This window comes from Siphateles boraxobius, unplaced genomic scaffold (genome assembly GCF_051911475.1).
Source record: "Siphateles boraxobius isolate OS27281-9 unplaced genomic scaffold, OSU_SipBor_1 48, whole genome shotgun sequence".
Classification (NCBI taxonomy): domain Eukaryota; kingdom Metazoa; phylum Chordata; class Actinopteri; order Cypriniformes; family Leuciscidae; genus Siphateles; species Siphateles boraxobius.
Genome location: NW_027509119.1, coordinates 1,588,059 through 1,660,147, shown reverse-complemented (window position 1 = coordinate 1,660,147; position 72,089 = coordinate 1,588,059). Strand labels below are relative to the sequence as shown.

General features: G+C 39.9%; 1 protein-coding gene across 3 annotated transcripts; it reads right to left on the bottom strand.

Annotated features, from left to right (window-relative positions):
- Positions 1-40,500: 40,500 nt before the first annotated feature.
- Positions 40,501-67,261, bottom strand: LOC143710584 (polyunsaturated fatty acid 5-lipoxygenase-like). Of its 3 annotated transcripts, none has more exons than XM_077201534.1 (14): positions 67,050-67,228; positions 60,098-60,296; positions 59,876-59,954; positions 56,393-56,500; positions 56,161-56,270; positions 55,843-56,015; positions 55,544-55,678; positions 55,218-55,421; positions 54,891-54,977; positions 49,080-49,249; positions 48,843-48,955; positions 44,908-44,999; positions 44,333-44,503; positions 40,501-42,953 (listed from the first exon to the last, which is right to left on the bottom strand). In XM_077201534.1, exons 1-14 carry the CDS (start codon positions 67,221-67,223, stop codon positions 42,774-42,776), a joined length of 1,995 nt encoding a protein of 664 aa, XP_077057649.1. In that variant the 5' UTR covers positions 67,224-67,228; the 3' UTR covers positions 40,501-42,773. The 3 variants fall into 3 exon arrangements, with proteins under 3 accessions (XP_077057649.1, XP_077057651.1, XP_077057650.1); XM_077201536.1 differs by lacking the exon at positions 67,050-67,228 and adding an exon at positions 65,171-65,378; XM_077201535.1 differs by lacking the exon at positions 56,393-56,500 and having other exon boundaries at positions 67,050-67,261.
- Between the last annotated feature and the right edge of the window lie 4,828 nt (positions 67,262-72,089).

Here is a 72,089-nt window from a genome sequence, read left to right as displayed (position 1 = left end):
AAACCAGGGGTGTGTTTCCCAAAAGCATCGTTAGCCAACTATGTTCGCAAGTTCCGTTGTTATCAGCAAAGTTCAACGAGTCGGTGTTTCCCGAAGCCATCGCTCCAACGAACATTCGCAAACAGCATCACAAACTTGTGTGGCTGGAACGACAGCTCTCGACCTGTGGTTAGAAGCAGAGTTTCTAGTTTGCATGACATGTGGACTCAATAAATCCTTATCTTGAGCAAAATAAGCAAGCTGACATTCAGTACAACCCTTGTTTTTTATTTAGATTACATACAAATGTCCTTTACGTCTTTTAGCTTGTCAAGAGATTTAAAGCACCGTTTTTGAAGAGTGTGCATGTACGAACATGCTCTACTATGTGAGAATGAGCCTATGATTGAGGCTAGAAATAAAGCAAAATAACTGAGAAAAAGTCCTCAGATGCCATGTCTGTAATTTATATCAAAACATCTAGTGTAATTCGATCTCAAACAGTTTCATTAAAAGAAGTTATCACTCCACCACCTGCGTGACGTCATAAACCAAGGTGGTTGAACGACCACTTTGCGTCAATACGGTTTCGGGAAACAGTCTTGACTAACTAGTTGATTTCTTCAACGATGCATCGTACTGTTGTAGTGAAGCAGCGAATTACGTCGTTGTACGGGAAACCCAAAAGCATCGTTGGCCAACTATGATCGGAATTTCCATTGAACTCTATTGGTAACGACGGAACTTGCGACCATAGTTGGCTTTGGGAAACGCACCCAAGGACGTTTTCATGGAGACGCGGTGTGCACCGAGGGGAGGGGCTGTGTGTGCGTGTGTTTGCGCGCGTGCATGTGACAGAGAGACGGAGGAAGAGCAGGGAAAGGAAATGCAGCTGAACGAATACACTGTATGTTTTAAATAGCGTTAAAAAATTAAAAAACATTGACAAAGACGAAAACTAAGGACATCTACTCTATAATTTTATTTTATTTTAGTTAGTTCTGCCAAGCACACATTACAGTTTTAGTTAGTTGTCGTTTTTTTGTAATGCCTTGTTTTTATTTTTATTTCAGTTAACGACAATGTTTTTCCCACCTAGTTTTCATTTTTTCGTTCGTTTTCGTTAACGATTATATAGAGCCTCGCTCTACCCTTATAGAGCCGAGGGCGCAATTAGAAAGAATATTTTAATTATTGGGTAATTTCGGCGAGGCGTGAATGCACGTGAAGTGCTGTTAGTGTCTGTGAGGGAGAACTGTAAAAGCACAGAAAAATACAACCAAACAATGTCTCTAGTAATTTGTGTAGCTAATTTAGTGTTGACATATATTTTTAAATATTGTGTGCTATGACAAAAAATAAAAAATAAAAGAAAAAGAGTAATAATAGGAATAATAATAGTCCACCCAAAAATGAGAATTCTGTCATCATTTACACACCCGTTCGAAACCAATTATGACTTCTTTTCTTCTGTTGAACACAAAATAAGATATTCTGAAGAACATTGGGAACCAGCAGAACTGATATTGTTGCCCATTGACTTTCATTGTATGTACAAAAAACATTAACACATTCTTTTTTTAAATTATGTTCCATGGAAGAATGAGTCATACAACATGGGGGCGACAGAATTTGTATTTTTGAACGAACCTTTAGAAATGGACCCCAAAAAGCATATATCATATATATTTTTTATTGTAATTAGTTTACAAACATACACAGAGCATTGTTTAACAGTTTAGAAAATCTGAAATAAATAAATACTACTAATATATATAATATATATACTATAAATTAGGGATGGCGAAAACTAAAAAATTTCTTGACCGAGCACCGAGCCTCATTAGCCGGTTGAAACCGGTTAACCGATTAGTTTAAAAAATATGCCACGCTATTTGAAATAACAGCCATTTCGAGCCGCGCCTGCAATTTCGCAACTCTGTCGCATCTCTCTCTGCCTCCCGCTCACACAGGGTGATCGCGTTGAAAATAAAGGCGTTGGTCTAGCGTTAGAAGCTCATTTGAAACATTGCTGCGTCTCATTTAAGAAAATGACAGCTCCGAAGAGACTCCGCTTAGTTTGAGGTAACGTTAGTGCTAACAATAATAAAGAAAGATGATGATCATCATCACCTTATCTGTTACCACTGAAATGTAGATGTAATGTATTTCTACAGTATTACTACTGTATTTAAGCACTGTATCACACAAGTTGCAACTTACTGGCTGCGTTTACACTTGGCATTAACATGCGATCACCGTGATCTGATCAAGCAGATCGGATCATTAGACAATCAGGACATTGTGCGTTTATATTTGTTCACATTAAGTAGCCTCTGTATCTGGATAACCGATCGGATTCCTGTTTCCTGCATAAATTAGGTCTGTGGCACGACACCAGATTAAGAGTAAAGATGATAGCCTACAAATTAAACAATGTCCCAATTGCTTTCACTCACTCACTTTACTTTCAATCTCCAGTAATTATATCAAATTAATTTTTTTGAACGAAGGAATACTTCCAGAGTTGATCATACAAAAATAACTGGGTTGATCATGTTAGAGTCACATCGATCATCTGGTTTTAAGCTTATAGCGTGCAATGACTATATTGACAGAAATGGGAGATTGATAAACATGCTGAAACAATAAAAACATTCAACATTTAAACATAAAAAAAATATTCCTCTGGCAAAGCAGCGTGCAGCTCTTCATTATGATCATGACTGACTGTATACAGGCGATCGCCGCGTTCAGATAATGTTGCAAAAAAAAAAATGAAAAATGACACACATAGTATCATGTAAGTCTAAATAAACTGTTTTAAGGATTGACGTTTATTGTAAGGTTCAAATAAGTTTCATTTCTTGTCTAAACTGCGTCTTGCCATTATTTTCTGACAGCCACGCGGGGAGACTGGGCGGGGATTTAAATTACGTCCACCTGTGAATGCAGACACGATGGCTGGATTGCGTTTACATTACACCGAGATCCGATCACAATGCGTCCTCGACTACCTCCGAACCTGGACACGCTGATCGGATAACATTCCGATCAGAACTCAGAAGTGCGTTTACACTTGTCTTTTCAATGTGTATGTGGACAACATCCGGATACAGGTCGCATGTTAATGCCAAGTGTAAACGCAGCCACTGTATCATTCTTTTTGGTGAAATGGTCCCACACACTAACCTTACGTTTCTTTGCACGCTTCATCCTGTCGTCTGCACTTGCACTAACCTCCAGTGTTTTAGCCTGTAGCCTTTACTTTTCGCAAACCTTGTGAGCGCGCGAACCCAAACGCTATGACCTCGCGCCAAATGTTTTTATTGGTTTATTTTAATTGATATTAATACTAGTGTAGAACATTGCATAGAAACTGTGTCTATTCCTCGTTTACTAAGATCAAATAATAAATCTACTGCAGGATCTAGAAAAAATCTAATTGTTATTAAAACAAAAAATCTCGCTATTAGTGAACAAAAACAATTTCTAAAGCTAGGTCTTCTAAACATTAGATCGCTCACACCTAAGGCGGTTATTGTAAATGAAATGGTCACAGATAATAATTTCGATGTTCTGTGCCTTACTGAAACCTGGCTTAAACCAAATGATTATTTCGGTCTAAATGAGTCTACTCCGCCAGGATACTGTTATAAGCATGAGCCCCGTCTGATCGGTCGTGGCGGCGGTGTTGCAACAATCTACAGAGATATCCTTAATGTTACTCAGAAAACTCGTCATAGGTTTAATTCGTTTGAAGTGCTTGTGCTAAATGTTACGCTCTTAGATGTAAGAAAAAAATCCCTATTATCTCTAGCATTGGCTACCGTATATAGACCTCCAGGGCCTTACGCCAATTTCCTAAAAGAGTTTGCTGACTTTCTATCAGATCTTTTGGTCAACGTCGATAAAGCATTAATTGTTGGAGATTTTAACATACACGTAGATAATTTAAATGATGCGTTAGGGGCTGCGTTTACAGATTTATTAAACTCCTTCGGGGTCAAGCAAAACGTCACCGGACCAACTCATCGTCTTAATCATACACTCGATTTAATTATATCATATGGAACCGATCCAACCGATATAGATATCATTCCACAAAGTGATGATGTCACTGACCACTACTTGGTAACTTGCATATTACGCACTGCTGTAATATGTCATGCTGCGCCACGTTATCGACCAGGTAGAACAATTCGTCCATCCACCATAGATCATTTCTCAAATAGCTTATGTGATCTGTCCCAGCTGCTGCCTGAACCCAAACAAACAGATGAATTAGACGAACTAACTAGCACTATGAGCAACATTCTCTCTAGAACATTGGATATTGTTGCACCCATTAGATTAAAAAAGGTCAGAGAAAAAAGTATAGCACCATGGTACAATAATACTACGTATGTTTTAAAGAGAGAAACCCGTAATTTAGAGCGTAAATGGAAAAAAACTAATTTAGAGGTCTTTAGAATCGCGTGGAAAGACAGTATGTCACTTTATAAAAAGGCACTTAAAACGGCCAGGGCTGAGCACCTCAGCAAATTAATAGAAAACAACCGAAATAATCCAAGGTTTTTATTTAATACCGTGGCTAGACTAACAAATAAACAGACGTCGTCTGAACAAAATACCTCGTTACAGTTTAGTAGTAATGATTTCATGAACTTCTTCACCGAGAAAATTGAAAGCATCAGAATCAAAATCGTAAACGTTCGATCTTTGCTCGCGCCTTATAATTCGGCCGCAATTATTACCCCGCAAGAACAATTACAATGCTTTACAACCATAGAACAAAAAGAGTTAAATAAACTTATCACTTCATCTAAAACAACAACATGTTTATTAGATCCTATACCAACTGAACTACTGAAAGAAGTGTTACCTGTAGTGGAAGAGCCTCTTCTCAATATTATTAACTCATCTTTATCTTTAGGTCATGTTCCAAGAACGTTCAAGCTGGCAGTTATAAAACCTCTTATTAAGAAACCACAATTAGATCCAAATAACCTAGCAAATTACAGACCCATTTCGAATCTTCCATTTATGTCAAAAATATTAGAAAAAGTTGTGTCCGCTCAACTCGGCTCTTTCTTGCAAGAAAACGACATCTATGAAAAGTTTCAGTCTGGATTCAGGCCACATCATAGCACTGAAACTGCGCTTGTTAGAATCACAAATGATTTACTTTTAGCTTCGGACCAAGGCTGTATCTCAGTACTAGTTTTACTTGATCTTAGTGCTGCGTTCGATACTATAGATCACACAATACTCTTAGATCGACTGCAAAATTACACTGGTGTTCAAGGACAAGCATTAAGCTGGTTCAGGTCATACTTATCTGACCGCTACCATTTCGTCTACTTAAATGGAGAAAAATCGATTATAACTTCGGCAAACTATGGAGTGCCGCAGGGATCTGTGTTAGGCCCTTTATTATTCTCAATATATATGCTGCCACTTGGTAATATTCTAAGGAAACATGGAATTAGTTTCCATTGTTATGCTGATGACACTCAAATATATATTTCCTCACGGCCAGATGAATACGCTAAATTATCCAAATTGACAGATTGTGTTAAAGATATAAAAGATTGGATGACGCATAATTTTCTTTTATTAAATCCAGACAAGACAGAGGTAATACTTATCGGTTCTAAAAACCGTCCACAAAACCTTTCACAGCACGACTTTAACATAGTAGGATGCCCTGTTACTCTATCCGCTACAGTAAAAGACCTGGGTGTTACATTAGACTGCAACCTGTCTTTTGAAAAGCATATTTCATATGTTACAAAAACAGCCTTTTTCCACCTTAGAAACATTGCTAAGTTACGTAATATGCTATCAGTCTCTGATGCAGAAAAGTTAGTTCATGCATTCATGACCTCGAGACTAGATTACTGTAATGCTTTATTAGCTGGTTGTCCTGCATCTTCAATAAACAAGCTACAGTTAGTCCAAAATGCAGCCGCTAGAGTTCTTACTAGATTAAGAAAATATGATCATATAACACCGATTTTATCATCACTTCATTGGTTACCTATAAAGTTCCGTATTAATTACAAGGTATTGCTTTTGACTTATAAAGCTCTAAATGGTTTAGCTCCAGTCTATTTAACGGATCTTCTATCGCCTTACAATCCATCGCGCTCTTTAAGATCACTAGATTCGAGGTTTCTGGTCATTCCTAGGATATCCAGATCCACCAAAGGAGGCAGAGCATTTTCACATTTAGCTCCGAAGCTCTGGAATAGCCTTCCTGATATTGTTCGTTGCTCAGACTCGCTCTCCCAGTTTAAAACTAGACTGAAGACGCATCTATTTAGCCAGGCATTCATATAAATTTTTTATCTTACAGTTACTGTAAATTCGGCCTCTAGTTCATAAACGCCAGAGGAGAACTGGCCCCCGACTGAGCCTGGGTTCTCCCAAGGTTTTTTTTCTCCATTGGGTCACCTGATGGGGTGTTAGGACACCATTAGGTCACTGGATGGAGTTTTTCGGTTCCTTGCCACTGTTGCCTTTGGCTTGCTCAGTTGGGGATATTCAAATTAATTAACCAATCATACCATTGATCAGCTCTACCAAACTTGGATGTCTTTTTTTCCAGTAATAAACAAACATTAAGTTGTTTTGATTGATACTGTGAAGCAGCTTTGATACAATCTGTATTGTGAAAAGCGCTATATAAATATATTTGACTTGACTTGACTTGACTTTATTAAGTACAAACAGGCGAGTTATGAAAAATTGAGTGTGAGGGATTTGTTCACTTCACACAAAAATATCTTCGAATAAGATGGCTAACTGTAGTAGCGTTTAGTCCACTGTCTATAATAGCCTAATTTAGAGATCACTTTTTTTTTTGACCGACAACTTTGATCGGTTAACGTTGAGACGGTCAACCATCGGTCAAACGGTCATCGGTTAGCATCCCTACTATAAATATTATATTAATAGGCATTAGAAGAAATTAGTTAATGCTGGAGGTAAACATAAAGCTGTCAGGATACAGGCACAGAGGCGGAGGTAAGTGAATTCAAACGTGAGTTTATTTACAATGATTCAAGTGACAAGGTGAATTGGCATGGTTCAGGTGAAGGTGCGGTGACGATCACTACGTGCAGAGCGGATTCCAGGTGAGCAGATCCTCCTTTAGTTAGCTTGGCGTGAGCAGACACTGTTCATTGATACGTCTCCTTTTCTATTTCAGATACAGTAGCGGACACGGAGATCTCGGCGGGAACGTGGGACACTCAGACGAATCTCCAGGACTCGGGGAACATGGGACCAGGCAGGACTTCTGGGAACAGCCGGACAAGGATACAAGGGTGAGTATTTCAAAGGTGAGTATACGTTACGTGGTGGTTTTCAGGTTGACGTGGAGACTTCAGGAGACAGAGGGTTATGGTCTATTCCTGTTGGAGGCTTGACAAAGACTGAAGTGTGCATGGGTGTTTTGTAGAGCTGGGTGATGAGGTAATTGATGGTGCACAGGTGTGAGTGGTTAGTATTCCGGGGAGAGTGATCTTTGAGTGGTGGATGGGAATGAATCTGATTGATTCCTGACACTACCCCCTCCTCCAGCGTCCGCGCCAGCGGACCCAGGACCCCGACGTCGCGGGGGTCTACCTCGAGGTCGAGGAGCAGGTTTTTCAGGATGTTGTTCATGGAAGTCAGTGAGTAGCATGGGATCGAGGACGTCCTTACGAGGTACCCAACACCTCTCCTCTGGTCCATAATTCTCCCAGTCAACCAGTCAACTCGAGTTGACCACCCCGACGTCGGGAGTCCAGGATCCTTCTTACAGCGAAGATGGATTCTGCTTCAATGGGGAGTATGGGAGGATTCTCATCTTGCGCCAGATCAGTAGAGGGAACTGGAACAGGTGAGTGATGGGGCTTCAGAAGGGAGACATGGAATGATGGGTGGATGCGGCAGACGGAGCTGGTAGGTAACTGGATTAATTTGCCTCGTTATGGGAAATGGACCGATGTATCTTGGACTTAGTTTGCGACAAGGTAGTCTCAGCCGGATATCCTTGGTCGAAAGCCAAACCAGTTGGCCAGGTTGGTATTCGGGGGCGTTGCGACGATGAGCGTCTGCGAAGTGACTGTGGCGGTTTATGGCTTGTTGGAGGTGATGGTGAGCTTGGTTCCATACCCTCTCACTGTTCCGGAACCAGGCGTTGACTGGAGGGACTTCTTAGGACTCCCCGGACCACGGGAACAGTGGGGGTTGGTAACCCAGAATGCATTGGAACGGGGTTAAGTTGGTGGAGGTTTGTCGAAGGGAGTTTTGAGCATACTCTGCCCATACGAGATAGCGGCTCCAGAGATGCTGGTTGGCATGGCAGAAGGTACGGAGGAAACGGCTGACATCCTGGATTTTACGTTCCGCCTGCCCATTCGCCTGTGGGTGATACCCTGAAGTTAGACTTACGGTTACGTTCATTAATGCAAAGAAGGCTCGCCACACCTTTGAGATGAATTGTGGCCCCCTGTCTGACACAATGTCCTCTGGAAGGCCGAAATTCCGGAAGACATGTTCCATTAACAGTTCTGCGGTTACAAATGCTGTGGGTAAGTTCTTCAGGGGAATCAACTTGCACGCTTTAGAAAAGCGATCAATGGCCACCAGGATACAGTTGTTTTCCTCTGAGGGTGGAAGGTCAGTCACAAAATCAACCCCAATGTGTGACCAGGGTCTTTGTGGAACAGATAGGGGCATGAGCTTTCCAGCGGGTAAGTGACGGGGATTCTTATTCATAGCGCACATGATGCATCCTTGGATGAAGGTCTTGACATCGCGGAGCATGTTGGGCCACCAGTAGCGGGTCTGGAGAGTGGAGCAGGTCTTGGTTATTCCAGGGTGACCCGTCCCAACGGATGAGTGTGCTGAGGAGATTAGTGACATGCGAAATTCATCGGGTACGTAAATCTTTCCGGCTGGGCAATCTGGAGGACTGGGCTGGTGTCGGGACAACTCCATCAGTTGCTCGTTTAAATCCCACTGAATGGGATTGACAAACATCCTTTCTGGTAAGATATTCTCGGGTTCTTCGTGGTGAGTTTCGGGGGCATGGAGACGAGACAGAGCATCCGCTCGGACGTTCTTTGAACCAGGGCGATAGGAGATCTGGAAATGGAATCGAGTAAAGAAGAGTGCCCATCTGGCCTGGCGTGGATTGAGTCGCTTTGCTTCCTTTAAGTACTGGAGATTCTTGTGGTCAGTGAGAACCAGGAATGGGTGTTTGGCGCCCTCTAACCAGTGTCGCCATTCTTCAAGAGCAAGCTTTACCGCCAGGAGTTCCCGATTGCCGATATCATAGTTTACCTCAGCAGGCGATAACTTGTGAGAGAAGAACGCACATGGCATAGGTTTGGGGGACGAGTTGGAGTACTGGGATAACACAGCTCCTACCCCAGTAGTGGAGGCATCAACTTCAACAATGAACATTTCCTCAGGATTAGGATGTCGGAGTAGAGGAGCTGTGGTGAACGCTGTCTTTAGAGACTGGAATGCGTGATCGGCCTCACCGGTCCAGAGCAGTGTCTTGGGCTTTCCTTTGAGGAGAGATGTTAGAGGGGCAGTTAACAGGCTGTACTGGTGAATGAACCTCCGGTAAAAATTGGCAAATCCAAGGAACCTTTGCAATTCTTTAACAGTCTGTGGGGTTGGCCAGGAAGCTATCGCCTTGGTCTTGCGATCGTCCATCTCTACTCCTTTTTCACTGAGTTGATAACCGAGGAACTCGACTGAGGTTTGGTGGAAGGAACATTTCTCTGCCTTAAGGAACAGGGAGAATTCACGTAGCCGTTCGAGTACTAGGGAGACATGTCGTTGATGTTCCACTGGATCCTTGGAATAGATTAGAATGTCGTCAATGTAGATTATTACGAACCGATTCAGGTAATCTCGGAAGACTTCATCCATGAAGCTTTGGAAGATGGAAGGAGCGTTTACCAGACCATATGGCATAACCAAATATTCGTAATGGCCTGCTGGGGTGATGAACGCGGTCTTCCATTCGTCGCCTTCTCGAATGCGGATGAGATTATATGCGCTTCTCAAATCCAGTTTGGTGAATACCTTAGCCTCTCGAAGTTGTTCCAGAGAGGAAGGAACCAGCGGGAGTGGATAGCTGAACTTCACGGTTATCCGATTCAGGGTTCTATTGTCGATACACGGACGTAGTCCGCCATCCTTCTTAGGGACATAGAAAAAACTGGCAGCAGCAGGTGATGTGGAGGAGCGGATATAACCCTGTTTCAGGGCTTCTTCAATGTACTGTTGCATGGCTCTTTGTTCGGGGATAGACAGGGAGTAGATTCGTCCCTTAGGGATGGGCTCTCCTGGAACGAGATCGATGGCACAATCCCAGGCTCGGTGAGGTGGTAATTTGGCAGCCTCGACTGGATTGAACACATCTGCAAACAGAGAGTAACAGGTAGGGATGGACACTGACAGGCTTTCTGTGGGGCTTTCAACGGAGGTTGAGTTCACTGGAATGTTGCCGGGTATGTTAACGATGGGCGTGATCGCGAGTTCGGCGGTCCTTGACGCACATTTACCCGCGAGGCGAGACACTTCTGACACTGTGTCTTGTTCAAGAGTGGCTTGACACAAGGAATGCGACAGCTGAAACCCATGTCTTGCATACGTCTGTGCGTGGTGGTTCTTGAAGCACTGACTCCAGCTGTAGTCCACTCTTTGTGAATCTCCCCCACATTTTTGAATGGGTTTTGTTTCACAATTCACAAAGGGTGCGGTTATCCCTATTGCTTGTACACTTTTTTCTACCACATCTTTTTCTTCCCTTCGCCTCTAAATTAATGTGCTTGGACACAGAGCTCTGTGAACAGCCAGCCTCTTTAGCAATGACCTTTTGTGTCTTGCCCTCCTTGTGCAAGAAGTCAATGCTCGTCTTTTGGACAGCTGTCAAGTCAGCAGTCTTCCCCATGATTGTGTAGCCTACATAACTAGATTGCGAGACCATTTAAAGGCCTTTGCAGGTGTTTTGAGTTAATTAGCTGATTAGAGTGTGGCACCACGTGTCTTCAATATTGAACCTTTTCAAGATATTCTAATTTTCTGAGATACTGATTTTGTGGTTTTCATTAGTTGTCAGATATAATTATCAAAATTAAAAGGAATGAACACTTGAAATATATCAGTCTGTGTGTAATGAATTAATATAATATCCAAATTACGCTTTTGGAATGGAATTACTGAAATAAATCAACTTTTTGATGATATTCTAATTATATGACCATCATCTGTGTATATACAGTATATATATATATATATATATATAAATATATATATATATATATATATATATATACAACTATTCCATTGTGCCGCCTGACAAGCACATTAAAAAAAATTTAAACACTTTGAATTTTATCTAACAACTGAAACCTGTTTAAACATTGTTTTTGACTCAATGATATGCATCACTCTCATTTTGAAAAGATTTATTAAAAAGCACCTTTTTAGAAGCTTTATTTGTCCCAATTAATCAATTTTATTATGCTATTGTGAAGTTTCTTTTGTTCAATATTCATTGTATTTTATTTTTACATATTTTTGTTAAGGACTTTTATTTTGGTGTTGAATCCTCGGAGAGAGGATGATGTAATGAGAAGCGGGAGTGCAAAGACGGGAGGAGTAGAGAGTGCGCGAGCGAGGAGCTGTTGTGTTGCTCTGCTCTCAATAAAAAGTTATTAATTGTCAATATTTCCAGTCCATCGTCTTTATTGAAACCAATCCACAGGCAGCTATACCCCACGCCTTACACTACTTTATTGCTATTGAATTAATTATATATATATATATATATATATATATATATATATATATATATATATATATATATATATATATGTACACTCACCTAAAGGATTATTAGGAACACCATACTAATACTGTGTTTGACCCCCTTTCGCCTTCAGAGCTGCCTTCATTCTACGTGGCATTGATTCAACAAGGTGCTGAAAGCATTCTTTAGAAATGTTGGCCCATATTGATTGGATAGCATCTTGCAGTTGATGGAGATTTGTGGGATACACATCCAGGGCACGAAGCTCCCGTTCCACCACATCCCAAAGATGCTCTATTGGGTTGAGATCTTGTGACTGTGGGGGCCATTTTAGTACAGTGAACTCATTGTCATGTTCAAGAAACCAATTTGAAATGATTCGAGCTTTGTGACATGGTGCATTATCCTGCTGGAAGTAGCCATCAGAGGATGGGTACATGGTGGCCATAAAGGGATGGACATGGTCAGAAACAATGCTCAGGTAGGCCGTGGCATTTAAACGATGCCCAATTGGCACTAAGGGGCCTAAAGTGTGCCAAGAAAACATCCCCCACACCATTACACCACCACCACCAGCCTGCAGAGTGGTAATAAGGCATGATGGATCCATGTTCTCATTCTGTTTACGCCAAATTCTGAATCTACCATCTGAATGTCTCAACAGAAATCGAGACTCATCAGACCAGGCAACATTTTTCCAGTCTTTGTTGAAGATTTTATTAGTTAGAAAATAAGTAATTTAGCTATATATTTATACACAATTATTTCCTCTCTGTGTGACTTTGAATTTCTTTTACTCTCTGTGTGACTCTCTCTGTGTGACTTTGAATTACCTCTGTGAGTGATTTTTGAGAGGCCTGGAATGTTGTTTGCTGCAGAAAATTCTATTCTAAGAAGTCACGTGGGAAAAGACCTTCACCACAAATAATCTATAGGTTTGTGACCATCTTGGTCGAAAGGCTTGGTATATAAGGTAGAATGAGAAAGACCTCGGGAGCGTGTCTTCTGCAGAGAACGTTAGGCTTTATTTGTTGGAAAATAAAGTCTGTTATTTCTGAAATCCAAGATCTCTGAAGTTATTTCTACAAAGACTGAAAACCACAACATTTGGCGACCCCGGCAGGACATCCGTAGGGGCTGGTGACGAACCGTGGTGGGCTTCGCTGGACGAGCGACACAAACAAAAAGTGGCCACAAGGTAAGCAATTTTTGCTTATAGTTTGTGTGGTTCGCCCGGATATTTGCCCTTTACGGTGAGACACTTAAAAAAAGCTTCTCCAAAATTAAAGAACTACATATTTTAAACAGAGGTCTCTGATTTCGAAATAATTGCATGCAGTGTGATGTCTAATAAGAAGGCCTTGGGGATATAAGATAAATTGTAAAAACGGAACTCTCGTTTGCCAGTGTTTATATAATCTGATGCAGGTTGTATGAATATTGGTATCAATTTGGCGCTAAAGGTTTTATTATACGTACGTAAAATATTAAGTATACTGGTAAAGGTTATCAGGTTTTTGTAAATTTGAATTAATGATAAGGGCTATCATTAGGTATACTGGTAAAGGTTATCAGGTTTTTGTACATTTGAATTAATGATAAGGGCTATCATTAAGTATACTGGTAAAGGTTATCAGGTTTTTGTACATTTTAATTAATGATAATTGGTATCGTTAAGTATACTGGTAAAGGTTACCATAGCTCTGTGTTACTTATTAAGAGGGCCTTGAGGATAATAAGTTAATTGCATGTGCACAGATTAAGTTTGGATTATTGTTACCGCCTTGTTATAGGTTAACTAGGGACTGGGTAAGTTTTCTGTGGATTTTTGCCAAGAGGGCCTTGAAGGATGGTGAATATTGCAGAAAAAGTTTAGCTTATAGTTACCACCTTGTTATAGGTTAACAAGGACTAGTATATGACTCTGTTGTGTTGGAGGAAGTGAATCGCAGAGGTCAATGATAGTTTTGAAGTTGTTTTTCACTTGTCTTGGGAAGTGTATCAGCAAATCTTATAGTTTAAAGTGTTTTTTTTTTCAGTGAGTAGAACTGACAGGGAGTGGAGAAAAGACTAACTTGTGTGTATGTGTGTGTGTGAGGATGAGCTCTGGGTGTCAGTGGTTAAAAATAAGCTCTGCTCCTTGTGAACTTTGATCCCTTGCTGACCGTCACAGACTGCAGTCTGGTGGTGAGGTGAAATTGTTCACTTGAGAAGAGATAAGGAGTGTATGTATGAGTCCTGAGGATAAAGTAATAAGCCTCAGGAACAAGTGTGAAAGAATAAAAATTGTCCCCATTCAATAATAAAGGACTATTGTGAATGATTTGAATGTTGCAATACTGTGAATGTGAGAAACACCAATTTAGAAACCTAGCTTTGCAAAATAGAATAATATATGAGATATCCAAACGACTGGTGCTAAAATAATTATTTATTCTGTATATGCAAAGTATAAAAGACAATAATAGGAAAATACTATAGTCTAAAATAAAGAAGTTGCTTTTATTGATGATTGGCAATATTCAAGTATAAAGTAATTAAAGAAATAGAGAAAAGCTGAATAAACATTCAAATACAAGCTATAGGAAAGAGAAAGAAAATTTCATTACATAATATTTTGAATGCCTTTGCAAAATAACATTTGAAACTAGAAAAACAAAGAGTGTTTCAAACCAAAAGTAATTACTTTATAAAATAATAATTGATTAGAGGAGAATTATGGCCTCTCCAGTAGAAATGCTGGGGCTAAAATACCCATTGTGTAAGGAATTAATTGATAAAATGTCAAATAAATGGCAAAAGAGAACTCAAGATATGATAACAAAATGGCCTAAGGAAGGAACATTTGATGTTTCATTATGCGAAGAAATGGAAACTTTGATAAAAAATTATAGAATAAAGAATAAGAACCTTAAAAGAAAAACTAGAGAAGAAAAACGGGAAAAAGAACAGGCAGTGCTGGCATTGTTCAAACAAGAGGGAGAAGAATTATTGAAAAATATTAAGCAGGCAAGGAAAATAATTAAAGAGACAGACAAGGAAACAAAGAAAAAAGAGGAAATCTTTCTCAAACCACCTTCAAATAAACTAGAAGGTCAGTTCCCAATGCTAAAGGGACTGGTAGAAGTTATAGGAGAAATGAAAATGAAGGGACAAGTGGAATTAGATAAAGACAAACAAACAGGACGAGATGTGTGACAAAAAATGACTCAAAATAAAACGTTCAAGAAAAGCTTGCCCTTAGATTGCTATAAAGAGGCGCGGAAAGCATTAGAAAAAATAAAAACACAATATGAGGAGAAAAAAATAGATAAAGTAGAAGAAGAGATTGAGATAATAGCACAAATGCTTGATGATAAGATAGATCAAACAATTCAAGAAACAGAAAAATTAATAGATGATACAGACAACTTAGTCAAAAATAGAAGTAGACTATTGGACAGTTTAAATATTGGAAGTGAACAGGAGTTGTCATTTGACGAGGAAAGGTGGACACAGGGAAGAGAAAAAGGAAGGCTGAGATCTCTGGCAAAACAACTCCCAATTCTAATTAAGGGTACAGAGGGTCAATATGTGCCCTGGGCCTCACAGGACCTTGAGGGCTTAGTCACTCGCCTCCCGAACATTCATGAGGGGGCTGGAAAGTGGATCAAAGTGTTTGAAGAAGAAACAATGGGCAAACTGTTATCTGTGGGGGACATTAAAGCACTTCTGGCAAAAATATTAGGTGGATCAAAAATGGAAGAAATCCTTCAAGCGTCTGATTTAAACAGAGCTGTTGATTCATATTACATGGATGGGACTGTTTTTGATGCATACCGTCCAGCAGTATGGCAAGCACTGCGTGATGAGTATCCAACCAGAATAGACCCTAAAGCATTAAAAGGGGATCAACTGGGAGATACAGAAAGCCCAATTGCATATATACAGAGACAATTAAAAAGATGGAAACAAGAGACTGAGGGGAATCCAGAAGGAGACCCATTAATGGCTACATTGTTCAGAAATGCTGTGGTAGATGCTATGCCACAAACTGTAAAAAGCAAACTAGAAGATGTAGTCGGTTTGAACTCTAAAACACACAAAGAGTTTTGTGACCATGTGACCCATTCTGTAGAACAATACAGGAAAAATGAACAGAGAATAAAAATTCAAGAAAACGAGCTACAGAGAAAACTGACTCAGTTACAGATTGAACAGCTGACAAGCAATAATAAGAAAAAGATTCAAGCTACTGTAAAAAGAGAAGAGTCAGAACAAATGACAGTGATGTGTCCTATGAGTGCTCCACAGTCAGCTATGCAGCAGCCCCCACCTCTACCAATACCTCAAAATACACACCAGATCCCTGTACCCACTGTCAATGTTTATGCTCAACAGCAGCGGCCAATGGGATGGAAAAGTGCTCCACCACAAGGGGGACAAAGAGGAAAAGGCAAGCCAAATAAAAATTCTCCAGGAGTGTGCTGGGGGTGTGGACAGCTTGGACATGATAAAGCCAACTGCCCCGTCAATCCATGGCAACAGTCACCGGGGAGTGGGAGGGGGGAGAGATGGCAACAGCCTTTTCGGGGTCCATGTCAAGGCCCAGTAAACCCTTGGGGAGGTCCAAATCAGGGATATTAGGGGTGCCCAGAGAATCCTATAGGGGAGAATCAGCTGCCAATTTTAACAACCAATGCTGATCAAGAGCCAATGCTAAAAATCAATATAGAAGGTAAAACAACACCCATGTTAATAGATACTGGAGCAGTTTATACATGTGTAAATTCAAATTATGCCTCACATCTCCCCTTGTCTGGAAAATTTGCCAAGACAATAGGATTCTCGGGACAAATGCAACTAATTCCTATGACCGCTCCAGTTTGTTTACAAACTGAAAATAAAAGTGTGACACTACCTGTCCTTGTATCAAATCAAACTCCTGTTAATTTGCTAGGAAGAGATGCATTATGTAAATTAGGGCTTCAAATTTGGTGTTCTTCAGAAGGAGTATATATAGACCTGAAAGGAATAAAAACTCAAATGATGATCTCTGAACCAAAAGCAAACGTATACTGGATAGGACAAATAAAAAATGAGGTAAGACAAATAATTAACACATGGGGAAAGTTCATTGAAGCACAGATTTTTGAAGCACAAGTACCAAAATCTGAATTTCATTGTACTATGATATATGACCCAAAGAGAGATGAAAAATTAGAAAAACTATGGCAGGAAAAAACTAACAGTCAAAAAATTGAACTGAATGTGAAAGATATCATAATAGGAAAACAGGGAGCAGCAATGAGTATATTACAAACTGAAGTTGTAAAAGATTGGTTTAATGTACCTAATTCTGTGCCACATATATCCTTATATGTAGGAAGTAATTGGGAGACAAAAGATTTAGGACCAATGATGAAAAAAGCAGAACAATGCCAGTGGGAGCCAACAATAAATCCGCTAATTTTTCATTCAGATGACAAAAATTTCATTAAAATTTTGTATACATCAAAATTAATGGGGTCTCCTCAAGAAATCATCATTAATCAAAAAATGCAAAAACAAATGATAGCAAAATCCAAATCAACAGAGACTATTGATAATGAATTATTTAAGGAAACTGAGCAACAAGTACCAACCGAGTTATGGTCTCAACATGACACTGATGTGGGATTGGTTAAATCAGCGAGTCCAATAACAATACAACTTAAGCCAGGTGCACGCATGCCTCGTAAATTACAATACCCTTTAAGGCCTGAAGCAGAAGCGGGCATAAAAGACACAATTGAAGGACTGGTGAAAGCAGGAGTGTTAATAGAAACAAATAGTTACTGTAACACTCCAATTTTACCTGTAATTAAAGCAAATAAAACTAAATGGCGCCTCGTACATGACTTACGAGCAATTAATGAAATAGCAGAAGATTGGCCGGCTGATGTCCCAAACCCACATACACTGTTAACAAATGTACCGCCTGATGCTAAATATTTTACGGTAATTGATTTATGTAATGCCTTTTTCAGTATACCAGTGGAAGAAAAAAGTAGATATTTATTTGCATTTTCATATGCTAATAAACAATATACTTATACAAGAATGCCGCAGGGATTTAAGCATTCTCCACATATATTCAATCAAGTTCTTAAGGCTGATTTAGAGGACCTTGTAATAGACAGCACTTTGCTGCAATATGTAGATGATTTGATGATTTGTTCAACAACACGAGAACAGTGTCACAAGGATTCTATAAAAGTGCTTACAAAATTAGCCCACGGAGGTCACAAAGCATCCAAAAATAAACTACAATATTGTCAGCCACAGGTTGAATATCTTGGAAGAATGATTTCATATGGGACAAAAGCAATAGCTCCAAATCACTTAGAAGGCATAAGTAAAGCACCATTGCCACAAACAGTAAAACAAATGATGACCTTTCTAGGAATGACTGGCTTCAGTGCAGATTGGATAGAAGATTATGCAATAAAAACAGCTCCACTGAGGGAAATCATGAAACAAGCAGGAGTACAAAATTTAAGTAATCCATTAAAATGGACTACTGATGCAATGATAGCATTTGAATCTGTTAAAAAGGAATTGCAAAGGGCACCTGTAATCGGAAACCCTGATTACACTAGACAATTTTACTTATATGTAGCAAATAGAACTGATGGCTATGCATCAGCTGTTCTGATGCAGGAAACTTGCAGTGGCAGAAAGAAACAGCCCATAGCTTATTATAGCACCAAGCTAGACAACGTAGCACAAGGCTACCCACCTTGCTACCAACAAGGTCTTGCAGCAGTATATTATGCTTATGATAAAGCATCTACAATAACTATGGGATACCCAATAACTATTTATGCGCACCATAAAATTGTGGAATTAATAGAACAAGGCAAATTTGTATTAACTCAAGCTCGTATTCTAGCATATTCATCATTGCTTACATACCCAGATGTTACCATTAAACGATGTGATACAGTGAATCCAGCTGAATTAATTCCTCTGGATTATGAAGGTGAACCACATGATTGTGTAGCCAATTCATTGGCATTCACCAGATTGAGACCAGATCTTGAATCAACACCAATACCTGAAGTAGAAATAATTTACTTTGTAGATGGTTCTAGTTTTAAAGATTATCTGGGGACTCATACAGGATATTCAGTGGTAAGAAAAGACAAGGATGAATTTGTACCCGTAATATCTCAACATTGTATCCAGCCTTGTTCTGCTCAATTAGCACAATTAAAAGCTCTTACGACTGCATGTCAATTGGCAAAGGGACAAACCGCAAATATTTTTACGGATTCAGCATATGCTCATGGAGTATGTCATCTGTTTGGAGCAGTATGGAAACAGAGAGGTTTCAAAAAGAGTGATGGAACTCCCATCCAGCATGCAGAACAAATAGGTCAATTAATTTCTGCTATGATGCTACCAACACGATTGGCAGTCATCAAGTGTCAAGCACATAAAAAAGGAAATGACTTTGTCATTAAAGGTAACAACATAGCAGATTTGGAAGCCAAAAAAGCATCAGGGTGTCAAGTAGCAATATTAAATCCGGTGGTTCTGATAGAACCACAGCCGACATTGGATGATATCGCTCGAATTCAAACAGAAGCAGGCCCTTATGAACACTCTATGTGGTATCAGAGAGGGGCCAAAAAAGATGCACAAGATATTTGGCGTTCACATGAGGGACAGATTGTTGCACCAACAGCGTTTTTAAATATTCTCATTGCAGATGCGCATGGATTTGATCACTGCGCGAGAGGGGAAGTAATTAGGAAAATTAAAAAACAGGGGTATTGGTCCCCATATTTGTATGCAATGGTTGACGATTTTCTGTCCACATGTGAAATTTGTGCCAAATATAATGTAAGGAAAGGAACAGCGACACCAATAGGCCACATACCAGTACCAGAAGGACCATTCAGACACTTGGTTATGGATTATGTGGATATGATAAAGCGAGTACAAGGCAAAAGGTACATGCTTGTGATAATAGATAGATTTAGTAGATGGGTAGAGGCGGTACCATCAGCAGATGAGGGGTCAGGAACAGTAATTAAATTTTTGACAAGAGAAGTAATCCCTAGATTTGGGATACCATCAGAAATAAGTTCTGATAATGGGTCAGCATTTGTTCAAAAGACTGTAAAACAAGTACTGCAGCAATTGAGAATAAAACAGAGATTAGGTTGTGTCTATAAACCGCAATCGCAAGGAATAGTTGAAAAGATTAACGGTACTCTCAAGGCCAAAATTAACAAAATATATGAAAGTACTAAGCTTAATTGGGTTGATGCTTTACCAATTGCACTAATGAGCTATCGCATGCAAACCAATAGAATTACACATCTAACACCGCATGAGATGCTTACGGGTCGACCCATGCCTGTGCCGTATTGCAGAGGTCCCTATAAAGGACCGACATTGGAACAATTGCAAATGGAATTACGATCATATATGAAGAAACTAACTGCAATACATAAAGCTATATATTTACAGGAATCGAGAAAGCAGCCCAGTGAGGAGACAGAGACACCTTGTCCAGTGGTTCCAGGTGATCTAGTGTACCTGAGGGTATTCAGGAGAAAGTGGAATGAGCCTAGGAGAGAAGGTCCCTACAAAGCAGTGACGGCTACACCAACAGCAGTCCAGGTGGAAGGAAAGACCACCTGGTACCATCTGAACCACTGCACAAGAATTCCCAGACAAAGACAGGAAAGAGAAAATACAGCACGTGAAACGGAGGAACAGGACGAAAGGGTGCAAAATATTGAAAGCTCAGAACAACGAGTGGGTGAGCACAGCAGTAAAAAGCAACAAACTGAAAGGAATGAGTCCGATAATCTGCCTGATAATGATCCTCACATGCTTACTGTATCTGATACTGCAATCTCAAGCTACCAGCATCAGCACCCAAACCTCCTTTCAAGTTCAAATATTAGACAACACCACCCAGACTACCCTACAATTGACTTCTCAGCCCTCAAATAGACCTAGTGACAAAACAACAATAACCTCAGCAGAACAAGAATTGATTGAACACCAAAAGATATCAAAGCAACGTAGAAATGTTGAAGATGATAAAATTGAAGGGGCTAGTGAAGAAGATATATTATGGGAGACAGCACAAAATAATGATTGGTATAACTGGGCGTCGTATACAGCCAGAGAAATAGGTATGAGCAATTGCATAATGTGCTCCAAATCCCCCTTGAATAAGGTGATAGTAGTTCCAAATCCACATGACTACGTAAAATGTGCTGAGTTTAATAGTCACTTTTGTCATGTAAATGACTATTTTAGACCTTACTGCTCAGCTGAGTGCCTAGCCTTTTCAGGAAATTCTGTATTTCATGAACAATTTAGTAGACCACATTGGGGAACCTGGTGTCAATATTGGGACGTAAATGCAAATATTAAAATAGAAAAAGGAAAAGTAGAAATCCCAAAATGGTACAGTATAGACTACAGCCAAGAATATGAGTGTTTTAATAAATCTACAGGAACTCATAATTTAGGAGAATTTAAAGGAAAGTGCGGTACAATATGGAACCTAGATAAAACAAATGCATGGGATTCAAAAATACCGGTAAGAGCTCCAGAATTTCAAGCACTAGGAACAAGGAAAGGAAAAAAAATAAATCCAGAAGAAGAATGTAAAAACCAAACTATAGCATTACCATCAATAGAGCTGTATGAAGACCAAACAATAGTAGTAGCAGATTTCTTTTGGGCTTGTGGGAAAAAACGACTGCTAGCCTCCTTACCACTAAAATGGAAAGGAATATGTGCTAGAGTAAGACTAATTCAAGAAGTTACTATTGCACAATGGGAACCAGAACCAAATGTAAAGGAAGACAAAAAAAGAACTAAGAGAGCTTATCAACCAGATCCTAATATAGAATTGGATTCAATAGGTCAACCAAGAGGTATACCTAATGAATTTAAAGCTAGAGATGAAGTTAAATCAGGGTTTGAATCAATATTCATTTGGATCACGCAAAACAAAAATTTGGAATGGATCAATTATATTTACTATAATCAGCAGAGATTTATTAATTATACCGATGATGCATTATCTGCATTAGGAGAACAGTTACGTGAAACAAGTAAAATGACATGGCAAAATAGACAAGCGCTTAATTGGTTATTGGCAGACAAAGGAGGAGTATGTGTTATGTTTGGAGATCAGTGCTGTACTTTCATCCCAAATAATACCGCTCCAGAAGGAAAATTTACTGAAGCTATGAATAAGATAAAAGGCTTAAGAGCAGAACTTAAAGCAAATGCAGGAAGAGATGCGCAAATGTGGGACTGGTTCGATTTAAATTTTGGAGCATTAGGCGCATGGTTTGCAAAATTAGGAATGTTTTTAGGTGCTGCAATATTAATAGGAGGATTATTATTCTGTTGTGTACTTCCCATATTAAGATCACTGGTTGTCAAAACCACCGTTAAGCAGATGGAGGTGCTAAAATGCCAAGATAATGGGAAAATAACTTTAGAGGATAGCCAAGGTATATACTATCAGGACACAAATTGGATTTTACAAGCACTGGACAATGATTCAAGTACCTCAATTGAGGATGAAAAAGATGATTGATGAGCCAGACCCTGGGTGTAAGTACTGGCCTGCCCTCTCCCCAGTGGTGACCCTCTACGAAGCGCAAAGCTTCTGGGTCGAAGAAGATGTCTACCCGGCAAGAAAAACTTGAAATGAATGCATGATTTGATGTTTGATGTACAATGTATTCTACATAACTGTGACAACCACAGGCAAGGCTGAACAAAATACACGCTCACGCTTATAACAATGTTTTAATGTTGAGTTTAGTTAATGAGTAAAAGAATCTTTTACTCTCTCTGTTAAAAGAAAAATAAGAAATAACTAAAAGAAAGAAAAAAGTATGGAGAGAGATGTTTGGTTCTTATACTCCTCAGAGTGTGGTGGCAATAATCTGGTTATTGGAAAGAAGAAGGGGTGACTGAATTGAGTCATCAGGTAGTGTAACTGAAGGAACTGGATTTTGAAACTACACTCTGAAAAAGGATAGTAAAAGTGGGGCTTAAGTAAGCCCCAGAGAGGGGAATGTTGAAGATTTTATTAGTTAGAAAATAAGTAATTTAGCTATATATTTATACACAATTATTTCCTCTCTGTGTGACTTTGAATTTCTTTTACTCTCTGTGTGACTCTCTCTGTGTGACTTTGAATTACCTCTGTGAGTGATTTTTGAGAGGCCTGGAATGTTGTTTGCTGCAGAAAATTCTATTCTAAGAAGTCACGTGGGAAAAGACCTTCACCACAAATAATCTATAGGTTTGTGACCATCTTGGTCGAAAGGCTTGGTATATAAGGTAGAATGAGAAAGACCTCGGGAGCGTGTCTTCTGCAGAGAACGTTAGGCTTTATTTGTTGGAAAATAAAGTCTGTTATTTCTGAAATCCAAGATCTCTGAAGTTATTTCTACAAAGACTGAAAACCACAACATTTGGCGACCCCGGCAGGACATCCGTAGGGGCTGGTGACGAACCGTGGTGGGCTTCGCTGGACGAGCGACACAAACAAAAAGTGGCCACAAGGTAAGCAATTTTTGCTTATAGTTTGTGTGGTTCGCCCGGATATTTGCCCTTTACGGTGAGACACTTAAAAAAAGCTTCTCCAAAATTAAAGAACTACATATTTTAAACAGAGGTCTCTGATTTCGAAATAATTGCATGCAGTGTGATGTCTAATAAGAAGGCCTTGGGGATATAAGATAAATTGTAAAAACGGAACTCTCGTTTGCCAGTGTTTATATAATCTGATGCAGGTTGTATGAATATTGGTATCAATTTGGCGCTAAAGGTTTTATTATACGTACGTAAAATATTAAGTATACTGGTAAAGGTTATCAGGTTTTTGTAAATTTGAATTAATGATAAGGGCTATCATTAGGTATACTGGTAAAGGTTATCAGGTTTTTGTACATTTGAATTAATGATAAGGGCTATCATTAAGTATACTGGTAAAGGTTATCAGGTTTTTGTACATTTTAATTAATGATAATTGGTATCGTTAAGTATACTGGTAAAGGTTACCATAGCTCTGTGTTACTTATTAAGAGGGCCTTGAGGATAATAAGTTAATTGCATGTGCACAGATTAAGTTTGGATTATTGTTACCGCCTTGTTATAGGTTAACTAGGGACTGGGTAAGTTTTCTGTGGATTTTTGCCAAGAGGGCCTTGAAGGATGGTGAATATTGCAGAAAAAGTTTAGCTTATAGTTACCACCTTGTTATAGGTTAACAAGGACTAGTATATGACTCTGTTGTGTTGGAGGAAGTGAATCGCAGAGGTCAATGATAGTTTTGAAGTTGTTTTTCACTTGTCTTGGGAAGTGTATCAGCAAATCTTATAGTTTAAAGTGTTTTTTTTTTCAGTGAGTAGAACTGACAGGGAGTGGAGAAAAGACTAACTTGTGTGTATGTGTGTGTGTGAGGATGAGCTCTGGGTGTCAGTGGTTAAAAATAAGCTCTGCTCCTTGTGAACTTTGATCCCTTGCTGACCGTCACAGACTGCAGTCTGGTGGTGAGGTGAAATTGTTCACTTGAGAAGAGATAAGGAGTGTATGTATGAGTCCTGAGGATAAAGTAATAAGCCTCAGGAACAAGTGTGAAAGAATAAAAATTGTCCCCATTCAATAATAAAGGACTATTGTGAATGATTTGAATGTTGCAATACTGTGAATGTGAGAAACACCAATTTAGAAACCTAGCTTTGCAAAATAGAATAATATATGAGATATCCAAACGACTGGTGCTAAAATAATTATTTATTCTGTATATGCAAAGTATAAAAGACAATAATAGGAAAATACTATAGTCTAAAATAAAGAAGTTGCTTTTATTGATGATTGGCAATATTCAAGTATAAAGTAATTAAAGAAATAGAGAAAAGCTGAATAAACATTCAAATACAAGCTATAGGAAAGAGAAAGAAAATTTCATTACATAATATTTTGAATGCCTTTGCAAAATAACATTTGAAACTAGAAAAACAAAGAGTGTTTCAAACCAAAAGTAATTACTTTATAAAATAATAATTGATTAGAGGAGAATTATGGCCTCTCCAGTAGAAATGCTGGGGCTAAAATACCCATTGTGTAAGGAATTAATTGATAAAATGTCAAATAAATGGCAAAAGAGAACTCAAGATATGATAACAAAATGGCCTAAGGAAGGAACATTTGATGTTTCATTATGCGAAGAAATGGAAACTTTGATAAAAAATTATAGAATAAAGAATAAGAACCTTAAAAGAAAAACTAGAGAAGAAAAACGGGAAAAAGAACAGGCAGTGCTGGCATTGTTCAAACAAGAGGGAGAAGAATTATTGAAAAATATTAAGCAGGCAAGGAAAATAATTAAAGAGACAGACAAGGAAACAAAGAAAAAAGAGGAAATCTTTCTCAAACCACCTTCAAATAAACTAGAAGGTCAGTTCCCAATGCTAAAGGGACTGGTAGAAGTTATAGGAGAAATGAAAATGAAGGGACAAGTGGAATTAGATAAAGACAAACAAACAGGACGAGATGTGTGACAAAAAATGACTCAAAATAAAACGTTCAAGAAAAGCTTGCCCTTAGATTGCTATAAAGAGGCGCGGAAAGCATTAGAAAAAATAAAAACACAATATGAGGAGAAAAAAATAGATAAAGTAGAAGAAGAGATTGAGATAATAGCACAAATGCTTGATGATAAGATAGATCAAACAATTCAAGAAACAGAAAAATTAATAGATGATACAGACAACTTAGTCAAAAATAGAAGTAGACTATTGGACAGTTTAAATATTGGAAGTGAACAGGAGTTGTCATTTGACGAGGAAAGGTGGACACAGGGAAGAGAAAAAGGAAGGCTGAGATCTCTGGCAAAACAACTCCCAATTCTAATTAAGGGTACAGAGGGTCAATATGTGCCCTGGGCCTCACAGGACCTTGAGGGCTTAGTCACTCGCCTCCCGAACATTCATGAGGGGGCTGGAAAGTGGATCAAAGTGTTTGAAGAAGAAACAATGGGCAAACTGTTATCTGTGGGGGACATTAAAGCACTTCTGGCAAAAATATTAGGTGGATCAAAAATGGAAGAAATCCTTCAAGCGTCTGATTTAAACAGAGCTGTTGATTCATATTACATGGATGGGACTGTTTTTGATGCATACCGTCCAGCAGTATGGCAAGCACTGCGTGATGAGTATCCAACCAGAATAGACCCTAAAGCATTAAAAGGGGATCAACTGGGAGATACAGAAAGCCCAATTGCATATATACAGAGACAATTAAAAAGATGGAAACAAGAGACTGAGGGGAATCCAGAAGGAGACCCATTAATGGCTACATTGTTCAGAAATGCTGTGGTAGATGCTATGCCACAAACTGTAAAAAGCAAACTAGAAGATGTAGTCGGTTTGAACTCTAAAACACACAAAGAGTTTTGTGACCATGTGACCCATTCTGTAGAACAATACAGGAAAAATGAACAGAGAATAAAAATTCAAGAAAACGAGCTACAGAGAAAACTGACTCAGTTACAGATTGAACAGCTGACAAGCAATAATAAGAAAAAGATTCAAGCTACTGTAAAAAGAGAAGAGTCAGAACAAATGACAGTGATGTGTCCTATGAGTGCTCCACAGTCAGCTATGCAGCAGCCCCCACCTCTACCAATACCTCAAAATACACACCAGATCCCTGTACCCACTGTCAATGTTTATGCTCAACAGCAGCGGCCAATGGGATGGAAAAGTGCTCCACCACAAGGGGGACAAAGAGGAAAAGGCAAGCCAAATAAAAATTCTCCAGGAGTGTGCTGGGGGTGTGGACAGCTTGGACATGATAAAGCCAACTGCCCCGTCAATCCATGGCAACAGTCACCGGGGAGTGGGAGGGGGGAGAGATGGCAACAGCCTTTTCGGGGTCCATGTCAAGGCCCAGTAAACCCTTGGGGAGGTCCAAATCAGGGATATTAGGGGTGCCCAGAGAATCCTATAGGGGAGAATCAGCTGCCAATTTTAACAACCAATGCTGATCAAGAGCCAATGCTAAAAATCAATATAGAAGGTAAAACAACACCCATGTTAATAGATACTGGAGCAGTTTATACATGTGTAAATTCAAATTATGCCTCACATCTCCCCTTGTCTGGAAAATTTGCCAAGACAATAGGATTCTCGGGACAAATGCAACTAATTCCTATGACCGCTCCAGTTTGTTTACAAACTGAAAATAAAAGTGTGACACTACCTGTCCTTGTATCAAATCAAACTCCTGTTAATTTGCTAGGAAGAGATGCATTATGTAAATTAGGGCTTCAAATTTGGTGTTCTTCAGAAGGAGTATATATAGACCTGAAAGGAATAAAAACTCAAATGATGATCTCTGAACCAAAAGCAAACGTATACTGGATAGGACAAATAAAAAATGAGGTAAGACAAATAATTAACACATGGGGAAAGTTCATTGAAGCACAGATTTTTGAAGCACAAGTACCAAAATCTGAATTTCATTGTACTATGATATATGACCCAAAGAGAGATGAAAAATTAGAAAAACTATGGCAGGAAAAAACTAACAGTCAAAAAATTGAACTGAATGTGAAAGATATCATAATAGGAAAACAGGGAGCAGCAATGAGTATATTACAAACTGAAGTTGTAAAAGATTGGTTTAATGTACCTAATTCTGTGCCACATATATCCTTATATGTAGGAAGTAATTGGGAGACAAAAGATTTAGGACCAATGATGAAAAAAGCAGAACAATGCCAGTGGGAGCCAACAATAAATCCGCTAATTTTTCATTCAGATGACAAAAATTTCATTAAAATTTTGTATACATCAAAATTAATGGGGTCTCCTCAAGAAATCATCATTAATCAAAAAATGCAAAAACAAATGATAGCAAAATCCAAATCAACAGAGACTATTGATAATGAATTATTTAAGGAAACTGAGCAACAAGTACCAACCGAGTTATGGTCTCAACATGACACTGATGTGGGATTGGTTAAATCAGCGAGTCCAATAACAATACAACTTAAGCCAGGTGCACGCATGCCTCGTAAATTACAATACCCTTTAAGGCCTGAAGCAGAAGCGGGCATAAAAGACACAATTGAAGGACTGGTGAAAGCAGGAGTGTTAATAGAAACAAATAGTTACTGTAACACTCCAATTTTACCTGTAATTAAAGCAAATAAAACTAAATGGCGCCTCGTACATGACTTACGAGCAATTAATGAAATAGCAGAAGATTGGCCGGCTGATGTCCCAAACCCACATACACTGTTAACAAATGTACCGCCTGATGCTAAATATTTTACGGTAATTGATTTATGTAATGCCTTTTTCAGTATACCAGTGGAAGAAAAAAGTAGATATTTATTTGCATTTTCATATGCTAATAAACAATATACTTATACAAGAATGCCGCAGGGATTTAAGCATTCTCCACATATATTCAATCAAGTTCTTAAGGCTGATTTAGAGGACCTTGTAATAGACAGCACTTTGCTGCAATATGTAGATGATTTGATGATTTGTTCAACAACACGAGAACAGTGTCACAAGGATTCTATAAAAGTGCTTACAAAATTAGCCCACGGAGGTCACAAAGCATCCAAAAATAAACTACAATATTGTCAGCCACAGGTTGAATATCTTGGAAGAATGATTTCATATGGGACAAAAGCAATAGCTCCAAATCACTTAGAAGGCATAAGTAAAGCACCATTGCCACAAACAGTAAAACAAATGATGACCTTTCTAGGAATGACTGGCTTCAGTGCAGATTGGATAGAAGATTATGCAATAAAAACAGCTCCACTGAGGGAAATCATGAAACAAGCAGGAGTACAAAATTTAAGTAATCCATTAAAATGGACTACTGATGCAATGATAGCATTTGAATCTGTTAAAAAGGAATTGCAAAGGGCACCTGTAATCGGAAACCCTGATTACACTAGACAATTTTACTTATATGTAGCAAATAGAACTGATGGCTATGCATCAGCTGTTCTGATGCAGGAAACTTGCAGTGGCAGAAAGAAACAGCCCATAGCTTATTATAGCACCAAGCTAGACAACGTAGCACAAGGCTACCCACCTTGCTACCAACAAGGTCTTGCAGCAGTATATTATGCTTATGATAAAGCATCTACAATAACTATGGGATACCCAATAACTATTTATGCGCACCATAAAATTGTGGAATTAATAGAACAAGGCAAATTTGTATTAACTCAAGCTCGTATTCTAGCATATTCATCATTGCTTACATACCCAGATGTTACCATTAAACGATGTGATACAGTGAATCCAGCTGAATTAATTCCTCTGGATTATGAAGGTGAACCACATGATTGTGTAGCCAATTCATTGGCATTCACCAGATTGAGACCAGATCTTGAATCAACACCAATACCTGAAGTAGAAATAATTTACTTTGTAGATGGTTCTAGTTTTAAAGATTATCTGGGGACTCATACAGGATATTCAGTGGTAAGAAAAGACAAGGATGAATTTGTACCCGTAATATCTCAACATTGTATCCAGCCTTGTTCTGCTCAATTAGCACAATTAAAAGCTCTTACGACTGCATGTCAATTGGCAAAGGGACAAACCGCAAATATTTTTACGGATTCAGCATATGCTCATGGAGTATGTCATCTGTTTGGAGCAGTATGGAAACAGAGAGGTTTCAAAAAGAGTGATGGAACTCCCATCCAGCATGCAGAACAAATAGGTCAATTAATTTCTGCTATGATGCTACCAACACGATTGGCAGTCATCAAGTGTCAAGCACATAAAAAAGGAAATGACTTTGTCATTAAAGGTAACAACATAGCAGATTTGGAAGCCAAAAAAGCATCAGGGTGTCAAGTAGCAATATTAAATCCGGTGGTTCTGATAGAACCACAGCCGACATTGGATGATATCGCTCGAATTCAAACAGAAGCAGGCCCTTATGAACACTCTATGTGGTATCAGAGAGGGGCCAAAAAAGATGCACAAGATATTTGGCGTTCACATGAGGGACAGATTGTTGCACCAACAGCGTTTTTAAATATTCTCATTGCAGATGCGCATGGATTTGATCACTGCGCGAGAGGGGAAGTAATTAGGAAAATTAAAAAACAGGGGTATTGGTCCCCATATTTGTATGCAATGGTTGACGATTTTCTGTCCACATGTGAAATTTGTGCCAAATATAATGTAAGGAAAGGAACAGCGACACCAATAGGCCACATACCAGTACCAGAAGGACCATTCAGACACTTGGTTATGGATTATGTGGATATGATAAAGCGAGTACAAGGCAAAAGGTACATGCTTGTGATAATAGATAGATTTAGTAGATGGGTAGAGGCGGTACCATCAGCAGATGAGGGGTCAGGAACAGTAATTAAATTTTTGACAAGAGAAGTAATCCCTAGATTTGGGATACCATCAGAAATAAGTTCTGATAATGGGTCAGCATTTGTTCAAAAGACTGTAAAACAAGTACTGCAGCAATTGAGAATAAAACAGAGATTAGGTTGTGTCTATAAACCGCAATCGCAAGGAATAGTTGAAAAGATTAACGGTACTCTCAAGGCCAAAATTAACAAAATATATGAAAGTACTAAGCTTAATTGGGTTGATGCTTTACCAATTGCACTAATGAGCTATCGCATGCAAACCAATAGAATTACACATCTAACACCGCATGAGATGCTTACGGGTCGACCCATGCCTGTGCCGTATTGCAGAGGTCCCTATAAAGGACCGACATTGGAACAATTGCAAATGGAATTACGATCATATATGAAGAAACTAACTGCAATACATAAAGCTATATATTTACAGGAATCGAGAAAGCAGCCCAGTGAGGAGACAGAGACACCTTGTCCAGTGGTTCCAGGTGATCTAGTGTACCTGAGGGTATTCAGGAGAAAGTGGAATGAGCCTAGGAGAGAAGGTCCCTACAAAGCAGTGACGGCTACACCAACAGCAGTCCAGGTGGAAGGAAAGACCACCTGGTACCATCTGAACCACTGCACAAGAATTCCCAGACAAAGACAGGAAAGAGAAAATACAGCACGTGAAACGGAGGAACAGGACGAAAGGGTGCAAAATATTGAAAGCTCAGAACAACGAGTGGGTGAGCACAGCAGTAAAAAGCAACAAACTGAAAGGAATGAGTCCGATAATCTGCCTGATAATGATCCTCACATGCTTACTGTATCTGATACTGCAATCTCAAGCTACCAGCATCAGCACCCAAACCTCCTTTCAAGTTCAAATATTAGACAACACCACCCAGACTACCCTACAATTGACTTCTCAGCCCTCAAATAGACCTAGTGACAAAACAACAATAACCTCAGCAGAACAAGAATTGATTGAACACCAAAAGATATCAAAGCAACGTAGAAATGTTGAAGATGATAAAATTGAAGGGGCTAGTGAAGAAGATATATTATGGGAGACAGCACAAAATAATGATTGGTATAACTGGGCGTCGTATACAGCCAGAGAAATAGGTATGAGCAATTGCATAATGTGCTCCAAATCCCCCTTGAATAAGGTGATAGTAGTTCCAAATCCACATGACTACGTAAAATGTGCTGAGTTTAATAGTCACTTTTGTCATGTAAATGACTATTTTAGACCTTACTGCTCAGCTGAGTGCCTAGCCTTTTCAGGAAATTCTGTATTTCATGAACAATTTAGTAGACCACATTGGGGAACCTGGTGTCAATATTGGGACGTAAATGCAAATATTAAAATAGAAAAAGGAAAAGTAGAAATCCCAAAATGGTACAGTATAGACTACAGCCAAGAATATGAGTGTTTTAATAAATCTACAGGAACTCATAATTTAGGAGAATTTAAAGGAAAGTGCGGTACAATATGGAACCTAGATAAAACAAATGCATGGGATTCAAAAATACCGGTAAGAGCTCCAGAATTTCAAGCACTAGGAACAAGGAAAGGAAAAAAAATAAATCCAGAAGAAGAATGTAAAAACCAAACTATAGCATTACCATCAATAGAGCTGTATGAAGACCAAACAATAGTCGTAGCAGATTTCTTTTGGGCTTGTGGGAAAAAACGACTGCTAGCCTCCTTACCACTAAAATGGAAAGGAATATGTGCTAGAGTAAGACTAATTCAAGAAGTTACTATTGCACAATGGGAACCAGAACCAAATGTAAAGGAAGACAAAAAAAGAACTAAGAGAGCTTATCAACCAGATCCTAATATAGAATTGGATTCAATAGGTCAACCAAGAGGTATACCTAATGAATTTAAAGCTAGAGATGAAGTTAAATCAGGGTTTGAATCAATATTCATTTGGATCACGCAAAACAAAAATTTGGAATGGATCAATTATATTTACTATAATCAGCAGAGATTTATTAATTATACCGATGATGCATTATCTGCATTAGGAGAACAGTTACGTGAAACAAGTAAAATGACATGGCAAAATAGACAAGCGCTTAATTGGTTATTGGCAGACAAAGGAGGAGTATGTGTTATGTTTGGAGATCAGTGCTGTACTTTCATCCCAAATAATACCGCTCCAGAAGGAAAATTTACTGAAGCTATGAATAAGATAAAAGGCTTAAGAGCAGAACTTAAAGCAAATGCAGGAAGAGATGCGCAAATGTGGGACTGGTTCGATTTAAATTTTGGAGCATTAGGCGCATGGTTTGCAAAATTAGGAATGTTTTTAGGTGCTGCAATATTAATAGGAGGATTATTATTCTGTTGTGTACTTCCCATATTAAGATCACTGGTTGTCAAAACCACCGTTAAGCAGATGGAGGTGCTAAAATGCCAAGATAATGGGAAAATAACTTTAGAGGATAGCCAAGGTATATACTATCAGGACACAAATTGGATTTTACAAGCACTGGACAATGATTCAAGTACCTCAATTGAGGATGAAAAAGATGATTGATGAGCCAGACCCTGGGTGTAAGTACTGGCCTGCCCTCTCCCCAGTGGTGACCCTCTACGAAGCGCAAAGCTTCTGGGTCGAAGAAGATGTCTACCCGGCAAGAAAAACTTGAAATGAATGCATGATTTGATGTTTGATGTACAATGTATTCTACATAACTGTGACAACCACAGGCAAGGCTGAACAAAATACACGCTCACGCTTATAACAATGTTTTAATGTTGAGTTTAGTTAATGAGTAAAAGAATCTTTTACTCTCTCTGTTAAAAGAAAAATAAGAAATAACTAAAAGAAAGAAAAAAGTATGGAGAGAGATGTTTGGTTCTTATACTCCTCAGAGTGTGGTGGCAATAATCTGGTTATTGGAAAGAAGAAGGGGTGACTGAATTGAGTCATCAGGTAGTGTAACTGAAGGAACTGGATTTTGAAACTACACTCTGAAAAAGGATAGTAAAAGTGGGGCTTAAGTAAGCCCCAGAGAGGGGAATGTTGAAGATTTTATTAGTTAGAAAATAAGTAATTTAGCTATATATTTATACACAATTATTTCCTCTCTGTGTGACTTTGAATTTCTTTTACTCTCTGTGTGACTCTCTCTGTGTGACTTTGAATTACCTCTGTGAGTGATTTTTGAGAGGCCTGGAATGTTGTTTGCTGCAGAAAATTCTATTCTAAGAAGTCACGTGGGAAAAGACCTTCACCACAAATAATCTATAGGTTTGTGACCATCTTGGTCGAAAGGCTTGGTATATAAGGTAGAATGAGAAAGACCTCGGGAGCGTGTCTTCTGCAGAGAACGTTAGGCTTTATTTGTTGGAAAATAAAGTCTGTTATTTCTGAAATCCAAGATCTCTGAAGTTATTTCTACAAAGACTGAAAACCACAACATCTTCAACTGTCCAATTTTGGTGAGCTCTTGCAAATTGTAGCCTCTTTTTCCTATTTGTAGTGGAGATGAGTGGTACCCGGTGGGGTCTTCAGCTGTTGTAGCCCATCCGCCTCAAGGTTGTGCGTGTTGTGGCTTCACAAATGCTTTGCTGCATACCTCGGTTGTAACGAGTGGTTATTTCAGTCAAAGTTGCTCTTCTATCAGCTTGAATCAGTCGGCCCATTCTCCTCTGACCTCTAGCATCAACAAGGCATTTTTGCCCACAGGACTGCAGCATACTGGATGTTTTTCCCTTTTCACACCATTCTTTGTAAACCCTAGAAATGGCTGTGCGTGAAAATCCCAGTAACTGAGCAGATTGTGAAATACTTAGACCGGCCCGTCTGGCACCAACAACCATGCCACGCTCAAAATTTCTTAAATCACCTTTCTTTCCCATTCTGACATTCAGTTTGGAGTTCAGGAGATTGTCTTGACCAGGACCACACCCCTAAATGCATTGAAGCAACTGCAATGTGATTGGTTGATTAGATAATTGCATTAATGAGAAACTAAACAGGTGTTCCTAATAATCCTTTAGGTGAGTGTATTCCCAAACATAAACATATAGACATATTCTGTAATGAAAGAACACATTATTTTACTGAGAGTGAGGTTTCTGAACTGTGAGGTTTTGTTGGACACGTTTTTTCATTCATTCATACATTCATTAATTTATATATATATATGGACTGGTAAATGGACTGCATTTATATAGCGCTTTCACAGACCCAATCAACATTTATTTTCAACATTTATTTATACAGCCCTTTACAACACTCAAGGTGAACCAAAGTGCTTTCCAAAAACAACAACAACAATACAAAGCAAAATATAAAAATAAAATATATAATCAAGATGTATTATAAATGTATGTCACAAAGAAAACAAAGAAAACAAAAAAGAAAAGAAAAGAAAACACAGAATGACTCAACCAATGCTACGATATAAAAGCCAGTCTAAATAAATAAGTCTTAAGCTTCGCTTTAAAACGGCCTAAGTCTGTGGTTATTCGTAAGTCGGCAGGTAGCTTGTTCCAAAGTTTTGGCCCAGCTACAGAAAAGGCCCGGTCACCCCAGAGTCTGTACCTTGTCCTTGGGACTTCCAACAAGAGTTGAGTTGTTGATCTAAGATTCCTGTTTGACTCTCGCAAAGTTAGCATCTCAGTTACGTAAGGTGGAGCAAGGCCGTTGAGAGCTTTAAAAACAAACAATAAAATCTTAAAATCTACTCTAAAAGAAACAGGAAGCCAGTGGAGTGAAGAAAGAATAGGAGTTATATGCTCACGTTTGCGTGTATTAGTTAAAAGGCGAGCTGCTGCGTTCTGCACCAGCTGAAGGCGCCTGAGCGAGGACTGTGAAACTCCCACGTAGAGTGCGTTACAATAGTCTAGTCTTGAGCTAATAAAAGCATGAATAGCTTTCTCAAGATCCGAACGATTTAAAAATGGTTTGACCTTGGCCGATAGGCGTAGTTGAAAAAAACTTGCTTTTACCACGCTGTCAATTTGTTTGTCAAATTTAAGGCTACTGTCAAAAGTCACACCGAGATTTCTCACAGTCGGTCTAAGTTTTGAAATTAATGTATTTGGGTCAGCGTTTGCAGACTCGCCAAATAAAATATATTCGGTCTTATCTTCATTCAAATTAAGGAAGTTTTTTCCTAACCATAATTTAATGTCGTCAATGCAATCAATTAGTGACCCAGATGCATCACTATTTGTTGGACTCATCGGCAAATAAATCTGCAAATCATCAGCATAGCAATGATAAGCTATGTTATGTCTGGCTATGATGGACCCAAGGGGCAGCATATAGAGTGAAAATAAAACTGGTCCGAGAATAGAGCCTTGTGGCACCCCGCAGGAAAGAGAAGTAGTAGAAGAGGACGAATTCCCAATCACTACAGAATAGGTTCTATTAGTCAAATAAGACAAAAACCACTGAAACGCAGTACCCTTAATGCCAACATAGTGGTTAAGGCGAGACAGAAGGATTGCATGGTCCACTGTATCAAAGGCCGCCGTGAGATCGAGAAGCACTAAAATAACGGGGCTCTTAGAATCAACAAACCGGGCAATATCGTTGTGTACCTTTAACAGTGCAGACTCAGTACTATGGCGCGATCTAAATCCTGATTGAAATTTCTCAAACATAGAGTTATTTTCTAAAAAAGAATGTAATTGGAAAAAAACAACTTTTTCTAAAACTTTTGACAGAAAAGGCAAGTGAGAAACTGGTCTGAAATTAGACAGAATTGAGGGATCCAGATTCGGTTTTTTGAGAAAAGGCCTAACCACAGCATGTTTGAACTCAGCAGGGACAGATCCTGAGCTAAGACATTTATTAATAAATACCAACAAGAAAGGCCCAACTGTGCTAAGAACCTCTTTTAGCAATTTAGTTGGAATAAAGTCCATGGGACAGTTTGTACTTTTCATTTGTTGCACTACTTCGTTAAAGAATGATAATGAGACTGGCTCAAACTCTTCAAGCACAGTGGAATGAGTTGCCGCAACAACTGAGTCAGTTGCAGAGCTATTAGTCGTAAGTTGTCTGACGGACTCCACTTTATTAATAAAAAAACTAAGAAAATTCTCACAAGTGGAGACTGAGGCATCCGTCAGAGAACAAGAAGGCGGGTTTACGACAGAATTAATTGTATTAAACATCACCCTTGGACAATGCCCACTATTAGTGATAACACTTGACAAATATTTGGATTTTGCTTCCCTTACGGCCCCTTGATAATCAAGAAGACAGCCCCTTAATATTTCCAAGGACACATACAATTTGTCCTTCTTCCATCTCCGCTCAGCTTGTCTACAGCGCTGCCTAGCGGTGCGGGTGGCATCATTTATCCAGGGATCTGTTCTTAGCTTAGGAGCTCTGTGTTTATAAGGGGCAATAACATCTAAAATTTCAGAACAGGTAGAATTAAAAAATGAAAGCATGCCATCAGAACATATAGAATAATCAGATTCACTAAAGACATAACATTCAGAGTCCATAAAAATATCCGTAAATTCTTCAGCCGTTGAGGAGGTGAGAATACGACGATAACATGGCAAAACACTAGACTTACTGGCTATTGAAGGCAGGACTGGAAATTCAACAATAACAGGGAAATGATCCGAGATAGCAGTCTCAGATATTTCAGTAAAGGAGATAGAGAGCCCATAAGACATAATAAGGTCTAGAGTGTGTCCCATAAGATGTGTGGGTCGGTCCACCAGTTGATTTAACTGGAAAGAGGACAAAAGTCGTTTAAACTCAGTACCCAACAGATCAGACGGACAACACACATGGATATTAAAATCACCACAAATAAAAATTTGGTCGTACTTAGGGACAACATCAGCTAAAAATTCGGAAAACTCTTGGATAAAATTCTTATTGTATTTGGGTGGACGATAAACAACAGCACATAACACAGGGCATATAAACTCGATTAAAAATAGCTGTAGTTCAAAACAAGAATAATTATTTGTAGATAAAAGTCGACATTTAAATTTGTCCTTAAAAACAGAAGCCACGCCTCCTCCGCGCCCCGACACTCGCGGGGAGCTGAAAAAACAGCAGTGAGGTGGGAGGAGCTCTGTAAAGGCACTGTTGTCACCTGGTTTAACCCAGGTTTCCGTCAACAAAAGAAAATCCAAAGAGTGCAAAATAAAAAAATCTTTCAGAATAAACGTTTTGTTAGTTAGCGATCTAGCGTTGATCAAAGCAACACGTACAGTGTTGAGGCTAGACTGCTGAGGGATACTTGCAAGCGGGCGAAGATTCTCCTTTTCGGAATGCCGTTTACGGATCCTTATGGGCCGTCGGATCGGATGTATATTCACAGCGTCGGGATCCACAGCATCAGGGACAATGGGTCGAAGCCACCGGTAGCAGTATTCTGAGGAACACTTTACAGCGTAGCCGTCGTACTCCCGAGCGAACTCCGTGAAACTGCGAGGATCAGATGCCGAAGCCAGAGTCAGGTAGGCTCTTCTTAATCTTGCAAATCTCCCGCCTCTCCGGCCGCGTCGTCTGCTGCGTTTTCTATAGCGATTAATGGCAGGTAACACACTGGGCACATGCCACAGGTGCGAAGGTAGTGATGACAGTAGTGGTGGCGGCGTCTCGGACTGTCCACTATAGCCACGAATTTTAGAATTAACCACATAATTCCTTATGTTCAGAAGAGTCTGGCGATCGTAAACTAACAGTGGTGACACATTCTGTGCAAAATGTGACAAGATTAACAAACACAATAACACACAGAGCAAAGGTAGACGGCCAGCCAAACACAGCGGCGCCATCATTCCCCTGTTCACCACCTGTGGGAGGAAATGAACACTCTGTCTACAGTTGAGCATGTTGGCCACCAATGGCCACCAAAGCGCTTTACATATTGCCTCACATTCACGCACTCATTCATACACCGACGGCGGTGTCAGCCATGCAAGGCGCCATCCAGCACGTCGGGAGCAGCTGGGGTTAGGTGTCTTGCTCATGGACACCTCGACACTTGGTCAGGTGGAACCGAGGATCAAACCACCAATCTTTCGGTTTGTAGACAACCTACATGAACCACTGCCGCCCCATATATATATATATATATATATATATATATATATATATATATATATAATTTATTTATTTATGCATTTATTCATGTATACATTCATTTATTCAATCATTTAAAAAATATTATTATTATTTTTTTGTGCATTTTCATATGTTGCAAGTATAATTGACACACAGTGGGTGTACGTTTGTACTAAACTAAAATATTTTCAGCTGTATTTCTCAATAATTCTACTTATAGACTTACAAGAGAAACACAAAGGTGTTAGGCAACAATGCAATGAAATTTATTGTGTAATGGAAAGGCATAAACTGTTAAAACTTTAATTATTATGTGTCCTTTCCCATGAATATTTATCCCTCTATGGCACGGTATTGCCCTCAGGCAACAAACTGTTTGGACCTCACACCACTATGGTGCATTCAAGCTCTCCTGGCAAGTTTGTTTTTACAAGTTCAGAAAATTAAAAGAATGGGCATTATGTTTGTCATTTGTTTCATTATTATTATTGTTGTTGTTGTTATTATTATTATTATGCTGCCCCAGAGAATGATGGGAAATGTAGTTTGGTCACTCATGCCCATCAGCTCAAAAACTGGCTTGTGTTTTATGGCAAGCTTTATCTTTCTTCTTCATTAACAGTACACATCATGCGTACAAACTACATTGTACTGTCGGCATTCAGATATACATTTATCATGATTGAAAGCTATTTGCGTCTGCCATTGCTTCCCACTCGCAATTACGACTTTGCGGTGGCGTTCATGTGCATTTAACTCGTAAATGAAAACTTTAGCATAAGTTCTGCCAGGAAGACTTAATTACTACGTCACTTATTACATTCACATCTATCCAGTCATGTCCTTATACTCGCTGTATAAAAGATCGGTACTTACACGTTTTAGTTTGCAGATTCTGACGCGACGACTGCGAATAATAAAATAAAATAAAGCGAATAAAAAAACTGTAAATTATAACCTGAATAATAGCCTTTAAAGCTATGGTCTACGATTTCAAAGATTGTTAATTATTAATAACCTTGTTTAGATGCTGGTTATGGTTCTACAGTGCAATCCTAATAATATGAAGAGAAAAAAAGAATGAAAAAAATCCATTCACTCTATTGGGTGTACAGCTGCAGAGAAGTTGACCAATGTAAGCTGTCCGGCCGGACAGCTTACATTGGTCAACTGCTCTCATCCAATCACCAGCTCCGCTTGAAACTCCGCATGGCGCTCGCATCTCCACCCCACCGCACCCGACCCCGCCCCCCTCCTGCGACATGAAATTGCGCGAGCAAGCAGCTGACAGTCTATGGTAGCTAGCTAAGTAGCATCAGATCAGCAATGGATAAAGCAATGGATAAAAAAATAAATGACAGCAGCAAGCGGCCCCTGCTTGCCCCTACTGTAAAGTTTGGAAGATAGAGAAAGTCTGTAGAGGAAATAGCAGAGATTAAAAAAAAATTTGAAGAACGCTGGACTCTAAGTAGGATAAATATAGGGTCACCATTGACCGTTGGAGGAAGTTTCAGGGAGATCTGGGACTGAAAACCGACGATGACACGGCTGACTTTTTGTTGAGCAGGTAAACATTTATTTATACTTTTATGATGTGACGTGTTAAATAAATAGCTTTTTATCAGTCTGACAACATGCTCATGCTGCCGGTCGGCATTGGAATGTTAGCCGTTTAGCATCGCCTATCACGGGTCAAAGTAATTATATTTCTTGAAGTGCTTGAATATATTTCAGTAGGCCTAGAGGGTTTCTGTTCGAGCCGTTCGGAATTTGAACAAGATGCGCTGTGTGCTGCTATAACAATTACTCAAAACCTTAGCAATACTAGTAGTATTATACTAATGGTGGTGGGGAGTTTAGAACAGTTCATTGCACACCATACATCTCTGTTCTGATGTTTACTACCGGTGATCACAGCTTGACTGAGAGACGTTGTTCAGGTCGTTTCCTGGTGGGAGGGATCAGGTAGCACAGAGGGGAGGGGTGTGTGTGAGGAGGGGCGGGATAAGTTTTTTAAAACTTCCCAACCGTCTCAGGCTTTCTCGACCGATTTTGAACATTGTAGACTATAGCTTTAAATGTATATTTTTTTGATAATGAAAAAATAAAACAGTTGTCATGATATCACAAAGAAAACAATATCTCGTTAATAGATGTAATGGAAAACATTATTTCTATTTATTTTATTAAAGCTTTCTTTATTATGAGAGATTTCCAGCAGAAAAGAGCAAATGTAGCAACCATTTGAAGTGCTGTCAGAGATGTTCACAATCTCTAAACATTTCCTTTACAGCATTCAGCATTATGAAGGTGTCATGTCAGTCTTATGCACTCCCCTTCAAGTAAAGTGTTACCCAAAATGAATATAGATGTAAGATCTCAATATAACTGTAAGGTAAAAAATAAGTCAAATGATGATCTAAAATAGACTACAAACAATAGATCATCGGAGCAATAAAGAATATGAATAAATGAATCAAAAGATGAGTAAATGAATACCATAGTATGGATATTTGAATATGCAAGTTTATATGATTAAAGAAAATAATAAAAAAGAAAGACAGTAATAAATGGATTATAACACAAGCTTAGCTCTTTAAAGCATAGTCAAATAAACTGTTCTGCTTTCCTGGCGTGAACCAGACCCACAATCACCCCTCAGATAAGATACATACATGCACAGATGGCATTACAAAGTAATATCTCTTATTTCCCAGCAACAAAGTCAAATACAAAGAAGCTTTAATCAAACGCTTGTCAAAATCAATAATCAAAATCAAAAGGCAGAATGACCTGTGTTTTACAATACTTAAAGGGATACTTCAGGATTTAGCATTAAGTTTTTTGTCAGTAGAAAACCAGTAGTATTTTCGAATTACTGTGCTTCCTCCCCTCATATCCCCCTGATATGAGAGATTTATGTATTTTTAGTCTGGGAAAAATCCTCCGATGAAGCAAAAATCGTCATTTTGCGTCATTGAGGATGTTTGGGCCAGAGGCTTAAAACTACAGCCAGTACTAGTAGCCAGTTCCACATGTTTTCACCACGCCCATATGGGGCGGGATCTCACTCACAGAGTGTAAAGATAGTGTCAGCCATCTTTCTGTAGACGCTAAGCTAACAGCCTCTTGCTCTGTGTAGAAAGTATAGTAGGCTAATCACGATGGCGGAAAGTAGTTTTGAAATTGAAATGGCAGAAGGGGATTTCGAATATCTGTTGAGCAAATCTGATGCTTTCGAATATCTGTTGGGCGAATCTGATGCTCGCGTCTACGTGTACGAGCCGCAGTACAGTGATGAACAGTTGCGGGAGATGGGGAGCAAGACCTGACTCGAGCCCGGCCAGACTCGAGCTGGGGTGGACTGGTGCTGTCAGTGATCTTGCTGTGCGCCTATGGAAACAGAAGAGAGTCCTATTGCTGTCGCGAATTTCAGCGATGTCATTTTCTTCTGGACGAGAATTGGAAACGCCAGCCAAAGCCCGCAGGGACAAACAGACGGCTTACTGTAAAGTGAGTATCTGGTTTGTTTTTCTTTTTTTTCTAAGACGTAATGAACAGAGTTTGGACACTCGGCATTATCACAATGTTCTTCACGCGTAGTCAGCTGAGCTATTGTTGTTATATTTACATATATGCTAGCATACTGTATGTGCAAATAGTTCGCATTGCTAACGTTGTGCTTAACGTTACTGTTTTGTAGACAATATCGCTGACGCCTAACAGCCTACCGTAACTTTATGGAATGGGTCCTGCAAGGCGAGAGACATAGTAAAGGCTATCGTCTCGTTTTGCCCACCTGTGTTGTCCAGGATATCAGACGGAGATATCCAGCTCCTGACGGGCAATACTGTGAATATAAGGAAACAGCTGAAGCTCTGGAAACAGCATGCTCAACTGTAGACAGAGTGTTCATTTCCTCCCACAGGTGGTGAACAGGGGAATGATGGCGCCGCTGTGTTTGGCTGGCCGTCTACCTTTGCTCTGTGTGTTATTGTGTTTGTTAAGTGTAAAAGTGTTATTATTAATTATTTTTTTAATTAAAAGTTATAACTCACATTGTTGTGGTTCTTTTTATAAACCTTTACTGTTACTAGAGTATGTATTAGGCTAGAGAATGTGTGGAGAAATTTTTCGGATACTGCCGCCTGTAACCGGTAGGCGTGGTTAGGGAGTGGCCTGGCCTCGTAAGGGCAGCAAAGCAAGTGCATTCTGGGAGTTGTTGTCTTTCAGCCACATGAGTAAAAAATAAATTTTCTGCCTTTTCTCAGTCTAGAATGCTTCAATTTAAAAATGTATTTCACATTTCTACTATATAAATGACCACTATTAAATACACATTCATCTTCCCAGAGCTGAAGTATCCCTTTAAGTAGAGCTGTTCTTCTCTCTTATATGTCAAGCACACATTGGCCATAAACACTAAATATAGGCCTGGCAAAATATTTTCTCAAATTGCAACACTGTTGGGGATTTTGTCTGGGGACAAATAACAATAATCAAATGCTAATCCCTCATTCCGGCTCTTGATGATGTTGGTCACCTCATCTAGTTCCTTGCGGAAAGTCTTTATGGCTTCCTTCACTGGTTGCTCTGTGAAGCACATATCTGGATACGTGCCTAAGAACAGCTGGGGAAAAAGTAATTTTTTTCTTAAAATCATCTTTCTTTCTTTTTACAAGGTAAGCTGACCATTTCTAAGCTCCGCCCCCTTGGTTACTGTCAATCATTCAGACAAGCTTATAAAACTAACAAAGAATTGGGGATTTTCAACTTCTCTGAATGAAGTCTGCAAGTTTTTATTTGTCGTGTTTCTTTAAACAACTTGTAAAATAATGCGGTAACATGATTAAGAAGATCAGCAGAGATCAGAATCAGTGCAAATGCTTTTTACATTCACTTGAAAAGAGAGAAGCCGATTACAGCACTGTAAAAAATTATATGATCAATAAATGATGTATTTTTCCATTAATTTAACCAATTTTAGCTTAATTTTATAAGTTGTACAAGATTCAACAACATTTTTTAAGTCAAGATTTTAAATAATGAGTTGATATAACTTGTACAGACAGTTAATACGTTTTTAAGTTGGAGTTGGAAATGTGTTACAGAGAGCTGATAACATTAGTGTGAGTGATCAGAACTCTTACTAATTTTATTTCTACATAAATCACAATACTGGGAACTGTTTTCTTACTATCTCGTCTGTGACCTTAATCAAAACATAAATTAATTTTCACTGTTATATGTTCTCCAGAAACAAGATAAATCATCTCTTCTATAACTTTTAGATCATTTAGTTTAAATATATCCAAACACACAGGACGTCCATTTACTGACATTATAGAAGAGCAAAAGCTTGTCTGTTAGGATTGGAAGAAATGTATTGCACTACAGAATACATTGCGGAAAATGTAATTTGTCACATATTAATTACTTATTCAACACCGTTTTGAATTTTAAAATGTGTGGATATAAAAGTGTGAATGTGGCACATTATATTTAATGTACTAGTAGACATTTCATTCTCGTTTTTTTGCTGCCCTCTTCTTTGCATGCAGACTAAAATTGCGGTGTGCAATGAACAGCAGTTATTATTATGATTTACTGTATACTAGACTATAACAGATCAGAGCACCGAATATTTAATATTTTAAATGCGTAAAACTACTAAGTGAATAGATAAAAATTCTGTTACTCCCAAAACATGATGACTTTTTAATGTGGGACTTGGCAAAAAGGTCAGTTAAATTAATTGCACTACCTGACTGAAAATACTTGTACGTTGGCAGTGCTGTAGAACACATACACTGTAGCAAGCAAACAATCTACAACAATAAGAATATTTTAAAATTAATTTGAGCCTACATAATGTTTTCTAAAAAATCATCTTTGGCCTATTTTTTTAACTCATACTTCGATGCTCTGAACCCTCAGCTAGTAACATGTTCATTATTTTTCACACTGATTTAGACTAGTCATGTTCTCTATCCAAATCAGACATCAAACCTCGTTCGTCTGGAACCGACTGAGGGCCCAAGCTGTTCCTAGTGCCTTTCTGGAACATCCACGATCAGGCAGACTCTCCATTATATACTTCATATCCACTTTGCCCTTCTGTTCGGGAGGCGGCTTGCGCATGGTGGAAGGACTGTTGGGGATCCAGCCATACCAGTCAAACTGCAACATAAAAGTTTACTCACAGATATTAGCTTATAGATATTATCCATAATGTTGCCTAGCAATTGTTGATGCTCTTGTTGTATGTAATGTAGTGTGTAATCCAACCCGATCTCACTGCAATTCGTAGGAATTTTACGAGGTGGTTAATTCATACGAATTCATACGACCTCACTCGTACGAATTAGTATGATTTTTGCTACATCGCATATTTTATGAGTTGCCCAATTCGTATGAATTTGTACGAATGACCTACCCCTGACCCCGCCCCTAAACCTACCAATCACGTGGGTTTAGATGAATCGTACAAATTTGACGAGTTAGGTCATATGAATTCGTACGAATTAGCCACCCTTTAATCACTCGTACAAATTGGTCGTGTGATAGCGTTGGTGTAATCTCACCTGTCCAAAGTTGACAGCAGCATGTTGTGCTGAAGCTATGAATATCGCAATGGTCAGGTACTTGATTAACTCTTCTCGAGTTTTCAGAGACTCTGGAAACAGTGACAGTACGCATTCAACTTGTGCACATATTTAAGGGTGACTTGAAACACACAAAGATGCATATAGAATATACAAGAATACAAACAATCATGCGTGCTTACACAGACCAACACTGACATTTTGGCCCTGTTTACACCTGGTATTAAGATGCGTTTTGGTTGATTGGATCACAAGTAGTTAATGGAGACACTTTCACATTTACACATGGGGCCTCGTTTATAACCGTTGCGTACGCACAAAACAGGCCCTGAAAGAGGCGTACGCCTTCCGACGCATAAGTTGTGATTTATAAAAACAAACTTGATGGGAAAATTTGCGCATCTGCACGCAAACTCTGTCCCATGCGTACGAACGTTTTGGAGATGGAGCAGTTTGGTGACACCGATGGTAAGCTGGAGTTAAATATCTTTTTGGTCACTTTTAGACAGAAAATCTAAAGAAAATTATACACACACAAAAAGATAATACAAACATAATTACACTCACCAAGCCTATTACTTGAAGCAAATATCCATCCCTTCTTAAATGTACGCGCCAGCAAGCGTGTTGGGCCGTTTAGTGAAACATACGCATATATAGCCTATCTAAGGGCAGATGAAGTAAAACCGTAAATCTTCATTATCTTAATCATAAATAAAGTGCATGTTCACAATAACAGTTTAAACTAGAATGTACATTTCCTGAATAAAATGTAGGTGGTGCTTGCAGTGGCAAAACTTCCAACTCAATTGCTAGGGTGTTGAACATGATTGCATACGAGCCAACAACCATGCCTGTACGATGTTCTGGTGCTGAGATATGGCTTATTCATGTGTTTGTATGGTTACTAGGGTACTCTATATGGTTCTTATGGTGTGCTTATACAGTTTATGGGATGATATTTAAAGACTTTTTGACAGTCATTTAGATTAAATATGCCATTCTCGTTAATAGAGTTATACACTTCAACTACATTAAATAATTACTGAGAAGTTACAAAAAAATGTATATTCAATAAATAGAAATATTTGTTGTGAATGCAATGCTTTTGAACACTTTTCCTCTGGAATGCTGTGTTTTAATGTTTTAACTACATAGATAATTGGTTATGTTAATAGCAGATTGTCTGAGAAAATAGTTTCGTGCAAATAATGCACAACAAGGTCTATCTGTTTGCATTCAAAATATAAATCAATTAAAAATACTATTTGGACAGTTTATAGTATTGATAAAAACTTTCTTTGAAATGTATTTTACACTATTTGATTTATTTATTCAAAAGCAAGGCAAGGATAGACTACTAAATGATTTTTATTAGTGTAATGTGATGGCACATCCGTATTTCATATTTTCCTAATGTCTTGTTTCGTTAAACATGTTATAACGTGGATGAATAATCATATGCAAATGAAATGCGGATAAAGGATATGTATAGTAAAACTAGACGTTGTAAGCTCATATATGGTTATTTCGGGGAGGAGACAGATGTTCGCACAATCTTCCGCTGACTGGGATTTATAAAGTAAATTCTGCGCAGGTTCTGGTCTACGCCTGTTTTTATAAGTCTGAATATTTTTTTGCGTACGCCATTTTTAGCTTTCGGGCGCAGGTACACTTTTAGTTACACATCTTACGCACAGTTTTATAAATGAGACCCCTGGCGTTTTAATCCGTCTCTTTGGTCCGCTTTCAACCACTTCTGTCCTGATTTCTTCAAGGGGAGTGTCTATGGGTGGGTAAATGAATGGGCTTTTTCAGATCTTTCGATTTAATGGACGAAATAAGCTTGCTTAATTTACAATCATAGACCAGGGCGCCTCAACAGGATGACTCTAAAGAGAGGAAGCATTCGATTTAATGGAAGCCTAACTACGTCTATATTCAGGCCAGCATCCAAGGAGCCTCCAGAGAGCCTAACAGCCTGGAAGAGTGAAGGCCTCAAACAAGAGGCCTAGCAACTCTCTAACCCAAGGGCAGTACAGAGAAAGCTCAGAAAGAGCTAAAAACTCAGTCTAACTGACCCGTGAAGCTTCCCAGATTAAAGGCCTCAATACAATGACTCTCATAATGAGAGGAGGCCTAGCAACAGTCCACACTGAGGTCAATAGCCAAGGAGGCTCCAAGAGGGCTTACTGACCTAGCATACTACCTTAACGGCTAGCTGAGCTCTAGGAGCGGAGGCCTCAGTATGACGACTCTCTAAATGAAGTGGAGGCCTAACAACGCCCCATGCTCAGGACATCTTGGAAGGAGCCTCAAGAGAGAGAGCCTACCACTCGCAATTGCTATCCTAGAGGAGCTCTGGGAAGCGGAGGCCTAAATAAAGATATCTCTCTAGCGAGAGGAGGCTTAACAACGCTCTTAGTAGTCAGGGAGGCTCAACGAGAGCCTAACAACTTAGCAAACTGCCTGGCCGAGCTCTAGGAGCGGAGGCCTCAACATGACGACTCTTTAAACCCAGAGGAGGCCTAACTAAGTCCCACTCTCAGGATATCTTGCTAGGAGGCTCACAGCAAGCTTAAAACCTGCAATTGCTATCCTAGTTGAGCTCAAGGGAGCGGAGGCCTTAGTAAGATATTTTAGTCTTTCTAGCGAACAGGAGTCCTAACAACGCTTGCAGTGGCCAAGGAGGCTCACAGAGAGTCAAACACTTAGCCAATGTCTGAGCTCATAGGATGAATACACTATGTCCTACGCTTGTCAAGGAAGCAACATAACAGGGCTAGCAGCCTGACACAATAATGTGTGAAGCTCAGAGGAGCGGAGGCCTCTAATATAACGACTCTCTATAGTGAGAGGAGGCCTAGCAATGCTTTAATTCAAAAGCAGTGACCACTCCTCACCCAGATGCACCAAAGGAGGCTCAAGAGCTTACAACTCAGTATTACTAGCCAAATCTGGCTCTGAAAATGGAGATAAGGTAAAGAGGCAGATGTTATTTTGCCTCTGAGACCCTATAACGTTCAGAGAGATTACTCTGGATTACCTCCCTGAGATCTTCTCTTCTCCCTCTGGCTTCACATCTCCTCGATGCTCTACCCCTTGAAGGAGGGGAAGCGCGAGAGGCGGTGTTCACCTTCTGGTCTCGCTTCCACTCCTCAGATTAGGACGGCCCAGCCCCCTTCGTGGCTTAAGGCGTATAAAGGTCTTGAAAGCCGTGGAGTGAGCCTTCGACAAGGCGAAACTGGCCCATCAGGGAGAAAGTTTTGCTCCTTCTCCCCGATGTTGAATGTAAAGACCTAAAACCTGACTGTAAATCATACAATATACTGTTTTTACTAATATATTTTTTAATCTGGTCATAGACTATTTTTTCCATTCCATGAATAGAAATAGGCCTATAATTAACCATATTTAACATACAACCCTTTTTATATAATGGAATAACTCTAGCACGTTTAAACTCACTTGGTATTTTTCTTTGTTCAATTGATAAATGTAACATATATAATACAAAAGGAGCAATTAGTCTAGCACACTCCCTAAAACATGTTGTAGGAATATTGTCAATCCCAGGTGCCTTATTTCTTTTTATTTCACTAATACATTTAAATACTCCACTTTCAGTAACTGGTCTCAATCTAAAAGAATCATTAACAATTCCACATTGGCCATAAAAAGACGGCGGAAAATAGGCTGTGTTTTAGTGACTTTTCAAATGCATTCGACAACATGAGCGTCTACACTATGAAAGCAATCCAGTCAAATGGGTTTTCGACAACCTCTGGAAGTGGTCGAAAGTGGACAAGCTCAAAACATTTGGACCCTGTTTACACCTGTATTTAGCGTCATTCTCTTGTGATGCGATTGGCCAGGTGTAAACAAGGCCTTGGATAAGTTAAACCTGTTCTCACTGTGAGGTTTTTTCATGCCAGAGTGCCAATCCTCAACAAATCCTTGAATCTCCACATCACTTTCAACGGCCTCATCGCTGTCATAGTAGATTTCGACCACAGCAGACACAAAACTACAGGAAGATAAAAAGATGACAAATTAACAAATTAATGAAAATAACTTTTTATTGGAATGTATGTGGACTAATTTGTACTTTTGCACTAGTAGTACATGATCTGAACTGTTGCAACACCTACTTGTGTATTGCATCCCAGATCATCATGCCATCATCTCTATAATAGTACTTGGGCGCATTGTTCATTCCTCGAGCTTCTATGGCCTCAGGGAAGCACAGGGACTCGTATGTTAAAGTCTCCATGCCAATTTTAATCACTTCAGCTATCCCATCTCCATTGAGGCTACTAATCTGTGGATACCAAGAATTCAGTTAATATTTTGCCTAAATATTTTCAGCAGTTATGTAGGCTACTCGTTGACTTTTTGAAATTGGGGAACTACTAGGTCTGTCGGTTTAAGCAAACACCAGTTAACTAAATACAAGGTAGTCTATGAAATAGAAGTAAGAGCATTCAGCAAAAAGACAGAATATCACAAGGCAGAAAGTCAGGTAATGGCTCAGGACATTATGAAGGTTTGTTAACACTGTGTGTGTCTTTAAACAAATATCAAGGACAGAAATTATGGTTCCCTTTCGAGAGGTCTCTCCTATTGCGTAAGTAGCTTTATGTAAAACGCATTGCAGCTGCACAGCAGACAGCAATGAGCGAAGGAGCTCGGTCATTGGCTGTGCTGCGGCAACTTGCTCGAACCAATGACGGGGCGATTCTGAATGTGCGACCAATGAGCGCACCTCGCGCCCGCACGCCTCAGAGCCCGCCAAGATGGGCGTGGCCAAGAGCTATATATTGGGCGCCCCGTCATGAGAGTTCTTTAGATTTAATCTCCTTCAGCGAACACCTTCTTCGCTGAATCCTCCGGATTATTGAAAGCCTTCGCCGCCGTGGAAAAGCATACCAGCGGGATTGCTACGAGGACGTCGGCATCTTCAGCCGCCCTTCGAATGCCATCCTACTGAGCCATCCGGCGCGCTACACGCTACACGCTACACGCAAGTATTTACATCTGTTCGCCCCGCGACATTTGTAAAAGAGCAAATTTCTGAGGCGTTGTTTCAAATACCTTCCTGCGCGTCGTGCAGAGACCTTCTTCCGGACGGGGATCGTCACATCATCTGCGCTCGCTGCCTGGGCCGGGACCACGCAGAAGCTGCTTTGACCAAGGGCGGATGCCTGGAATGTGACGACCTGGGTCTCTCCGCACTGCGGGCTGGCTTCGCCGCTTTCGCTGCGAGCGAGCCCATCGCTGACACCCCTCTGTTTGAGCAGCGTGTTAAGAAAAAGCGCCGCTCACAGAGGCTTCCTGAACCTAAGCTCAGTGACGTCACGCCGAGCCAGTCTCCGCGTGCTTCACCGCCGCTCTTGTCTTCCCCACCGCCAGTTCATTTCACTCAGCCGGACCCACACCCCTCTAGCAGAGCGGTGGGCCTTGTGACTTTCGGCGCGTCCGAGGACGACGGGGGAGTAGATGACTCTTTGTCCATCGACGCTGCATCTGACGACTGGCCGGGCTCCACTTTCGACCCCCCCCCGTCGACGCTAACTAGCACGAGTGGGGGCTCCTCTATGGATACAGAGATTGTCCGCATCCTCTCGAAGGCCGTGGAGGACCTCGGGCTCGATTGGTCTTCTCCCGAAGAACCAACCCGAAGCCGACTGGACGAGTGGTTTCTGCAGGGGCGCCAGCAGGCCCCTCGGCAAAGGCCTTCTCCTTTCTTCCCGGAAGTTCACGACGAACTCACCAAATCATGGAAAGCCCCCCACTCTGCGCGTCTGAAGCCTTCTTTTTCTTCGTCGCTCTCCTCTGTGGACGGCGCGAAGGAAAGAGGCTACGGGGGAACGCCGCCCCTCGAGGAGGCCGTGGCCAATCATCTCTGCCCGCCCTCCACCACCGGATGGAAAGCCAAGGCTTCCCACCCCTCGAAGCCCTGCCGCACTACTTGGCTCTCGCTGGTCGCGCCTACACCGCCGCCGGCCAAGCTGCGTCAGCGCTTCACTCAATGGCGGTACTTCAAGTGTTCCAAGCCAAGCTTCTCCACTCCCTGGACGAGTCTGGCCCCGAACCCGGAGCCTTCAAGGACCTACGTAGCGCGACTGACATAGCCCTGCGAGCCACGAAGGCCACCGCCCAGTCTATTGGCCGCGCCATGGCTCATTTGACTGTTCTCGAGCGCCATTTGCGGCTGACTCTGACGGAGATGAAGGACGCGGATAAGGCCCCGTTTCTCGACGCGCCTATCTCCACCAGCGGGCTGTTTGGACCGGCAGTTAAAGGTTTCGCCGAACGCTTCACTGAGGCCCAGAACGCTTCACAACCTATGTGCCATTTCCTGCCTAAACGCTCCAGCTCATCGCAGAGCAGACAGAGGAGCCCCCACCGCCTCTCAGCCCGCGCCTCAGACTGACGCTCAACGCCGCTCGCGCTCCAACAACCGCAAGCCGCCTCCTTAGCGACGGGGTCCTCGGCCCAATATTGTGCTGAACCCTGAGCCTCGAAAGCCTTCCTAGCCACAGGAATGAGAAGAGAGAGTGCGTGTCTCGCAAAAGCCGGACCACTCTCTCTGCAAAATCTCAAACATTACCCAGTCCCCGTACAGGCGGCTGGAAATGTCTATACAGCAGTCAATGGGCCAGTCACAAAGCTCGCTCACCTGCAAACAAACGCCGTTTTTACGGCGACACACAGAAAACACAAAAAGAGTTTTTTTCTGCCTGTGTCACTAAGGGTTCACATGTCCACAAAGTGTGCATTCCCAGATACTGTCAAAACCGTGCCAAATTCATTCCCAGCTCAGGCTGCACGCCCCATGAATGTAGATCACGTGCCTACGGTCATGTACGCACCACTACACACAAGCACTGTTCACACAGTTATGAATTCATCCCCAGTAAAAGCGGGAAACATTATAAAAGTGACGCGTGTGCCTACCACTGTCTATGCACCCCCACTTATAAACACTGTCCCTACAGTGTCAAACACAACCCCAGCTCAGGCTGCGAGTCTTATAGACATAGCGCGCACTGTTGTAATCACACACGCGCCCATTCACTCAGCTGGTCAGCGCGCGCCCGCGCCTCAGAGAGCTACGAGCTCAGGCGATTCGCTGGCCGGGTCCCTACGTCACAGCGGCCCGCCCCTTGCCTGTATTCAGCCCATATCTGTACACGCAGCGGCATGGGAAAACATTCCAGATATGCCGAAATGGGTGTTGAATATAATAAAGCACGGATACTCGCTCCAGTTCGCTCGCAGACCACCACGTTTTACGACTGTGGTCGAAACAAAAGTGAGAAAGGAGTGTTCGCATGTTCTACGCACCGAGGTGCGCAAATTAATAGAAAAGGGCGCTGTGGAAACTGTTTCCCCCTCTATGAGCGGGGCAGGTTTTTACAGCCGCTATTTTCTCGTCCCGAAAAAGGATGGCGGTCTCCGCCCCATCCTAGATCTCAGACCCCTGAACAAAGCACTAATGATTCGCTCGTTCAGAATGTTAACAACCAAACATATCCTCGCGGAAGTACGCCCAGGAGATTGGTTTCTCTCAGTGGATCTGAAAGATGCTTACTTTCACATTCCAATAGCGCCTCATCACAGGCCTTTTCTGAGATTCGCTTTCGAGGGACAGTCTTACCAGTAAGCAGTACTTCCGTTCGGCCTGTCCCTGGCTCCCCGTACATTCACGAAATGTATGGATGCAGCACTTTTCCCCCTGAGACGAAGGGGAGTGCGAATACTGAATTATCTCGACGATTGGCTGGTCCTAGCACAATCAGAGAGTCAGTTAATAACACACAGATCTTGGATTATCAGCCATCTAGAATGCCTGGGTCTAAGAATCAATTTTGCAAAAAGTATACTATCTCCCAGCCAGAAGATTTCTTTCCTGGGAATAGTTCTAGATTCGATGCAAATGACAGCTCGTCTCTCATCAGAGCGCGCGCTCACCATCCGGCGCCTTGCAACATCATTCAGGGCGGGCGCGCGCGCCCCCGTCAAGCGGTTTCAGAGGATGCTGGGTCTCATGGCCTCAGCATCGGCCGTACTCCAGCTAGGATTGTTGCATATGCGTCCTCAGACCTCCTCAGTCAGGCCAGCGGGATGATATTTCATCCCCGCCCCGATCTGTGGGCCCTTCATGCATGGCCCCTCAACGGGTTCCCAGGAACCTCACGAGTGGAGCGCTAAAAACCATCGCTGAGGGGCGGGCGCCCTCCACGAGACGCTTATATGCCCAGAAATGGAAAGTGTTCAGTGACTGGTTTAACGCCGAGGGCCTGAACCCTGAAACATGTGAGATTACGAACGTACTCACTTTTCTACAAGGGCTTCTGGAGGCGGGCCGCTCCCCCTCCACGCTCAAAGTATATGTGGCGGCCATCAAAGCGTCACACGACCCTGTGATGGAACGTCCATTGGGAAGAAACGACCTAATTATTCGTTTCCTAAGGGGCGCTAGGAGGATGAACCCTTCACGCCCCCCCTCAGTGCCGATCTGGGACCTAGCTACTGTCCTAGACGCCCTTAAATGGCCCCCGTTCGAACCGAAACACCGACCGTGCACCTTAAGCAGCTCTCGCTCAAAACTGCGCTCTTGCTGGCACTCGCCTCGGTCAAGAGAGTGGGCGATCTGCACGCGCTTTCGGCAAGCGCTGCCTGCTTGGAATTCGGACCTAACGACTGCAGGGTCGTCCTTAGGCCAAAACATGGGTATATTCCTAAAGTGCTCACCACTCCCTTCAGAGCACAGGTTATCTCCCTAACTGCGCTACCGTCTCCAGCAGACGAACACGACGCTAACCTACTCTGCCCCGTTAGGGCTCTCAGAGTGTATTTGGAGCGTTCTGCCCTATTCAGACAGACAGAACAACTGTTTGTATGCTTTGGCGGCCGTACGAAGGGTTCCGCCGTTTCAAAGCAGAGAATCTCTCACTGGATAGTTGAGGCTATAGCTCTGGCTTATGAAGCCAAGGGACTTCAATGCCCCTCGGGAGTCAAAGCACACTCCACCAGGAGTGTGGCTTCTTCCTGGGCGTGGTCGAGCGGGATACCGATCGAGGATATTTGTGCGGCGGCAGGCTGGGCCTCACCGTCCACATTTATCAGGTTTTACAACCTACAGGTCACGACATTGCATTCCAATGTACTATCAGCATGATGCTAGTAGAACTATGAGTTCGTATCTAGATTATGTATGTGCTTGTGTCACACTGAGCGTCTTCTGGCCGCTCTTTACTTTTTTCCCACATATAAAGCTCGCCTCTGCCGGCTAGTTGGATGATAACTTTGTTTTTTAGCTCAGGCACCTGCCTCTGGCTATCATAAGGCGAAGTTCAGCACGCACGGCATTTTGCATGGTGTTCCCATAGCGTAAGCTACTTACGCAATAGGAGAGACCTCTCGAAAGGGAACGACTAGGTTACTAACGTAACCTCGGTTCCCTGAGAGGAGGGAACGAGTATTGCGTAAGCTGTCGTGCTTGTGCTTGGTTAGTTCGCTTCAGTCGTTTTAACCTAAAGAACTCTCATGACGGGGCGCCCAATATATAGATCTTGGCCACGCCCATCTTGGCGGGCTCTGATGCGCGCCGGCGCGAGGCGCGCTCATTGGTCGCGCATTCAGAGTCGCCCCGTCATTGGTTCGAGCAAGTTACCGCAGCACAGCCAATGACCGAGCTCCTTCGCTCATTGCTGTCTGCTGTGCAGCTGCAATGCGTTTTACATAAAGACTTCAATATTCTCGAGAAAAGGAGTTTTCCCATAGCGTAAGCTACTTACGCAATACTCGTTCCCTCCTCTCAGGGAACCGAGGTTACGTTAGTAACCGAGTCGTTTGCCAGACAAAGACTAAATAATCAATTATGAATAGAATCGCTTAGAATCCTAGCAATATGCTGTTTATGTGTGGATATATTAAATAAGGTGTAAAGCTACCTGGGTGATGACCCCGTCTTCACTGATGAGACTTTTACGAGCTGCTACATTGATTGCAATTGTGAAACGAACATGAGGTTTCAGTAACTGTAAGAAGCATTAAAACATGTGCATTCAATCATAAAAACTGATTTAAAAGCATAACCTGAAACAGCAAAATTGGTTTCCAGTTCATTCCATGGAGGTTTTTGGTTAACATTAATTGAAAAGAAGTTAAGGATATGAGAACCAGCAACCCTTCATCAAAAAAAATTTCATATGTGAAACTACAATCTTCAGTTCAGCCCTGAATCTAAATATCATGACTGTATATTGAAAGACATGTACCTTGTATACAGGATGGACTGCAGGGAGCTGTCTGTACATGGCAATTTCAAAAACCTCTGATATCAGATGTGTCCTGAGAAGGTGCGTGTCCAACTGGTGTACAATGAAGTCGGCTGATTTCACCCACATCTTGGCAAACATCCAATCATATTCATTATCACTCGGGAGAAAGATTGGGCTCTTTTCCCCTGGGTTTTGACTGAGCTGATTCAGATATAATAAAGTCAAGCGGGACATTTTTACTTCGGTAAGTAAATTCACAACAAAGGCACTTTTATTTTTAATTTATGTTTTCATTTGATACTGATTATATATGGGACAGATACCTGAATGGCAATTGGCACAATTTGGTCGAATCTGTTCTTGTACAGGAGGCAGATGGGTGCAGTCAAATACACCTGATCGCTGGATGCTGGAACTCCCTTCAGTATTTCATAATCCACTATGTAGATGTTTCCTGCCTGTAAACATGTACACAGGTGCAAAGTTTAGCACTAATTATCTGTGGGTTAAAATAACATGGATTTGAGTCATTTATGTAAACTAAATAATGTGAAGGAGAAGTAAGTCTTGAATTTGATAACTGAAAAACTGTTCAAGTGATTTATGTCTTAATGTATCTGACCATTAATTCCTCTTGTAGTGTGACTCCTTTCTTCAGAGAGCCCTTCACCATCTCATGTGTGACTGGAAATTTGTCTGGGATTTCCATGCACTTCCTGATCATGACAGGATTGCAGCCATTCAAAAACTGATAGCCGAACATGTAATCCTTACTCCAGTCTTGCATCACGTTCTCTGTCCAGATTTCAAGGGGGAAAATTTAGTCAACTGTCAAAGGCTTTACAGGTATGAATAAAAGTGCCTCTGCTTTGTTGGTTTCTCACAACAATTGATTGTTTTTTGGGGGATATATAGTATTTGTTTAAATGAAGGAACAAACCTAGTAGAGTGTTCTTGATATTAAAATTTCCCAATATATTTTTAAAATCAGCCACATCTTTCCAGGAATTAATGAAACCTCTAAATATGTCACGACCTGATTCCCCAATCCTGAAAAAGAGTGCATACTGTATAACTATAGACATTAACACTATTTGCACAAATTTCATTCTGGAGAACTGAGGAAAATCTCAGCAACAAATCAACAAGGACTGTGGCCCTGACAAACTTACACTTTAAGCAAATTGATACCAAACTCAATAGTTTTTGTCCTATCGAACTGAACTTCTGGAGGAAGATCCTCCATGCTCTTAGGGTATTCTTCGCGCCACTCCTTCCAGCTTCAACAAGAAAAATGACAACATTTACTGGAACAGTTAGACTGTAATGTACAATAATGTTAAGTTAGTTTCACTTTCATGGACTTTTAGTTTGTTTATCGTCAGTTTCCTGTTTCCTGTTTCCTTTGTCTTAGTTTCCAAAAGTATATCATCACACCAGTTAGTCTTTAAGTTCGTTATCTTGATTACATGCTCTCTTGGTTTCAGTTCCCTTAACAAAGCAAATCTTCCCGTGAACTACCAAAATACAGACAGCACGTTACATGTCCCACAAGAGACAGTAATATACTGGACCACTGTTACACCACAATAAGGAATGCATATCACTCAGTCTCACGGGCAGCTGTAGGGCTCTCTGATCACTGTTTGGTTCATCTCATACTGACCTACAGGCAGAAACTGAAATCAGCTAAACCTGTGATAAGGACTGTAAAAAGATGGACTACAGCCCTGCTTCGATTGCACTGATTGGACTGTTTTTGAAGCTGCTACCACCGATCTGGATGAGCTCACAGATACTGTAACATAATATATAAGTTTCTGTGAGAATACATGCATTCCTACCAGGACATTCTTATCATTCACTAACTCAAACACCTTCGTCATGCCAAAGAGGATGCTTACAGAAGTGGGGATAAAATCTTGTATAACCAGGCCAGAAACAGATTGACGAAGGAGATCAGAGTTGCTAAAAGGAACTACTCTGAAAAACTGAAAAAACAGTTTTCATCCAACGACCCATCATCAGTCTGGACTGGCCTGAGGAACATCACCAACTACAAGTCACCATCCCCCCGATCTGTGGACAATCAACCATTCATTTTTCTGCAGGTTTGAAAAGCCCTCATTCACACCACACACCCGCTCTGATCTGCACTTCACACATTGACCATCACCTCCTGTACTCCCGCTCTCCTGCTGGATCTCTCTCAGTTTGCTTACAGAGCAAACAGGTCTGTGGATGATGCAGTCAACATGGGACTGCATTATATCCTGCAACATCTCGACAGACAAGGGACTTATGCAAGGATCCTCTTTGTGGACTTCAGTTCGGCCTTCAATACCATCATGCCTGGTTTTCTCACAGCCAAACTGACCCAGCTCTCCATACCATCCTCGATCTGTCAGTGGATCTCCAGCTTCCTGATGGACCGGCAGCAGCGAGTGAGACTGGGGAAACTCACTTCCAGGACTCTCACCACCAGCACTGGCGCCCCTCAAGGGTGCGTTCTCTCCCCACTGCTCTTCTTCCTGTACACTAACGACTGCACTTCTAAAGACCCCACTGTCAAGCTCCTGAAATTTGCCGACGACACCACTGTCATCGGTCTCATCCGGAAAGGTGACGAGTCTGCTTACAGACTGGAGGTTGAACAGCTGGCTGTCTGGTGCAGTTACAACAACCTTGAGCTGAACACGCTCAAAACATTGGAGATGATCGTGGACTTCAGGAGGAACAGCCCAGCACTCCCCCCACTCACCATCATGAACAGCACTTTGGAAGCAGTGGAGTCATTCAGGTTCCTTGGCACTTCCATCTCTCAGGACCTGAAGTGGGACAATCACATTGACTCCACTGTGAAAAAGGCCCAGCAGAGACTGTACTCCCTTCGCCAGCTGAGGAAGTTCAACTTGCCACAGGAGCTGCTGATTCAATTCTACTCAGCCGTCATTGAGTCTGTTTCATTGACTTCCATCAATGTCTGGTTTGGTTCAGCTACCAAATCAGACATCAGGAGACTACAACGGACAGTCCGGACTGTGGAGAGGATCATTGGTGCCCCCCTGCCAAACCTCCAGGACCTGTACTCTTCCAGAGTGAGGAAGAGAGCAGGTTTTGAGATTTTTATTTGAGATAAGATTTATTTATTTATAATATTCAAAACACTGTAAATGTTCATAATCTGTAAATGTTTATTCTGACTAAACCCAACTGTGATACTTTTATTCTCATATTTTTATATTTTTATTTTATTTTTTATTCTTATAATCTGTATTATTATGTGTCTTGTTGTATTTGTATATGTGCACTGGAGGCCTCAGTACCAAAACAAATTCCTTGTGTGTGCAAGCACACTTGGCAATAAAGCTCTTTCTGATTCTGATTCTTATTGTCCGGTATTGTTTGTGCACAGCACACTGTTTGTTTATGTTGCATTGTTTTTAGCATGACCTGATTCTGAGTTAGTTAATAAACCTTGTGTTATTTTGATCCTTTTTTGGCATTTCTTCTTCTGGACTAATGTGACAGATACAAAGAATTACATTTAAAGGTGAAGTGTTTTTATTTTTTTCTTACAGCCCAATTTAATGTTTAGAGACAATTACAAGTAGGCGAAGACTTTTGTCAGGTGCCTTGTGATTTCCTTTTACAAAAGTACACTAAATTGCAATCAATCCTTAAAATATTTAATATTTTACCAATGGCCGATTTTTTGGAATATTCTAAATAGTGTCAGCATTGCCAGAAACCAATTTTCTTGCTTTTCCAGAGTGATTACATGGCATTTACAGCTCAGGTAACTGGTTAAAGGGGGAAAACTGTCCAAAACCGAGCAAATATCAAAGTCAGCGTCCAGCTCAAGTTTCTGTACTTCCATTGAGATGAATAGAAATCCTCCCAACGCACCAATGTTTAGCAGCGGGAAGAGTATCCAAACAATGGGAAATTCCCTTTGGCATCACCTGAATCACTGGTCAAATTGCAAAGACTGAACACGAAAACTGAAAAGAAAATTTCTACAAACACGTTCATTTGTTTGTGTTCTGTCACGGGTGGTTGCTGGAAGAAGAATACAATCCAGTACACAGGTTTATTCACAAACACTCCAACAGAATGGAGAACGGACAGCAACACACTTAACATAGACGACACCGGAGACTGAACTCAAAAATAACTGAACATATATTGATGGTAATGCACAGCTGAGCATAATTAGTGTCCGTGACAACAAATGAGTGACGAAGGCAAGTGAAGACAAAACATAACGAGTCCAAACTAACGTGAGTGTGACACGCACACACACACACACACACACACACACACACACACACACACACACACACACACACACACACACACACACACACACACACACACACACACACACACACACACACACACACACACACACACACACACACACACACACACACACACACACACACACACACACACACACACACACACACACACACACACACACACACACACACACACACACACAGCTGCTACGGACCTATGTATATGACAACATATTGTATATGTGACAATATATTTACAATATTATTGTGTCAAGCACGGTATATATGGAGGAATAAAGAAAAAATGGCAGCAATTGAATATTGTTCAAGAATGTAATTGTTTCTTCAAACCTGAATTGTTTCTGTCTAAATTCCAGTTCCTCTTGTCTTTTCTTTGTAAGAAATTCTGTGTCATCCTGAAGCAATCGAGCTAAATAAATGCACAAAGAAATATATAGCACACATTTTAGACATAGAAAAGAAAGCCTTTAAGACATGATTCAGTAACAACTGAACAACTGAAGTTTAAAAATTTAAAACAATCATGCTTGATTTAAAATGAATGTAGCCTACCAGTGCCTTCTCGGATAAACACTGGCTTTTCATCTTCTATCCAGCAATGGCAGGGGAACTCGAAGCATTTTCCAGAGGGTGTTTTCACTTTGATATACTCACAAAACCACTGAAAATTGATTAAAATTTTCTGCTTTTCAAGTTTCACCAGGACGACGTCTCCAAAGTCCTTCTCCACACAGATGTCGAGGGAGATCTCCTTTAATGACAACTTTTATTAGACACATTATATACGGGGGGGGGGGGGGTCAACAAACCATCAAACAAACAAACAAACAATAAGCATCTCTACACTAGAGTCTGCAGTTTATCTCAATGTTTGCTGTTGCAGATTACCCAAGTTGTGTTCATGAAATAGACACTGAACACAGTCAAAACGAGACATTGGAGGAGCGCTAATTTTAGTGGATCGAATTATTTGTCTGCATCATCAGCTACGGAAATGAACTCATCTGCTATAACTTTACAAACGGCCGGGATATGGAATAGTGACGACTTAATAAAAATAATACAACCTTAATAAATCGATTTATTACATTTGGGAAACGGGTAAATGTTAAACCCAATATCCACCAGTATAAAACAGACCTGATGCCCAATATTGAGTTGTTATAATACCTTATAAACCATTCTGAAAGTCTTAGTAACTTTCTTATTAGCAGATGCTGAGATTACATTCAAATCATTTTCCACTTCTTTAAGAAGACAGAGAACGCAGGTTTATGGTTTTGAAAAGTTGCATTTGTGTAAAATTTTGTTAAGAAAATAATTATATTAATAATAAAAATAGTGTTAACTCAATGTCAGCTCTAAACTTTTGTATACATTTCTTTACAGGGTCAAATCTGTGGATCAGCTTAAAGGATTCTTCATTCACTTTATTCAAAGTATCAGCCATGGAGTTTGTAATGAATCATTTAAGAAAGAAAGATGTATCGTTAGGTAGTTGACTAATTATTATTTTTGTGTTGCCTATTTTGATACACTTTAAATTATAGCCTATAGGCTACTATTGATATTTAAGTTAAGGAATTGTGTTGCAATTAAGAATAGATAAGCGGAGACTGAACATCCTTGTCTAACTCCTTGGTTTAAAGAGAATTTATAGGTGAGTGTAAAAAATAAATCCATAAATAGCAATAGCAACTTTTGCTATATAAAATAGAAAATTACTGGCAGCTTATTATCAGGAAATGTAATGTAATGTAAATCCAGTAATTTTACAGACATTTCAGTTAACCATAGAACACATTAAGTTCAAAATCCAAAATACAGGTAAAACACCTGTAAAAAAAAAAACGATTTCGTGAAATTCTGTCATCACATTAGCCTACATTGTGCCCTATTTTCCTACGAATATTTTTATAGTGATTAGCCTACTTAGTTTGATTGAGCTGTTTCCATTTATGTAGCCTACACCATTTTAACCATCCTGCAAAATGAGTGGCCAAAGCCAACTATTTTGAAGTGCCTAAAATAAAAGTTGGTGTTCAATTTGTCAAAGTATGGAAGCTCGTTTCTGCCACAGAATGACAAATAAAAAAGGTAATTGCGACTTTTTATCTCACAATTCAGACTTTTTTTTCTCACAATTGCGACTTTACATCTCGTAATTCTGACTTTTTATCTCAGAATTACGCGCTAAACTTGCAATTGCGTGTTATAAAGTCAGTATTATGAGATATTGCCTACAGTTGTCCTCCGCCCCAGGGCCGGCCCGTGGCATAGGTGGAATAGGTAAATGCTAGGGGCGCCGCTCATCCCTTGGAGTGCCCAAATGAGTGTTTTTTATTTTTATTTGTTTTATTTTATTTATCAAAAATACAGCTTCAATACAGTAGATAAAAAAGCGATCGTCTCACAAAAACAAAGACAATAATAGGCTACCAAATACGAGCTCTGGCCATTGGGTTTTGTGTGTAGAATGGGAATAAAAACCTTGCAGTGCTGAAACAAGGAAAAACTAAATGTATTATTTTTTGTACTAAAACAGATGTTATTATGTTGATCTATAGCAAATATTATTATTTATGTGCTCAAGAGCGTATTTAAGCAATATGTTCATATAACTTCTCTGCTGGGTATTTTATTAATTGTAGGGTATTGACAATGAGCACGCGAGATGGCCTGCTCTAGGTCTGCTAGCTGCTGCACTGCGTTGACAAGGAATACAAAATTAAGGATAATTTTTTGGCTTCAGTATCTCGAGAAGATGAATCTTTCCCGTAGCGTAAGCTAAACTTACGCAATACGAGAGAACCTCTCGTAAGAGAACTTGGATGCCCCCAGTATGTTAAATGAATGAAATGGACACTTAATAGAATAAATTATTATAAAACATTGAACTCTAATCTACACTATTTAAATGTTGCTGTGGGACAATGTGAGAGACACCGATTAAATTCAATATATTATTCTAAATATTATCATTACTGGTAGAAAACAATAAAACATAATAGATGGTTTATACATATATATCGCACAGACCACAACTGGCCAACAAATAAGTTGAAAAATAAATTATGCTACTTAAGAAATGTACCAAAAATGAATAAATAGCCTAATAATAACAAATATACATACTCTTTGTCATGCATATTAAAATGCTAAAACTGTTACACCTTCACAACTAGACATACTGTAGCCTAAGTATTTTCTTCCTCACAAAAGTAAACCGTTTAACAAGAAGTGCTCTCTCGATATAATACTGAACAATTTACCAAAACAATTATATTAATAATAAAATATAATATTTTGGGGGTTTATTTTTATAACCTACAGAGAACGTCATCATCAGAGGTTATTTAAGCCAAATTCTAGGCATGTTTGCCGCCAGTGTTTACAACCGGTCAAACAAAGATGTTTTCTGGGAATGTTCCCTGCAGGTTATTTTCGGATTTTATTTTATAACCTAAAGAGATATGTTATTTTTAGGTTTTATTTTTATAACCTTCCCAGAACGTTCCCTGCAGGTTATTTTTTAGATTTTATTTGTATAACCATGTAAATTAATTAAAACGTTGTAGATGATACCAATAGACTATAGCGATTATTCTAATGCTGAAATTTGTCATGTATTTATAAACAAACAATATATACTGCTCGGACTCCTTCGGTCTCTCTCGCGCAACTGCTGAGCGCGCTCTCGGACACACTCGGTCTCTCTCGCGCAACTGTTGAGCGCGCTCTCGGACACACTCGGTCTCTCTCGCGCAACTGTTGAGCGCGCTCTCGGACACACTCGGTCTCTTTCGCGCATTGTTGAGCGCACTCACGGCGTTCGCTTCGCTTTTGTCCACTCCGGCGCCTCATAAACACACACACACACACACACACACACACCAGAGAAAAAACTTCGCAGGTCCTATGCGGAGAGAGAGCCTACTCGGATGAAAACCGCTTCAGTGAGTTCAATTATAGTAACGCCACATTATTTTGTCACTAACGGTAACTGCGTTGTAACTGGGGAAACAGTAGGCTAATTCGTTTGATTACTCGTTACTGAAAAAGATAACGCCGTTAGTAACGCCGTTTATTTATAACGCCGTTATTCCCATCACGGTTAATAGTCTACAGTGAATTGTCATAATTTGCGTAAAATCCCGTGTTTTAACTGATCTACTGATCTTAATGGAAATTTGAAGAAGTCAAGTGAACGACAGCTCTATCAGCCTGAAGTACTACACTGATGTGGAGTCACCAAGCGTTCTTTTTTAAACAACAACTTCATCTATTCGGTCTTTATTACAATAAAACATTAGCCAATATATCTGTTCTTAAATGACCATGGTAAACCGATAATAAGATACGATTAAAGTTAGCATTTAATATTTATTTAATATGGCCAAATCAGTCACAAAAACGTACACAAAGGAATGTCATGCTCAGACCTGAATCGTCTACAACCAATGAGATTGCTGTATTATAAGCCAATTAAATTGGGGGGTGGGCGGGGCGACCAATGTGTAGCCCCGCCCTATCAGACTGCACTCTGCATGGGGTAGCCTACTACGTTATGATCGCGATTGTGTCGGAGAGTCCTTGTCTATGAAATATATTTATTCCACAAGAAAAGAATCATACAATTACATAGGAACGATCATCCAGTGTTTAATCAGATATTTTTTTATATGCAATTAGGCTACATTAAATCCGTTTTAATTCCACATCCGTAGGGATACTATATAGGAAATAATAGCCTACTTGAGCAATACTGTTAGAGAACATGCACACTGATGAGAGTGACGAGATGGAAATGTAAATGTTCGCTTTCCTCTCTCAATAATAAAATAAACACACAACAAAATTAAGAAAAAGGGCCATCTGTTTTGTAATTAGATGCATGTTAAGGCATTTTCTCTAGATTTGAAGTGAATAATGATTTGACTGATTTTTTTTTTGCCACCCCAATACAATCACTGCAGGTCTTACCTGGCCACCCCTGAAAAAAGTTCTGGCTACACCCCTGTGTGTCTGGAATCCCATACATACTGGGGTTTGACTGTTAAAATATGCAATGTCCGACAAATTCACAAACTGTTGGGGACAATGTCAGGTAATGATACAATGAAAACAATTCTTTCTTCTTTTTTTTGTGTGCAAATGAAATCCTTTGAGATAGATCAACGTTCTAATGAATAAAGATATATATATATATATATATATAGGCCTAAATATTCATTGAATCATTGAATGATATACAAATAATAATTATAAGTTGATAATAAAAGATAGCCTAATTAGCACTTTGCATGAAAAATAGATCGTTATCCAGAGAGCGCTCAGTCTATCTATATTTTTCCTTCTAAATATTATGAAATTGAGTGTATTTGTAAAGGGTTAAAAGGGTCACTAGATGGTGCAGAGCGCTCGGGAAGAACTTAAAACCCTTACAAAACTACAGGAGAGAGAAAAGATTCCTCTGATGAACTCTATAGACCAGGTGTGCTTTATTCAACAGGTGTGTGTGAGTGTGAGTGTGAGTGTGAGTGTGTGTGTGTGTGTGTGTGTGTGTGTGTGTGTGTGTGTGTGTGTGTGTGTGTGTGTGTGTGTGTGGGAGGCAAGAATAAATACCTCAGTCGAGCTGAACACAAGCTAAAGATTCTGTCTCATTGTTTCTGCATACAGGTGGGTTAATGTTCCTCAAAATTGCAGGCATGTATCCCAGTTTAAGAGATAAGAGTGTTGTGAATCCTTAGTGAGAACGTGCAATGTTTAGAGTTGAGTAGTTTTGCCGTAATGTGTTGACATAGTGATGTTCAGCTAACTTATACACTGCCGTGCTAGGCTAGCGGACCTGTTGCTAATAATGAGTAACCCACAGTACAATAGAAACGCTAGTGGTCTCGTTTTGTGTTGTTAACTTATCTGAAAATGTATCCATTGCCAATGGGTGTATAAAACATCAGGTTAAACTGGTTTTCTTTGTGTGTAAGCATTGTAGTTGACTTTGTAAGTGATGGAAATGCAGTAATTTGTGTAATGTGATGGAATTGTCGAACTTTGGAAAATGTTTGTTACAATAACCAAATGAGAACAAGTTAGTTTTTTTGTTGTTCGACTGGTCAATATGTAATTCACGTCAACTGAAGCACAATGAAAAGTATGGATATGGTTTATTTTGCTGTTTCCGTTATTATGTATTCACACATATGAGGTAGCCTAATTACTTGGTATTTTCCGAAGATATGGTGATACCTTACATACTTTAAAGTACATTGAAATACCTGATGCTACAACAAGCATTTTGTTTTATTGCCTCAGGAAATCGAATATTAATTCCTTTGTTGAAGCAGAATAAATACTGCAGTCGAGCTGAACGCAAGCTAAAGTTTCTGTCTCATTGTTTCTGCATACAGGATAAAGAACACACACACACACACACACACACACACACACACACACACACACACACACACACACACACACACACACACACACACACTTTTCTCTGATGTATTTTCGAGTGTTTTAGACAATGGTGTGAAAAGCAGCTATGATGAATAAAAATTTACTTGACTGAGGCGTAATTAGTTTTAATGCCGTTTGTATTGTTGAAAATGTCTATCTTAGCTATATTACAATGCATACTAATGTAAAATAACGCATTAACAACATTAATCAGCATATAAATCAAAACGGCCTAATGTTACTGAATGAAATGTCGACCCAGGACGAGCTTTAGGGCTGTTTCTGAATCTGATGCAGATGTAGATTTTAACACGTGATTTACTCAGTTTTTGCTCATAATGTTGCTTTTTTGAATGAAACTTACCCATATCCATGTGTTGATAAAAAAATAATAATAATGCATGAAGCTATAAAACGGGCATATCATTATAAAAGCTTTCTATTTTAAATGCAAGCTGTTCTTTGTAACTTTTTATATTTATCAATGAATCCTGAAAGTATCACACATGTTATAAAAAAATTACATGACTTGCTTGAATTCTAATGTAGAATGCGGTCTGTTATTTCTTGATAAGTATAACTCACTGTTGCCATGAAAAACAGAGCGTTGCCATGGATTCTATCCGTAGAGACGGAACTGACTTTTTTCTTTAGCGGAAGCAATACAATCGTTTTTAAATCAATAAACTCCTTTTTAAATCAATATTTTGTGTCAAATTATTAATTTATTTGGTAGGTAGCCATGTAAAAAGCGGGATATTGCCTCCGCTTCGCGTCGGTGTCCTGAGCAGCCTGTCGGGGTTGTATTCGCTATAACAACCGCCTCGCTCTACATTATCCCTTACATATTAAGCAGCACAACCGTTTCTAATAATGTTAATAAATCAGCATAGCATATTAGACTGATTTCTGGAGGATCATGTTCAAAAACATTAAAAATACTAATGTTTCCAAATTTTTGACCAATAATGTATCCTATATGATAATGGAAATAAAAATTAATAACTTAAAATAAAAATAATCAAGTCTTTAAAGTTCTTACCCTTTTAAAATTAACAAAACCACCAAGATAGGAATTGTTGACCAGGATTCTGTCACTGCTCTGATTCTTCGAGTTTATCAGCGTCAGGTAAATGCTGTTCGTTTTCTCAGCAATAATATGTCTATAAGTAGAAACCTTCACCTTGTAGGTCGACATTATGGCTGAATGAAACATGTACAATCTCTGAATCTTCAGTTTATTCTTAAGCACCTTTATATGAAATTCACTTCCGGCTCTACTCTCCACCTCCTGTGACATTATAATGTGGGTTTGGTCTATCAATCAAAAATGTCATGCGCATTCCTGCATATGTAATCTATCAAGTTTCTGAACTTATAGAAGAGACAGGAATATATGTAGAAGTATTCCTGTGGTACAGCACACTGATTAGCTTTTACAATTACAAATGCTATTTATAATTTACCCTTCTTAATATCATTAATATAAAAGTGAAAAATAATATAAGAGTGTACATTAAATCTAATTAAATTTGGATATAGTACGTTCAAAATGCCCTCCCGCAATGTAGCCTGTAAATGTGCGTCAAAACAAAGGGTAAAAATCTCCGGCCGAATATATGGGGTGAGAATCATGCCGAAACCTCACACACACACACACACACACACACACACACACACAACGTGTTTTTTACTCACACCCAACGATTCACAAACAAACTCAGTGTGGTTTGCAAATACAAAACATCACTCACAAACTAATGCATTTTGTTCTGCAAATAAAAAACGTACCTTTCAAACAAATACAGCATTTTCACCCCCTGTCCCGCACATCGCATATTGAGAAAATGTCCCGCCTTTTCATCAGTCTGTTGGTTTTTAATTATATTAAGAAAACGTGCATGCGTTATTTTGCCTTTATAAAAAGAGCATTTTATTTATTCTTTTTGCGGCGTAGTTTTTCACCTGTATTTAACAGCGCTTCGTCAGAAGTACAAATACAACAGCCGTTTTTAAGATCCTATCCAATGGTTGAAAGCAAAGTAGTTAACACGGTCACTAGTGGGTTGTGACGCTGTCAATCAAAATGTGGAGCGGTGATTCGTTCCACGTGTTTCTGTCAGAAAACAAATGGATAATTCGATAAATTAAATTTTAAATTTAACAGAATTTATCAACTTTTTGCCTGCTGTGATTGTTTTAATTCACATCCTTTCTAAAAAAAAAATATGAATGTTTTTGGTTTAATATATTCTTAATATATAAGACTGTCAATGATCTAAATTCATGTTGGTTTATATTTTATTTGTTCATTATTTATTTTGTTGGATTTTAGTTGGATTTTAGTTGGACTTGGTCAGAACTGTTTCAAAAATAGTGATCTGCATCTTCCCTTCGAAAGGAGAAATTTGACTTAATTTGACTTTAATTTTAAACGAATATTAACAAGGCAAATATTTGTAACCTGCTTATTTTAAACAAGGTTCTGTTGGACATTTTTTTACATTCATGCATTTATTTATTTATTTATGTATGTATTTATTAATTTATTCATTCATTTATAAAAATATTATTATTATTTTTACATTTTCATATGTTGCAAGTATAATTGACACACAGTGGGTGTACGTTTGTAGACTGAAAACTTTTCAGTTGTATTTCTCAATAATTCTACCTATAGACTTACAAGAGAAACACAAAGGTGTTAGGCAACAATGCAATGCCATTTATTGTGTAATGGAAAGGCAATAATCTGTCAAAACTTTCATTCTTATGTGTCCTTTCCCATGAAGATTTAACCCTCTATGGCACGGTATTGCCCTCAGGCAACAAACTGTTTGGACCTCACACCACTATGGTGCATTCAAGCTCTTCTGGGAAGTTTGTTTTTACAAGTTCAGAAAATTAAAAGAATGAGCATTATGTGTGTCATTTATGTTTTGTTGTTGTTGTTGTTATTATTATTATTATTATTATTATTATTATGCTGCCCCAGAGAATGACCAAATGTAGTTAGGTCACTCATGCCCAGCAGCTCAAAAGCTGTCTGTTTTCTGGCAAGCTTTATCTTTCTTCTTCATTTACAGTACACATCATGCGTACAAGCTACATTGTACTGTCGGCATTCAGAAATACATTTATCATGATTGAAAGCTATCTGCTTCTGCCATTGCTTCCCACTCGTAATTACGACTTTGTGGTGGCGTTCATGTGCGTTTAACTCGTAAATGAAAACTTTAGCATAAGTTCTGCCAGAAAGACTTAAAGGAGAACTCCGGGCAATTTTTAAGTTAAACTTGATCGTTAGACCTTTGTGAGTACTGACTATAGAAAAAAAACGAACCGGATTGGTGCTTGCTACGCGGAGCTGCGACCGCGAATGCCCAGAGCTCCCACCCAGCTAAAACGGCAGCTATGGGGGCATGGACATAAAGAGCGTTTTTGAGCCTCTTAACAGACACAAAATGCAATTAAAATGTCTGTCCAACATGAACAGGGACCCTACATGTAAACAAGATACGTTTAGCAACTTAGCCATTGTTTCAACTCACCTAAATAGTCTTTTAGACGGCAAGCTGTAGTCTCGCGCTGCAGTCCCGTGCTGTAGCCGGAAAAGGTAAACAATGTCCAGGTGGGAGGAGCGTTGATCATGTGCGACGAGTTAAGATCAGAGTTGCTTACAAGTGAAGAAGAAACGGTTCGTGTTTGTGCCTTTCCGAATTGTGGCAACAGAATGCGAAAATATAAGAGCTTAAATTTTCATTGTCTTCCTTTTCATGACCTCGAGATTCTGCAGTTGTGGCTAGTTGTACTTCAACTTGATGTGCAAACTCCCGTAGAAGTACTACGCGCTAAAGATTACTGCATTTGCAGCGAATACAATTACAATTCAAGTCGAAGAAGCTAGTGAAATAATTAAAGCTTTGTAAATAAGACTACAAAAACATTCATGCACATCTCTCCTCATGCCGTGTGTGCCCAAATGGAAGGATAAATAAAGTTTACATTACCTCCACAGTGGTTGCACCCGTCTTCGTACATGGAATGGCACTTTTCTTCAAACGGCCCCACTGTGTTGAGTGTGTGTAGTCATCCTTGTCAAAGTGTTCGCAGAAAATGCGGTAATCTTTAGCGCGTAGTACTTCTACGGGAGTTTGCACATCAAGTTGAAGTACAACTAGCCACAACTGCAGAATCTCGAGGTCATGAAAAGGAAGACGATGAAAATTTAAGCTCTTATATTTTCGCATTCTGTTGCCACAATTCGGAAAGGCACAAACACGAAACATTTCTTCTTCACTTGTAAGCAACTCTGATCTTAACTCGTCGCACATGATCAACGCTCCTCCCACCTGGACATTGTTTACCTTTTCCGGCTACAGCACGGGACTGCAGCGCGAGACTACAGCTTGCCATCTAAAAGACTATTTAGGTGAGTTGAAACAATGGCTAAGTTGCTAAACGTATCTTGTTCACATGTAGGGTCCCTGTTCATGTTGGACAGACATTTTAATTGCATTTTGTGTCTGTTAAGAGGCTCAAAAACGCTCTTTATGTCCATGCCCCCATAGCTGCCGTTTTAGCTGGGTGGGAGCTCTGGGCATTCGCGGTCGCAGCTCCGAGTAGCAAGCACCAATCCGGTTCGTTTTTTTTTCTATAGTCAGTACTCACAAAGGTCTAACGATCAAGATTAACTTAAAAATTGCCCGGAGTTCTCCTTTAATAACTACGTCACTTATTATCTTCACATCTATCCAGTCATGTCCTTATATTCGCTGTAAGATCGGTACTTACACATGTTTGAGTTCGCAGATTCTGACGCAACAACTACCTCCACCCTCCCCAACACCACCAGGATGGTCCTGTCCACACCTCCCGTGGGGGTCGGCTGCGCCCGGCTTCGTCTTTAGGCAGGAAATGCAGATCTGCTACCCTCGGATTATGAACTATGGGCGGGGCCTTCGCCAAAGAACTTTATAAATAATTGCTTGCTGGGCTGTCAATAAATTAATGCTCTGTTACATCATTATATCTCCCGAGTCTTTCTGGTAGAAATAAGATCTTTCTGACATGACTTGAATGCACCAATAGTCAATGTTTTTGTGATATGATACTTGCAGGAAATGGACACAAGAACCTTTTTTGGGCGGAAGGAACGTGCTTATGTTCATTCCTTCTGAGAGTGAGGACAGTGAGTTTGAGGAGAGTCAGGAAGAGTTGATCCCTGAGACAGGGATCTGACAAACAGTTAGGAGGTCAGGGGTCAATTAGGGGTCAGTCAGCAAAGTAACATGTGTGTGTTTGTTTGGTGTATATGTTTATATTAAAATTATATGAATATGAACATTTATACATGAGGTGTTAGTTGTAATTAGTAGTAGTACTTTTTTCTTCATTGTTTGATATTTGTGATTGGTTGAAACCAATGTGATTGATGTTTGTCAAAATAAACCTTTTTCTAATGCACATATTGGTTGGTTTCCCTATTCCCTATTCTAGGAATGTTTTCTACATTCCATGTAGAAAGCCTTGAAGTTTTACCAATAGCATGTAGTTTTCACAAGAAATCTCTAAATATTTTTTCTTCTTATAAAGTACACTAAAAACAAATAAGGTTACACTTTATTTCGATAGTCACTTTAGACATTCTACTAACTATAAGTAACTTTTCAACTACATGTCAACTAACTCTCATTAGAGTATTAGTAGACTGTAGTTGACTGTCAGTAGACTGTTAGGTTATGGTTATGGTTAGGGTTAGGGGAATAAGTTGACTTGTAGTTGCTAAGTTACTTATAGTCAGTAGAATATCTGTTGGGGGACCAACAAAATAGAGTGTTAGCAGATATTAAGCAGACAGTCTACTAATACTCTAATGACAGTTAGTTGACATGTAGCTGCAAAGTTACTTATAGTTAGAAGAATGTCTAAAGTCAGCCTGTTGTCATACTGCTCTAAGCACCTGAGACCCTGGGGCAGCGTCCCAGGTCCAGGCTATAAAACCTGACGAATGTGAGCGGTGAGGACCAGCCCGCCGCATCACAAACGTCTTGGAGAGAAACTCCAGATAACAAAGCTTTAG

Excerpts from the sequence above, each read along its gene's own strand:
- LOC143710584 (XM_077201534.1), bottom strand. The coding sequence starts at position 67,223 with ATGTTTCATTCAGCCATAATGTCGACCTACAAGGTGAAGGTTTCTACT. Across the intron at positions 60,297-67,049 it reads GTTTTGTTAATTTTAAAAGG|GAGATCTCCCTCGACATCTG; the intron begins GTAAGAACTTTA and ends TTGTCATTAAAG. Across the intron at positions 56,016-56,160 it reads TATCAAGAACACTCTACTAG|AGAACGTGATGCAAGACTGG; the intron begins GTTTGTTCCTTC and ends AAATCTGGACAG.